Source organism: Pristiophorus japonicus, chromosome 4 (genome assembly GCF_044704955.1).
Source record: "Pristiophorus japonicus isolate sPriJap1 chromosome 4, sPriJap1.hap1, whole genome shotgun sequence".
In the NCBI taxonomy this organism is placed as follows: Eukaryota; Metazoa; Chordata; class Chondrichthyes; family Pristiophoridae; genus Pristiophorus; species Pristiophorus japonicus.
This window is the reverse complement of record NC_091980.1, coordinates 181,394,474-181,466,562: the sequence shown is the minus strand read 5'-3', so window position 1 is coordinate 181,466,562 and position 72,089 is coordinate 181,394,474. Positions and strand designations below refer to the sequence as shown.

General features: G+C 47.4%; 1 protein-coding gene across 7 annotated transcripts in view; it reads right to left on the bottom strand.

Annotated features, from left to right (window-relative positions):
- The window catches only part of LOC139263183 (polypeptide N-acetylgalactosaminyltransferase 11-like), a 34,750-nt gene extending 33,028 nt beyond the window's left edge, over positions 1–1,722 (bottom strand). For 6 of the 7 annotated variants that reach the window (XM_070878871.1, XM_070878873.1, XM_070878877.1 and 3 more), the window contains exon 1: positions 1,585–1,722. Coding sequence is in view for 1 of the 7 variants with exons in the window: in XM_070878878.1 (XP_070734979.1) it covers positions 1,585–1,610 (26 nt within the window). In the remaining 6 variants the exon portion in view is untranslated. Of the gene's footprint in view, positions 1–1,367; positions 1,559–1,584 lie in introns of those variants that run through there. The other variant, XM_070878872.1, reaches the window with a different exon arrangement.
- Positions 1,723–72,089: the final 70,367 nt, after the last annotated feature.

The window sequence follows — 72,089 nt, the reverse complement described above, 5'->3', positions numbered from 1 at the left end:
AATAGAGAGAAACAGTTTCCAGTGGCTAAAGAGTCAATAACCAGAGAACCCAGATTTACAGTAACTGGCAAGAGAACCAGAAGAGATGGTGAATATTTTTTTCCCCACAGCAAGTTATGATGTGGAATGCACTTCCTGATAAGGTGGTAGAAGCAGATTCAATAATAATTTTCAAAAGGAATTGGATAAATACTTGAAGGGGAAAAAATCCAGGGCTATGGGGAAAGAGCAGGAAAGTGCGATAAATCAGATAGCATTTTCAAAGAGCCAGCACAGGCATGATGGGCTGAAGGGCCTCCTTCCCATGATGTACAATTCTATGACCCCAAGTGTTATGGTAGAATAGAAATTTCACAGATTACCCTTCAGGAAAGTTGAAAACTTACTAATTTTATATCTTGCAAATTAGAAAAAAAAAGATAATTTGAATTTAGATGAAAACAATGCAAAATTTCCAAAGCAAACCTTAAGAAAATTATTACATGCCAGTACTGTAGATAATCTATTCTATAAAAGAATTTATATTTACCATTACTTTATATTTGAATGTACAAGCAAATGTTTTAAATAAGGCAATATTTCAAAAATGTTAAAACAAATTACATGGGGACATGAAAGAAGGGAGTTCTTCCAGATGGGACCTTTCTGTGTACAAATTCACTGCCACTTTTGCTTGTTTTGGAACTGCATTTCAAGAGTGATTCATTGGTTAGGAAGCATCTTGGAATTAACAGATAGGTTAAGATGGAGAACAGCTCTGAACATGTAGGAATCCACCAAATTCCTGCTCGTCTGTTTATCAAATTGCACCCTGCCAAATAGATGACATACATCTATTTTGTTCATAGGTCTTCTAAATACTTATCCCCCAATAACATACATGTAGAATACTTTAAATTAAATTACATGTTAAATTACTTTTACAGGCATTAAACCATCAGCACGATATTTTACTCAATTCCCTTACATAAAGTTGGCAGGTCTGCTTAAACTCAACTGATTACAACACTGGGGGCGGGGGAAGAGTAGGGAGGCGAACATACTGCAAACCCACCAGCCCATTTTATAATACATTGATAGCATGTTCAAAATTTTAGGGGGAGTGAAAAACATTGACTGTCGGTCATCATCATCATCATAACAAAAATCTCGGCAGCAACTCTGGAAAAAAAAAGGGAAAGCCGAGGTGACAATACAAGGTTGCCAAGAATGAACAACCACAACTGGCAGGCCTGCCAACACTCAGCCAAGTGGAGCAGACAACCACTCTGATTAATGCCGGCACGGCTCTGAGCAGCAACTCCCTCTGACTAATGGTATTCTCTGTCCCTCCCCCATTAAACGTCCGGGACCGATTCCAAGTTTACCATAAAGCGCCTGCCCGCGGTCACCCGCCCCGCTCCGGTCCTTTATACCCCACCACCCTCTGACTGCGCACGCGCGAGCATCCCGGCCGCCGCTCAACGGGAACTGCTCGCGCCGCCAACCGCCGTCCCGCGCACGCCGCCATTTATCAGTGTGCACGTTGTTCCGTCAGAATTCGCCGTGTGCCTGTGGCGCGAGACACCGCTTGCCCGCCGTTACCTCGCCGAACCGAACAGGTGCCGCATCGGCCGAGCTTTCCCTCCGCGTGTGAGTCCTTTTTCCTTTTTCCCTTTTCCCGCTTCCCTGCCACCCCCCAAGACGTGCTATCAGCCTGTCCGCGCCAAACCGGTGTCAATAAAGCACTGCATTCTGGGAAACTGGGGGTTGACTTCAAGGAGTGACGCTCTATTGGGGCGGGACTTTCCGCGAAACGTCATCAATCAGCTGGGCGCGCGCTTTAAAAGTGACCACAAAAATTGCTGCCTGTGTCCACAATGTTGCAATCACAGCAACCAGTCATTCCCCCTGATTTTAAATTAGAAGGGAAAGAGGGCAGGATCAATGGGGGCATTTTATATTGAGTTACATGGAGTCTACAGAACAGAAACAGGCCATTCGGCCCAACTGGTCTATGCTGGTTTTTATACTCACCCTATCAAGATGAGTATTAAATTGAGGTAGAAGATCAGCCATGATCTTATTGAATGACGGAGCAGGCGTGCGGGGCCTCCTGGCCTACTCCTGCTCCAATTCTTATGTTCTTATATCTTTTTATTCCTTTCTCCCTCGTGTGCTTATCTAGCTTCCCCTTAAATGTAGCTATGCAATTTTCCTCAACTGTTCCTTGTTTCACATTATTATCACTCTTCTGGGTATAGACATTTCTCCTGAATTCCCTACAGGTTTGACAGGTGACTATTTTAGCACAGAGCGTAACCACGGATCGCAATGTGAATAGAATAGGTTGAGAATTTTGTGAGAGTGAGACACTCTGGTGAGTAGGTGAGCAGTTCAAACAGAAATTTAGTCTTAATGTTTTAGAATTGAACTTATAACTTTAAAAACTGCAAGTCAGTTAACAGTCAACAACAACTTGCATTTATATAGCACCTTTAACGTAGCAAAACATCCCAAGGAAGAGACAGAGAGTTTAATAATGGCCACGTCAGGGAAAAATAATAAAAAGTTAAAATTAAAGGCTCTATATCTGAGTGCACAATGCATTCGTAAGATAGATGAATAGCACAAATAGCAATAAATGGGTTTGATCAAGTAGCCATTACTGAGAGGTGGTTGCACGGTGACCAAAGTTGGAAACTAACCCCTCGAAAAAACTCTCTTACAACTGCACTTATGAACTCCCAACTATCCAGCCTTTGGCCCTCCATTCACCATGACATTTCTGCAGCTACCAATCTGCTCAATCACACCTTCACCACCACGTTTGATACCCCAGTCCCTGTTAAAACAATTACTCTCTCTTTCACTCTGGCCGTTCCCCTGGTACAGCCCTGATCTTCGCTCCCCTAAGTAAAAGGGACCCAGACTTGAACAGATATGGTGGACAACTGGTTTAACAATTCACCACCAGATCTGGTTGGATCACATCAAGCATTATCGACTCCTGCTCTTGTCTGCCAAAATTGCTCATTATTCCAGAATCATTCTGGAATAATGAGCATTCTTTTTAAATCTCTCTCCCCAGTTGCCATCCTCATCTCCGGCAATAATTGTGAGGAGCACATGGACTTCTTTGTCTCTAAGATGGAGACCATCCGTTCGGCCACCTCTGCCTCTTCCCTTCCTTCCCCTAGCCCACCGGGCCAAACTTCCTCTAAGGAACCACCTGTCCTAGCCCTGTCCTCACATCTTTCTCCAGTTTCTCTCCGATCTCCCCTCATGACCTTTCCAAACTCATCCTGTCCATGAGACCCATTTCCAGCTTCCTTGACCCTATTCCCACCAAACTGCTGACCACTCAACTTCCTTTTCTGGTTCCCATGTTAGCTGACATTGTTAACAGTTCTCTCTCCTCAGGTACTGTCCCCCTCTCCCTCAAATCTGCCATCATCACCCCTCTCCTCAAAAAAACAACCCTTGACCCCTCCTTGCAAACTACCTTTCCTCTCCAAAGTCCTTGAATGTGTTATCACCTCCCAAATCCGTGCCCATCTTTCCTGCAATTCCATGTTTGAATCCCTCCAATCCTGTTTCCGCACCAGCCACAGTACCGAAACGGCTCTCATCAAAGTGACAAATGACATCCTTTGTGACTGTAACAAAGATAAACTATCCCTCCTCACCCTTCTTGACGTCTGCAGCCTTTGACACAGTTGACCACCCTATCCTTCTCCAAAGCCTCTCCACTGTTGTCCAGTGAGTGGGACTGCACTCGCCTGGTTCCATTCTTATCTATCTAAGCTTAGCCAGAGAATCACATGCAATGGCTTCCCTTCCCACCCCTGCATCATTACCTCAGGTGTCCCCAAGGATCTATCATGTACATGTTGCCCCTTGGTGACATCATCCGATAACACAGCATCAGTTTCCACATGTATACTGTTGACACCCAGCTTTACTTCACTACCACTTCCCTTGACCCCTCCTTGGTCTCTAAATTGTCAGACTGCTGGTCTGACATCCAGTTCTGGATAAGCAGAAATTTTCTCCAATTGAATATTGAGAAGACTGAAGCCATTGTTTTCAGTCCCCGCCACAAACTCCATTCCCTTGCCACTGATTCCATCTCTCTCCCCAACTTCTGTCTGAGGCTAAACTAGACTGTTCGCAACCTTGGTGTCATATTTGACCTTGAAATGATCTTTCGACCACATAGCCACAGCAAAACTATTTCCACCTCCGTAATATCGTCCATCTTTGCCCTTTCCTCAGCTCATCCATTGCTGAAGTCCTCATCCATGCCTTTGTTACCTCTAGATTTGACTATTCCAACGCACCTCTGGCTGGCCTCCCACATTCTACGTAAACTAGGAGTGATCCAAAACTCAGCTGGCTGTGTCCTAATTTGCACCAAGTCCCACTCACCCATCACCCCTGTGCTCGCTGACCTACATTGGCTTCCAGAGAAGCAACGCCTGGGTTTCAAAATTCTCATCCTTTTTTACAAATCCCTCCATGACCTCACCCCTCCCTATCTCTGTAATCTCCTCCAGCCCCACAACCTCCACACCCCCCCCCCCACCCTCCGAGATGTCTGCGCTCCTCTAATTCTGCCCTCTTAAGCATTCCTGATTATAATCACTCAACCATTGGTGGCTGTGCCTTCTGTTGCCTAGTCCCTAAGCTCTGGAGTTCCCTGTCTAAACCGCTCTGTCTTGCTACCTCTCTTTCCTCCTCCAAGAAGCTCCTTAAAACCTATCTCTTTGACTAAGCTTTTGGTCACCTGCCCTAATTTCTCCTTATGCGGTTCGGTGTCAAATTTTTTATCTCATAATACTCCTGTGAAGCGCCTTGGGACGTTTCACTATGTTAAAGGTGCTATCTAAATACAAATTGTTGTTGTAAATATTCCAGTGTACTTGACTTTTAGAAAAGATAGGCAAAATGGAAAAGGAGGTGGGGTAGTCCTGATAAAAAATGAGGCAAAGGCAGTAATGAGAAAGGATTTTAACCGAGAAAATCAGCATGTAGAATGTATGGGTGGACCTAAGAAAGAACAAAGGCCATAAAACACAGGATATTAGAGGACCATGCAACTCGAGTAATGACATAATTTTGGGGAGTTTAATCTTGATATTAATTGGGCAAACCAAATTGGCAAAAGTAGCTTGGAGGATGAGTACATGGAATGCATTCAAGACAGTGTTCAAGAACAATATATCAAAGAACCAATTAGATCTAGTATTGTGTAATGAGAACAGGGTTAATTAGTAATCTTATAGTAAAGGATTATCTGTGGAAGTGTGATCATAAAATGAAAGCAATTCATCTTAAATTTGAGAATGATGTGGTTAAGTCCGAAACTGAAGTCTTAAATTTAAACATAGCCAAATAAGGAGGTATGAGAGGCAAGTTGGCTGAGATAGATTGGGAAATTAGATTAAAAGATATGACGGTAGATACGCAATAGCTTAAATAAATAATTCCTAATTCTCAATGAATATACATTCCCTTGAGGAATAAAAACTCTACTGAAAAGTGGTACAACCATGGCTAGCTGGAGAAATTCACTGATTATTTCCATGGTGTTCTGATCCTCTGTACATGTGCCCCATTTGGTATTGCACATGCACACTGGTTCTGGTTACGCATGCGCATTCAATCCGGTCCCGCAAGTGCAGGACCAAATGGTGCAGTGGCTGCGGCCTTTCCTCGGCTCTGTGCAGAGAACGTCAGGTGGGAGAGGAGAAGGGATCGAAAGCGGTGGGGGGTTGGCGAAGGGATCAGGGGAGAGAGGAGTAGGGATTGAAGTGGGGGAAGGGGAGGGAATCGAAGGGGGGAGAGGAGCTCAGAGATGAGCTTGGGGAGGGTGGGGGGCGGCGGAGAGGAGCTCGCAGGGGGAGAGAGAGGAGCTCTATCTTCACAGTAGAAGACACAAAGAACATACCGGAAATTGTGGAGAACCAAGGACCTAATGAGAGTGAGGAACTTAAAGTAATTAATATTAGTAAAGAAAAAGTACTGGAGAAATTAATGGGACTAAAAGCCAACAAATCTCCTGGACCTGATAGCATACAACCTCACAGAGGTGGCTGCAGAGATAGTGGATGCATTGGTTTTAACCTTCCAGAATTCCCTAGATTCGTGGATTGGAAGGTAGCAAATGTAACCCCGCTGTTTAAGAAAAAAAGGAGAGAGAAAACAGGGAACTATAGGCCAGTTAGCCTGACATCGGTAGCAGGAAAAATACTGGAATCTATTATAAAGGATATAGGGGCCAAGTTTCGGCCTGAGTTGCTCCTGTTTTTTTGGAGAAACTGGTTTAGAATGGAGTATCTTAGAAATTGCAATTCTTGGCATTTAGTTTGCTCCAGTTCTAGTCAGTTAGAACAGTTTCAGTTTGGAACAGATTTTTTTTTTCGAAAGGGGGCGTGTCCGGCCACTTACGCCCGTTTTGAAAGTTTAGGCAGTGAAAACTTACTCCAAACTAACTTAGAATGGAGTAAGCGTAGATTTTTGTACGCTCAGAAAAACCTTGCCAACACTTAGAAAATCAGGCATAGGTTACAAATCAGGCATAGGGAAAGGGAAGTTTACAAACATTAAACACTTCAGTTTTACAAATAAAGAGCCATCATCAATAATAAATGACAAATACATCAATAAATCAACCAATAAATCAATCAAAAGAAATTAATAAAAAATAAAAATAAATAAAAAATCAATAAATAAAAAATTTTCTACTCACCGACTGCAGCACCGGGAGCCCTCCAACAGCGTGCTGGGACAGGGACACCCAGTGTGTCTCTCTCTCTCTGTCTGTCTGTGTATCTCTCTCTCACTCTCAGTCTGTCAGTGTCAGTGTCTCTCTCTCTGTCTGTCAGTGTCTATGTGTTTCTGACAGCGAGGGGAGGAGGAGGAGGAGGGGGGAGATGGGGGGGAGGAGGAGGAGGGGGGAGGGGGGAGGAGGAGGAGGAGGTAGGAGGAGGAATGAGAGGGGAGGATGAGGAGGGGTGGGGAGAGGAAGGGGTGGGGAAAGGGAAGGAGAGGGAAGGGGCGGGGAGAGGGAGGGAAAAGGAGAGGGAGGGAGAGGGAGAGGAGAGGGAGGGAGGGGGAGAGGAGATGGAGAGGAGAGGGAGGGAGGGAGGAAGGGGGAGAGGAGAGGGAGGGAGGGAGGGAGGGAGGAAGGGGAAGAGGAGAGGAGAGGGAGGGAGGGAGGAAGGGGGAGAGGAGAGGGAGGGAGGGAGGGAGGAAGGGGGAGAGGAGAGGGAGGGAGGGGGGAGAGGAGAGGGAGGGAGGGGGAAGAGGGGAAGGAGGGGGAGAGGGGAGGGGGGGAGAGGAGAGGGGAGGAAGGGAGAGAGGAGAGGGAGGGAGGGGGAGAGGAGAGGGAGGGGGAGAGGAGAGGGAGGAGGCTGAACGGGCCCAGCGGACGTGAAGAAGCCGGGCCCAAGACTTCGGGCGGGGCCCGCCGAAGGAAGAGGGAGCAGAGCGGACCGGAGTTAAAGGTAGGTGGCCGGGGGAAGCCGGAGCTGGGGGGGGGAGGGTCGTCGGAGTCGGAGCGGGAGCAGGAGTGGGGGGGGGGTCGCGGAGCGGGAGCTGAGGAGGGGGTCAGAGCAGGAGCTGGGGGGGACGGTGGCTGGGGGGGGGGTGTTGAGAGAGCCAGCTGAACAGAGAAGGAAGCTGGAGCCAGAGCAAGAACTGGACGAGGGAGGTGTAGCCTGATCCTCGCAGCCCCAGTGAGGCCATTCGGCCAGGGCTAGAGGCTGCGTTTTGGGCGCCTGGAGCTACTGCACATGCGTGCCCACTGTAGCGCGCCTGTGCAGAGGTCCCGGCACTGATTTCAGTGCAGGGACCCGGCTCCACCCCCCACAGCTCGTGCTGCGCTGCGCCGAGCACCAAAGGACCTGCAGGGAGCCAGAGAATCTGCAGGTATTTTTTAGGCGCACTTTCAGTGCGAAAAACAGGCATCCAGGTCAGGGCTGCGCCGTTCTAGGCGCGGCCCGAAACTTGGGCCCGTAGTAACAGGGCACTTGGAAAATCACAATATAATTAGGCAGAGTCAAAACAGTTTTATGAAAGGGAACTTGTGTTTGACAAATCTATTAGAATTTTGTGAAGGTGTAACTAGTAGGGTAGATAAGTAGGAACCAGTAGATGTAGTATATATGGATTTGAAGAAGGCATTTGACAAGGTGCCACACAAGAGGCTGTTACGCAACATTAGGGCTCATGGGAGTGTGGATAATATCAGATCAGCCATGATCGTATTGAATGGTGGAGCAGGCTCGAGGGGCCAAATGGCCTACCTCTGTTAAACTAATATGGCAGGGGGATGGGAACCTATGCAGGGAGACAGAGGGAAACAAAATGGAGACAGAAGCAAAAGATAGAAAGGAGAAAAGTAAAAGTGGAGGGCAGAGAAACCCCAAGGCAAAAAACAAAAATGGCCACTTTACAGCAAAATTCTAAAGGGTCAAAGTGTGTTAAAAAGACAAGCCTGAAGGCTCTGTGCCTCAATGTGAGGAGTATTCGGAATTAACTGCGCAGATAGCAGTTAACGGATACGATGTGATTGGCATCATGGAGACATGGCTCCAGGGTGACCAAGGCTGGGAACTCAACATCCAGGGGTATTCAGCATTTAGGAAGGATAGACAGAAAGGAAAAGGAGGCGGGATGGCGTTGCTGGTTAAAGAGGAAATTAATGCAATTGTAAGGAAGGACATTAGCTTAGATGATGTGGAATCGGTACGGGTGGAGCTACGGAATACCAAAGGGCAGAAAACGCTAGTGGGAGTTGTGTACAGGCCACCAAATAGTAGTAGTAAGGTTGGGGACTGCATCAAACAAGAAATAAGGGATGTGTGCAAAAGAGGTACAGCAGGAATCATGGGCGACTTTAATCTACATATTGATTGGGCTAACCTAACTGGTAGTAATGTGGTGGAGGAAGATTTCCTAGAGTGTATTAGGGATGGTTTTCTGGACCAATATGCCGAGGAACCAAACAGAGAGCTGGCCATCCTAGACTGGGTGATGTGTAATGAGAAGGGACTAATCAGCAATCTTGTTGTGCGAGGCCCCTTGGGGAAGAGTGACCATAATATGGTAGAATTCTTTATTCAGATGGAGAGTGACACAGTTAATTCAGAAACTAGGGTCCTGAACTTAAGGAAAGGTAACTTTGATGGTATGAGGCGCGAATTGGCTAGATTAGACTGGCAAATGATACTGAAAGGGTTGATGGTGGATAGGCAATGGCAACCCTTTAAAGATCATATGGACGAACTTCAACAATTGTACATCCCTGCCTGGAGTAAAAATAAAACGGGGAAGGTGGCTCAACCGAGCTAACAAGGGAAATTAAGGATAGTGTTAAATCCAAGGAAGAGGCATACAAATTAGCCAGAAAAAGCAGCAAACCGGAGGACTGGGAGAAATTCAGAATTCAACAGAGGCGGTCAAAGGGTTTAATTAAGAAGGGGAAAATAGAGTACGAGAGGAAGCTTGCCAGAAACATAAAAACTGACTGCAAAAGCTTCTGTAGATATGTGAAGAGAAAAAGATTAGTGAAGACAAACATAGGTCCCTTGCAGTCGGATTCGGGTGAATTTATAATGGGGAACAAAGAAATGGCAGACCAATTGAACGAGTACTTTGGTTCTGTCTTCACAAAGGAAGATACAAATAACCTTCCAAATGTACTAGAGGACCGAGGGTCTAGTGAGAAGGAGGAACTGAAGGATATCCTTATTAGACGGGAAATTGTGTTAGGGAAATTGACGGGATTGAAGGCCGATAAATCCCCAGGGCCTGTAGTCTACATCCCAGAGTACTTAAGGAAGTGGCCCCAGAAATAGTGGATGCATTGGTGATAATTTTCCAGCAGTCTATCGACTCTGGATCAGTTCCTATGGACTGGAGGGTTGCTAAAGTAACCCCACTTTTTAAAAAAGGAGGGAGAGAGAAAACGGGTAATTATAGACCGGTTAGCCTGACATCAGTAGTGGGGAAAATGTTGGAATCAATCATTAAGGATGAAATAGCAGCGCATTTGGAAAGCAGTGATAGGATTGGTCCAAGTCAGCATGGATTTATGAAAGGGAAATCATGCTTGACAAATCTTCTGGAATTTTTTGAGGATGTAACTAGTAGAGTGGACAAGGGAGAACCAGTGGATGTGGTGTATTTGGACTTTCAAAAGGCTTTTGACAAGGTCCCACACAAGAGATTGGTGTGCAAAATCAAAGCACATGGTATTGGGGGTAATGTACTGATGTGGATAGAGAACCGACTGGCAGACAGGAAGCAGAGAGTCGGGATAAACGGGTCCTTTTCAGAATGGCAGGCAGTGACTAGTGGAGTGCCGCAGGGCTCGGTGCTGGGACCCCAGCTCTTTACAATATATATTAATGATTTAGACGAGGGGATTAAATGTAGTATCTCCAAATTTGCGGATGACACTAAGTTGGGTGGCAGTGTGAGCTGTGAGGAGGACTAAGTTGGGTGGCAGTGTGAGCTGCGAGGAGGATGCTATGAGGCTGCAGAGTGACTTGGATAGGTTAGGTGAGTGGGCAAATGAATGGCAGATGAAGTATAATGTGGATAAATGTGAGGTTATCCACTTTGGTGGTAAAAACAGAGAGACAGACTATTATCTGAATGGTGACAGATTAGGAAAAGGGAAGGTGCAACGAGACCTGGGTGTCATGGTACATCAGTCATTGAAGGTTGGCATGCAGGTACAGCAGGCGGTTAAGAAAGCAAATGGCATGTTGGCCTTCATAGCGAGGGGATTTGAGTACAGGGGCAGGGAGGTGTTGCTACAGTTGTACAGGGCCTTGGTGAGGCTACACCTGGAGTATTGTGTACAGTTTTGGTCTCCTAACTTGAGGAAGGACATTCTTGCTATTGAGGGAGTGCAGCGAAGATTCACCAGACTGATTCCCGGGATGGTGGGACTGACCTATCAAGAAAGACTGGATCAACTGGGCTTGTATTCACTGGAGTTCAGAAGAATGAGAGGGGACCTCATAGAAACGTTTAAAATTCTGACAGGTTTAGACAGGTTAGATGCAGGAAGAATGTTCCCAATGTTGGGGAAGTCCAGAACCAGGGGTCACAGTCTAAGGATAAGGGGTAAGCCATTTAGGACCGAGATGAGGAGAAACTTCTTCACCCAGAGAGTGGTGAACCTGTGGAATTCTCTATCACAGAAAGTAGTTGAGGCCAATTCACTAAATATATTCAAAAGGGAGTTAGATGAAGTCCTTACTACTCGGGGGATCAAGGGGTATGGCGAGAAAGCAGGAAGGGGGTACTGAAGTTTCATGTTCAGCCATGAACTCATTGAATGGCGGTGCAGGCTAGAAGAGCTGAATGGCCTGCTCCTGCACCTATTTTCTATGTTTCTATGTTTCTAGATCATGGAATTGAGTGTAATATCTCCAAATTTGCAGATGACACTAAACTGGGTGGCGGTGTGAGCTGTGAGGAGGACGCAGGGTGACTTGGACAGTTAGGCGAATGGGCAAATACATGGCAGATGCAGTATAATGTGGATAAATGTGAGGTTATCCACTTTGGGGGCAAAAACACAAAGGCAGAATATTATCTGAATGGCGGCAGATTAGGAAAAGGGGAGGTGCAGTGAGACTTGGGTGTCATGGTTTATCAGTCCTTGAAAGTTGGCATGCAGGTACAGCAGGCGGTGAAGAAAGCAAATGGTATGTTGGCCTTCATAGCAAGGGGATTTGAGTATAGGTAAAAGGGAAATCTTACTGCAGTTGTACAGGGCCTTGGTGAGGCCCCACTTGGAATATTGTGTTCAGTTTTGGTCTCCTAATCTGAGGAAGGACGTTCTTGCTATTGAGGGAGTGCAACGAAGGTTCACCAGACTGATTCCAGGAATGGCTGGACTGACATATGAGGAGAGACTGGATCAACTGGGCCTTTATACACTGGAGTTTAGAAGGATGAGAGGGGATCTCATAGAAACATATAAGATTCTTACGGGACTGGACAGGTTAGATGCGGGAAGAATGTTCTCGATGTTGGGGAAGTCCAGAACCAGGGGACACAGTCTTAGGATAAGGGGCAGGCCATTTAGGACTGAGATGAGGAGAAAGTTCTTCAATCAGAGATTTGTTAACCTGTGGAATTCCCTGCTGCAGAGAGCTGTTGATGCCAGTTCATTGGATATATTTAAGAGGGAGTTAGATATGGCCCTTACGGCTAAAGGGATCAAGGGGTATGGAAAGAAAGCAGGAAAGGGGTATTGAAGGAATGATCAGCCATGATCTTATTAAATGGTGATGCAGGCTCGAAGGGCCAAATGGCCTACTCCTGCACCTATTTTCTATGAGCCCAAATTTTGGGCCGTTTTTCGTGCCCGAAAGTGTGTCAAAAAAATACCTTCAGATTCTCCGGCTCCCTGCAGGTCCTTTGGAGCTTGGCACGGCGCAGCATGAGCTGTGGGGTCGGAGCCAGGTCCTTGCGCTGAAATCAATGCCGGGACCTCTGCACAGGCGCACTACAGTGGGCGCACGTGTGCAGTAGCCCCAGGCGCCCGAAACTGTGTGGGAGGGGCCCGAAGCACGCCGCCCCTAGCACTGGCCGAATGGGCTCAATGGGGCGGCGAAGATCAGGCTGTACCTCCCTCGTCCAGCTCCTGCTCTGGTTCCAGCTTCCTCTCCTGTTCAGCTGGCTCTCTCAACACCCCACCGCCCCCCCCCCCCCCCCAACTCCCACTCCGCTGCCCGCTCCCCCCCCCCCAGCTCCCGCTCCGCTGCCCCCCCTCCCAGCTCCCGCTCCCCCACCCCCCCAGCTCCCGCCATGCTGTCCGCTCCCACCCTCCCATCCCCAACTCCCGCTCCGCTGCCCGCTCCCACCCCTCCACTCCCAGCTCCCGCTCCGCTGCCCGCTCCCACCCCTCCACCCCCAGCTCCCGCTCCGCTGCCTGCTCCCACCCACCCCCCAGCTCCCGCTCCGCTGCCCGCTCCCACCCACCCCCCAGCTCCTGCTCCGCTGCCCGCTCCCACCCATCCCCCCCAGCTCCTGCTCCGCTGCCTGCTCCCACCCCTCCCCCCCAGCTCTCGCTCTGCTGCTTGCTCCCACCCCACCCCCCAGCTCCCGCTCCGCTGCTCGCTCCCACCCCCCCCAGCTCCCACTCCGACCTCCCCCCCAGCTCCCGCTCCAACACCCCCCCAGCTTCCACTCCGCTCCCCCCCAGCTCCCGCTCCGCTCGCCCCCCCCAGCTCCTGCTCCGCCCCCTCCCCCCAGCTCCCGCTCCGACACCCCCTGCCGCCAGCTCCCGCTCCGCTTCCCCCCCCAGCTCCGGCTTTCCCCGACCACCTACCTTTAACTCCGGTCCGCTCCCTCTTCCTTCGGCGGGGCCTGCCCGCCCGGCATCTTGCTGGGGGCGGGCCCTGCCAGAAGTCTTGAGCCTGGCTTCTTCACATCGGCCGGGCCCGTTCAGCCTCCTCCTCTCCTCTCCCCCTCCCTCCCTCCCTCTCCTCTCCCCCCCCCTCTCTCCTCTCCCCCTCCCTCCCTCCCTCCCTCTCCCCCTCTCCTCCCTCCCTCTCCCCCTCTCCTCCCTCCCTCTCCCCCTCTCCTCCCTCCCTCCCTCCCTCCCTCTCCCTTCCCTCCCTCTCCCCACCCCTCCCTCCCTCCCTCTCCCCACCACTCCCTCCTCCTAACCACCCCTCCCTCCCTCCCCACCATCCTCCTCCTTCTCCCCCCTCCTCCTCCTCCCCCCTCCCCTCGCTGTCATATAGAAACACATAGACACTGACAGACATAGAGAGAGACACTGACACTGACAGACAGAGAGTGAGAGAGAGACACACAGACAGACAGAGAGTGAGAGAGAGACAGAGACAGAGAGGGACACACTGGGTGTCCCTGTCCCAGCACGCTGTTGGAGGGCTCCCAGTGCTGCAGTCCGTGAGTAGAAATTTTTTTATTTATTGATTTTTTATTTTTTATGAATTTCTTTTGATTGATTTATTGGTTGATTTATTGATGTATTTATCATTTATTATTGATGATGACTCTTTATTTGTAAAACTGAAGTGTTTAATGTTTGTAAACTACCCATTCCCTATGCCAGATTTGTAACCTATGCCTGATTTTCTAAGTGTAGGCAAGATTTTTCTGAGCGTAGAAAAATCTACACTTACTCCATTCTAAGTTAGTTTGGAGTAAGTTTTCACTGCCTAAACTTTCAAAACGGGCGTAAGTGGCCGGACACGCCCCTTTTTGAAAAAAAAATCTGTTCCAAACTGAAACTGTTCTAACTGACTAGAACTGGAGCAAACTAAATGCCGAGAATTGCAATTTCTAAGATACTCCATTCTAAACCAGTTGCTCCAAAAAAACAGGAGCAACTCAGGCCGAAACTTGGCCCCAATGTTTCTATGTTTCTCTGCTCCTATTTCTTATGTTCTTATGTTCTTATTAGCATGGATTGAGGATTGGTTAACAGACAGTAAACAGAGAGTAGGAATAAACGGATCATTTTCAGGATGGCAGGGTCTAAATAGTAGAGTGCCACAAGGATCAATGCTGGGGCCTCAGCTATTTACAACTTATGTCAATGACGTAGATGAAAGGACCGAGTGTAATGTATCGAAGTTTGCTGATGGTACAAAGCTAGATGGGGAATTTAAGTTGTGAGGAGGATGCAAAGGCGCTGCAAAGGGATATAGACAAATTAAGTGAGTGGGCAAGAAGGTGTCAGATGGAGTATAGTGTGGAGAAATGTGAAATTATCCACTTTGGTAGGAAGCATGGAAAACAAAATACTTTTTAAAAGGTACTAAATGTTAGTATTCAGAGGGATTTGTGGGTCCTTGTATACGAATCAAGATAGTTGTCATACAGGTACAGCAAGCAATTATGAAGGCAAATTATATGTTAGCTTTTAGTGTAAGAAGACTGGAGAAAAGAGTAAGGATGTTTTGCTGCAATTATATACGGCTTTGGTGAGACCACACCTGGAGTGCTTTGTACAGTTTTGGTCTCCTTACCTAAGGAAGGATATACATGCCTTAGAGGGGTGCAATGAAGGTTCACTAGATTGATTCATGGGATGAAAGGACTGTCCCAAGAGGAGAGATTGAGTAAAATGGGCCTCTATTCTCTAACGCTTAGATGAATAAGAGGTGATCTAATTGAAACGTACAAAATTCTTAGAGATCTTGACAGGGTAGATGCTGAGGTTGTTTCCCCTGACTGGAAAGTCTAGAACTAGGAGTTATAGTCTCAGGGTAAGGGGTCATCCATTTAGGACTGAGATGAAGAGAAATGTGAATCTTTTGAACTCTCTACCCCAGAGGACTGTGGATACTCAGTTGATGAATATAATTCAGGACTGAGATCAATAGAATTTTGGGTACTAAGGGAATCAAGAGATATGCGGATAGGGCAGGAAAGTGGATGTACATGTCCAGCCATGATCTTATTGAATGGCAGAGCAGGCTTGAGGGGCTGTATGGCCTATTCCTGCTCCTGTTTCTTATGTTCTTATGTTATTTCTCCTAGTTTTGTTTTCCCCCAAAGTGGAAACATTTCTCTACATCAACCTATCAGATCCTTTATTAGATAACCCCTCAGCCTTCTCTTTTCTAGAGAATAGGATCCCAGCCTGTTCAGTCTTTCCTGATAAGTATATCCTCTCAGTTCTGGTATCATCCTTGTGAATCTTTTTTGCATCTTCTCCAGTGCCTCCATATCCTTTTTATAATATGGAGAGCAGAACTGTGCATAGTACACCAAGTTTAGTCTAACCAAGGTTCTGTACAAATTTAACATAACTTCACTGCTTTTCAAATTTAGAAATTAATCCAGTGCTTTTTATAATGGACTTGTTAACCTGCATCGCTCCTTTGAGTGACTTGTGCATCTTGCACATTACATCCCTTTGCTCCTCTACCCCATTTAGACTCATTATCCAAGCAGTATATGGCCCCATTCATCCTACCAAAATGCACTACCTCAGACATATCTGCACAGTTAAGACCTCTGACTCCTTATGAGCACAGATGCTCCATATTCTGTGTCGGGAGCCATTTGAGAGAGTGGGGAGGGGACAGTTAGTGGCCTCCCTAAGCTTGCAGCCATTACCAACCTTCGCTTTTTAATTTTTTATCTGGCTGCTCACTCATTCACTCACACCCTCATACACAGGCATACATTGTAATGTTGCAGCCAAACACACAGTAATGTCTTGCTTCATAATCTCTGTTTCAAGGGATCTTTTATTGCCAGTATTCTAAAGTTCTTCTTCTAATCCAAAAGTTGCTCAAGAAAAGGAGGTGTCAGAGGCCAAGGACCAGTGTGGATCAAAGCACCCAGTATCTCTGACTCCTCTGAGGGCAGGCACCAGCACAGATACATCTATTCTTAACATTTTCTCTTACTAATGTAAGACAACAGCATTTTGTCGTCTCATTTTCTGCTAATAACTGTGCTTGCAAACTGCTCCAAGATGGCTGAACCTGGCTTGACCAATTTTTAATGATCCAAAATGCTCTGCAAAAGTCAAGGGACCTTTTTTTAATTGAACTTTTGAGAGCTCTCACAGTTGCGAAGAGACATTTTCACAGGCAGTAAGAGACGTCCTTGAATGGTGATAAGAAATGAGAAGACCTATTCATGGGAAAGATTAGTTTAAGAATATTCCTTTGTTTGAAACCTAAACAATTACGTACACAGTGGGCCACCATCCAAAAAACCCGGTATATAATGGCTGTAACACGTGAGGTCGGGGCTGCTACAATCAAGTGAGTGGTGACCTGGTCAGTTGCCAAGAGAATTAGGGGGTTAAGTCTTACAATTGCTGACCATGGTCTGGTGTGAGTATCTTTTAATCACTTAGGGAATCGACAATTTTAACTGTTAAGAAGTATTTTAATAGGGATAGGTTGGTGCGGGCTAATAATGAGAAATTGTTGTGCAATTAATGCTATCGTAAATTGTTTATATTTCTTTTGATTATTCTAAGTAAAGATAACCCCTGGATAGGGGTGAGAAAAGAAACATCCTGAGTTTGTGTGTTTTTTCTCACGTCTGAAATCTGTAAAGTGTAGATAAATCTTACAGGCTAAAACCTGTCTTAATTAAGATAAGTCTTACACTAAGCAATTGGTGAATGAGTGAGGAGGAACAAGTGGAATTGGCATTAGAGATGACATAACCTTTGGGCTGGAGAAATAGCAGTGTTATTTTGTCGTGACTTAATTCTAACGCCTACCCAACAGGCACCCATGACTCAAAATAGTGACTGACGTGTTGCTTTATATGGGCACAGAGTAACTGGAGCATAGTTTAGGTGCCCTGAATACATTAAGCTCATTTACATCGCCTTAATCAGCCTAAAGAAAAGAAAGACTTGCATTTATACAGCACCCTTCATGACCACTGGACATCCTAAAGCGCTTTACAGCCAATGAAGTACTTTTGGAGTGTAGTCACTGTTGTAACATAGGAAATGCAGCAGCCAATTTGCACACAGCAAACTCCCACAAATAGCAATGTTTTTAGTGATGTTGATTGAGGGCTAAATATTGGCCAGGATGCCAGGTATAGCTCCCTTGCTCTTCTTCGCAATAGTGCCATACGATCTTTTACGTCCACCAGAAATAGCAGATGGGCCCTCGGTTTAACATTTCATCCAAAAAAACGGCACCTCCAACAGTGCAGCACTCCCTCAGTACTGCACTGGAATATCAGCCTAGATTTTTGTACTACAAGTCTCTGGAGTGGGATTTGAAATCCACAACTGTCTGACTCGGAGGCAAGGCATGCTACCAACTGAGCTACAGCTGACTCAACTCAGCCTACTGCCATTTGCGCCTTCTAGCCACACAAGAGAGTGCTAAGCAAAATGGTTGCAGAACAAGACTGAAGCCTGTGTGTCCGATAATGTGGATCACTCACATCAATGCACATCTGTGCTAGTAACAGCTACCATATAGATAATATTTAGAACTTGGGTTTCTTTGTCAGTGTACAATTAATTTTTCCTGCTCTTCAGTTTTGAAGTCTGATGAAAGGTCATCGACTGAAATGTTAACTCTGTTCCTCTCTCCACAGATGCTGCCTGACCTGCTGAGTGTTTCCAGCATTCGGTACCGCTGGAAAGCTAGTGCTCCCGCCACCTTTTGGGGGCCATTAGCACCAAAACATTTTTGTGGCTGGGCCACCCCATATTCAGCTCTAAAAGTGAACAAATGGGTTCCAGCGCTAATGAACCCTTCCAAAGTGGATTTTTCAGCAGTGTGGCTGTCTTAATTTGAGCTTTATCACCACTGAGAAATTCAGCATGCAAGTAAGGGTTTCTAATGAGCCAGTTGCTCCCTGGCTTATTTTAAAGGCCAGGGTTTGCAGCAAGACCCTGAGGGGGGAAGGAGGTTGGAAGGATGGCTGGTATAAGAGGTGCAAGGGAAGACAACAGGTTCACTGCTATGGAGCTGGAGGCACTTATGAACGGTGTAGAGGACAGAAGAAGAATACTGTTTCCTGATGTGGGGAGACCTGGCAGACAGGCAGTACATAATGCATGGAGGGAGATTGCAGGGAAGATGTCAGGCACCTCTTTATATGTGAGGACACACCCTCCCAGGAGGGTGCTGGCCAGTCTTCACACGGCCCTTCCAGGGTGGCGACGGGGATTCTCCTCCTCCTCCTCCTCCTCTTCTTCCTCCTCCTCAGGTAGTACTGCTGGCTCGAACTCCAGCGGCTGTCCCCTCATGATGGCCAGGTTGTGCAGCATGCAGCAGACCATGACAATTATGGAGACCCATTGAGGAGAGCATTGCAAGGTGCATCCAGAGTGGTCCAGGCACCGGAACCTCTGCTTAAGGATGCCTATGCACTGCTCGATGATGCACCTGGTGGCACAATGAGCGTCATTGTATGGATGCTCTGGCGCTGTCCTGGGGTTCCACAGTGGAGTCAGCAGCCAAGTGGACAGGGGATATCCCTTGACCCCAAGCAGCCAACCGCAATCCTATTTCAGGCCAGTGAAGACAGTGAGCACACTGGTCTGGCACAGAATGAACGGATCATGGCTGCTGCCGCCCTTGCCTGCTGCCTGTCTGCACGGTGCTGACAGCTACTCCTTCTCCTGCGTGCCGCCCTGCCTCTGAGCAGGTGTACCAGGTGTCACCCTTCCAACACTCCTCCCATCCTCAGCGTGAAACCTGCCAAGCAGATCTCTGGAGCCCACTAAAGAGTCAGACCTGAAACTTGTATAAAAGTACAGGGGTATGTGCAAACTTCGGAACAGCGCTCAGCAGGTTTAATGGAGCCAAAATAATTAATAAAACTATATCAAGAGATAAATACCACGGACCATGGAAAATGAAATAAAATCACTAATAATTAATAAAACTATATCAAAAGATAAATAATGTGGATGCATGCTGAAAAATGAAATAAAAACAATAAGTAATAAAACTATTTATCTACCAAAGGACCCCAGCAATTTGAGCACCGCATCAAAAACCTTGCGGGGGCACTGTCGGGAAAAGTCCTACCTTTCCCTCGGTGAATTTCACTGTGGTAGTCCCTTTCCAGAAGCCCGCACGCTGCAGAGCTCACCGCTGGAAACCTTCCTTAACAGCGGCTTCACTGCGCCATTTACGGTGGAAGTGAACACTGCTGAAATCCTCCATGAGCTGAATATGGTTTGGAGAGTTAAAAGTACCCGACCACGGCGGCCGATCGATTTTTTTGGTCAACCGCCCAAACTCCACGGTAGCCGTCCCTTCGGGGACGGTGAATTTCGGCCCCTATGACTTTATTTCGGCCTATCGTTTCACAGGAAGAAACATTTTAATGCAGTTAGTAAAGAAAACACCAGATGGCACTGTTTACCCTGTGATGATAGAACAGCCCAAATGGTCTGTTTTATCAATGCTTTTTGTAATCAAGTTAATTCATTCTGTTTCATTGAAATGTGTTGAACTGCATTTATAATGGGGTAGATTTGTGGTCAGAGGCTTCCCGCCGGCGGATGTCTCTGATCAGCAAAAAATCTACAAATTTATCTGGTGGTCTGGGAGATTCGTAGATTCGTGCTCCGGGTACCTGCGAATACCCTTTTCTTTCGGATTCGTACGATCGGTCAAGAGGATTCTTACGTAGTACATTACTAAACCCGGAACTTGTGGGGCCACTACGGGCGCATGCCCACCTCATACGCGACCGTAGGGGCTGCAAATTCAGCCCCAATTTGTTTCTTCTTTCCTAAATGGTTCCCTTTTAGCTTATTTATAAGAATTAGGAACAGGAGTAGGCCATCTAGCCCCTCGAGCCTGCTCTGCCATTCAATAAGATCATGGTTGATCTGGCCGTGGACTCAGCTCCACTTACCCGCCCTCTCCCCGTAACCCTTAATTCCCTTATTGATTAAAAATATAAGAACATAAGAATAAAGGAAAGAACATAAGAATAAAGGAATTTCATTCCTTTCCCCATGTGTCAGCCTTAGCTCAATGGTAGCACCCTTGCCTCTGATGTTATGAAGGTTGTAGGTTCAATTTCCACTCCAGTGTCAGCTGTGGCTCAGTGGATAGCACACTCACCTCTGAGTCAGAAGGCAGTGGGTTGAAGTTCCACTCCAGGGACTTGAGCACATAAATCTTGGCTGACTCTTCCAATGCAGTATCAAGGGAGTGCTGCACTGTCGGAGGTGCTGTCTTTTGAATGAGACGTTAAAGGCTGTAAAGCGCTTTGAGATGTCCAGTGATCGTGAAAGGCGCTATACAAATATAAGCCTTTCTTTCCAGAGATATGAGCCAAAATCTAGGTTGACACTTCCAGTGCAGTACTGAGGGAATACAACACTGGTCAGAGGTGCTGTCTTTTGGATAAAATGTTAAAGTGAGGCCCCATCTGTCCTTTCAGATGGATGTGAAAGATCCCATGGCATTATTTTGAAGGAGAGCAGACAGGTTCTCCCCGGTGTCCTGACCTATATTTATCCCTCAATCAACACCATTAAAGTAGATTATCTGTTCATTATCACATTGTTGTTTGTGGAAGCTTGCTGTGTATAAAATGGCTGCCACTTGTCCTACATTACAAAAGTGGCTATATAGTACTTCAAAAGTACTTTATCCGCTGTAAATCGCTTTGAAATGTCCTGAGGTCGTGAAAGGCACTGTATAAATACAAGTTCTTTTTTTATTTTAAGGTTACTTTCCCAGCTTCTATAGGCACATTACAACAGCGACCACACTCCAAAAGTACTTCATTGACTGTAAAGCGCTTTGAGACGTCTGGTGGTCGTGAAAGGCGCTATATAAATCCAAGTCTTTCTTTTTCTTTTACTCTTCACCACATTCTGTTCCCATACTGGATTGGCAAACCTCCACTGCTACTACTCCTGTTTACAGACCTCTTATAACGCTACTCTTCAGCCAGTCACAAGGAGATACTGAGAGTAGCTCAAGCTTACTTGATTAATTTCCCCTCCTTCCCTTTTCTGAAAGCCTGGTCATCACTTAAGCCAGCAGATCCAGAATCAGGAAGCTAACATGTGTCTGAAATGCGAAGTGCGTAGTCATTTTATGTGTTGGTATCAAGAAATCGTTCTCCACTTTTTTCCCATTTTTCTAAAATGTTCCTTCTGTGGCTGAATTGCTTTGCTACGTGCGACTGTACAGAGCTGGGCATTAAGGCTTTCTTTTTTAAGAGTTGGGTAAGCACCAAGTAAAGCCGAACATGCACTTTTCCTCATGCTTGCCTTCCAACCCACAGAGGACTAATAATGTCCACTTTTAGTGTGGCATTAAGATAAAGAAAGAACTCAGGATGTCCCAAAGCAGTTCACAGACAATTAAGTACTTTCGCAGTACAACCACTGTTGTAATGTAGTCAAACGCAATGTGATAATGACGAGATAATCTGTTTTTGTTATGTTGATTGAGGGATAAATATTGGCCAGGACACCGGGGATAGCTCCCTTACTCTCCTGCCATGGGATCTTTTATGTACACCCAAAAGAGCAGACTGGGCCTCGGTTTAACGTCTCATCTGAAAGATAGCACCTCCAACAGGGCAGCGCTCCCTCAGCACTGCACTGGAGTGTCAGCTGAGATTTTTTGTGCTCTAGTCTCTGAGTGGGACTTGAACCCACAACCTTCTGACTCAAACGAGAGTGCTACCCACTGAGCCACAGCTGACACTATAAATGATAAATGCCAGTCTTGCCAGCGTGCTCACATCCTGACAATTCATTTAAAAAACAGCTACAATGAATGACGTATAAAGAAATGGCTTATGGTCAGTGTTACATTTAAGTTCTATGTTTCCTCCATTACTGCTGCTAATAGAATAATGGTTGTTATTTTTAACTAATGGTGTATTTATGTTACAGTGGTGCTTCTGGGGGAAGCTCAGGTTCTGTAATATAAACAAGTTAGCTCTAGATCTTATAGTGCCAAAGCTATAGTGTCCGCATGTGCGACATGAGACTCCCTAAGCAAGCACTCTACTCGGAACTCCTACACGGCAGGCGATACCCAGGTGGGCAGAGGAAACGTTTCAAAGACACCCTCAAAGCCTTCTTGATAAAATGCAACATCCCCACCGACACCTGGGAATCCCTGGCCAAAGACCACCCTAAGTGGAGGAAGAGCATCCGGGAGGGCGCTGAGCACCTCGAGTCTCGTCGCCGAGAGCATGCAGAAAATAAACGCAGGCAGCGGAAGGAGCGTGCAGCAAACCAGACTCCCCACCCACCCTTTCCTTCAACGACTGTCTGTCCCACCTGTGACAGGAACTGTAATCCCCGTATTGGACTATACAGTCACCTGAGAACTCACTTTTAGAGTGGAAGCAAGTCTTCCTCGATTTCGAGGGGCTGCCTATGATGATGATGACTGCCAAAGCTCCACCTCAGAAAGTGTTCTTCTCGCCATGCTACCAGGAGCGATGAGCCACCTGCACTAAATATAAATGGCCATGTTCTCCGGGCGCTGAAGTCCATCATTTTTGTAGACTGTTGGTAGTCTAAACTCTCAGACCGCTTGTACAGGTCAGCAGTGCAGCTTTAGCAATTGCTGCCCCGTCCGGTCTTTTCTCCAACATGAGGTGTTCAGAAATCTAAAATTGCAATTAAGTCTCGGAAACATGCATTGCTTTTAAGGCAAGATTGTGAAGTATAAAGGATAATCTTATGCTTCTTGCAGGTGCAGTTTAGCAGCTTCAACACAGAGCAGTGAGCTCTCAATGAGAAGACTGGAATCAATAATCCATATTCTTCGCACATATTCCCAGGCTTCCACAATTGGGCAGCCCCAGGACTCTGGCCTTCTAATATGAACTAGGTTTTCTGGAGGAAAAGTTGGTGACAACAGTTGTTTCTGCATTGTTCTGACACTCTGAAATCTGCCACACGACATTGAAACCATTCCAGAGCTCTGGCACCTCACTCAACGTACTGCAAGGCAATTCTGCAGAAGCGGTTAAACAATATGAACATGCTGTAATTGACCTTCAGAACCGCTAAGTATACAATCAAGGGATTAGATACAGTGGCTGTAAAACCTTAGTTTTGCAGCTGCCATTGTTATGAGGAAACAGCTCTAAATCATTTCATTGTCTTGTTGCCAGATTTCTACTTTCAATTTGAGCCGCTCCTTATCACCTCCAACAGAAACAATTGATGCACTCCCTGTTATTATCAGGATAGTCTGAGGAAATGTCAACAAAGCCAGAGCAGCACCCAAGAGAAGCTCATGACTCAAGACACCTTCTCGGGGCTAATACCGGCCCACGTTATTTTTCTCTTAAAGCTGCAGCATGCCTTTGTCCAAAATCTGCTGAAGCAATTCAACTCGAATTCAAAATCCGCTCAGGTTTCCTAGGTAACTGGTTTATTTTAGAAGTAACAGGCAGTCTGATAGCATGGCGTGTTGATGAGGTTGCTGTCAACTTGCAGCTGCAATTCCCCACCCGACAATTTCTCAATCTTAGATTCAGCTCTCTCGCTTTGCGCTCAAAAACTAAATGAGATTCGCTTCTAAGACACGTTTTACACTCTGCTCGGACACCAGGCCCTGATGCATAGGTGTCAGGAATTTGACCAAGATGAACTGAGCAGATTTATTAAGGATGGTGGAAATGAGGAGCCGTGGCCCAAACTTTCCCAACCTGGATGGGGCCTAAGCTGGAGTGGGGGTGATTCACAATTTGGGGCGGGACTCGCTTCCACCAGGCCTCTGCCTGCTTTTTCCTGGCATCAGAAAAGGAGGTGGAACTGGCGGGATGATGTCACCCGTCAACATTCCTGCTATTCCTGGCCCACAAAAAGGTTGAAAATGAACTTACTTTGCTGGGGCTCTTTTAGCGCCAGCTCCTCTTGCTGCCGGGATGGCCTGGCGGAGAGGCCACAGCAGCTTCCCTGCACTGGCCTCAGGTTAATATTACAGGAAGGGTCCAATGTATTTGCTTCATGGGCTCTTTGCTTAAGAATTGATAGCATCACGTTGCTATTAAGAACTAGTTGGTTCATTCACAAAGGTTTAACAATCACGCTACACATTACCAGTTCATCCATTAGGCTCACAACTGCATACCTCATTGTGGATGACATTGACCCAACCGACTGGGGCTTTATTGAGTCTTGTGAACATCACGTGACTGTTTAAGCCACTCACAATTCAACAGCTCTACAACTATATTTACCTGCATTAGTAATCAAGTGCCCCCCTGATTAAAGGGGAGGGCACACTCCAACAACTTTTCAAGTGCCCCCTTTTTTGGGGGGCACTAAAACACAAATTATACAAGTGCTCCCTGGCTAAAAGTCGGGCGGGGAGGGTGGGGGTGGGGGGGGGGGAAACACTAAAACCGACAACTTAAATTAAACTTTAGACATTAAATCAAATTAAAATTTGGTTGCCGGGTGTGATGATGCACTCCAGTCCCTCCAGTGTCCACCTCTTGCGGGAGACCGCGAGCGTACTGGTGGACACCGCGTGCTCCATCTCCAGGGACACCCTGGCTCAGATGTAACCGTGGAAGAGAGGCAGGCAGTCGGGCTGAACGACCCCCTCGACCGCCCGCTGCCTGGACCGGCTGATGGTCATGGTCAGGAGCAGTCCTATGAGGAGCCCTTCCGAGCTGCCCACTCCCCTCCGCACAGGGTGCCCAAAGATCAGGAGTGTGGGACTAAAGTGCAACCAGAAGTTGAGGAGCAGCCCCTTCAAATAATGGAACAGGGGCTGCAACCTCGCACATTCAATAAAAACGAGGAACACGGACTCCTCTAGACCGCAGAAATTACAGGCGGCCTGGGAGCCCGTGAACCGACTTAAAAACTTATTGCATGGGACAGCTCCATGCAACACCCTCCAGGCCAAGCCCCCAATAAATAAAGGGAGGACTCCCGCGTGGAGTGCACTCCATTGGGGACCCACGCCTCCTCCGGACGGTAAGATGACCGGACGGCAGACGAGGTTGGCAACATGGAGAGTGTGCAAGAGCAGCCCGTACAGGAATCCACTCCGCGTAGAACTGAAAGGCACGGAGGTGATTTCCTGGAGGAGGCTCAAGTTGTGAGATGTTGGCTCACGAGGGATGTTTCGGGGCTTGGCGCCGATGTGGAATTCCGTCCGGACGGGGGTCAGTTCGGACAGGATCTCCCCACGTGCTTGAGCCTCCTCGACATATCTAACGGAGTCAGGGCCCAGTGCTGTTTTTAGCGACTCGATGGCATTGGCTGCGCACCGGACGTCGGCCCAGGATAGGCGCCATACCAGCTCGTCTGGCGCCATCCAGCCCACTCCTCCACCATCGAGCAGGTCCAAATAATGTCATGGGATCTTTTATAACCATGTGGGAGAGCAGACAGGGCCTCGATTTAATGTCCCATCCGAAAGACAGCACCTCCAACAGTGCAATACTCCTTCAGTACTATACTGTCGGCCTAGATTTATGTGGTCAAGTCCTTGGAGTGGGATTTGAACCCACTGAGCCACAGCTGACACTAAATGTGATCCCCTTGCACTCTTCAGTCAGGCTTCCCTCCTCAAGCAGGGAACATAAATCATTTGAATTGCTCTTGGGTCTTGGACTTACTCAAATTTTATGATGAGCATTTTAGCTCATCAAATATAACTCCGACTCTCCTTCAGATTTACAAAACCATTTCCTGTAAATTACCAATTAAGAACCCTGCTAATTTCCATTATAACCACTTAGGGTTTTTTATTTTGTTTAAAGACACAAGCTGACAGAGTAACATCTGTTAAATTTCTCGAATTCACCTGTAGCTATACAAAATAATACTATGTTTCATGCTTGCACAACTGAGTAATTAGAACACTAAAGGGGCCGAACTTGGTGAAGGCCAATTCCCGCCCAAGTGCCGCCCAAAAGACCGCCAATGGCCGCCGAGAGACCGGGCGGCACTTTGGGCAAGAAATTGATGAAAAATTTTTAAAAGTTGGGCCGGCGGCAAACGAGCGACGTACGGCGTCAGACTGGGCGGGAGTGGACGGGAGCTCCCAATCTCAGCGGCAAAGGCTCTTGCTGCCGAAGTGCCGCTGAGGATGGAGTTGGGCCCATGGAGGGTCGAAGACGTTCAAATGAAAATGATTGGAAAAAGAAAATTACCCGGAAGACCTTCAGGGGAACCCATGAAGGTAATTCGCTGTGAAAAAAAATGTATTAAAAAGTTCACTAACCTTTTTTTCAGTTTTTTAAACTTACCTTGGGGGTTAGACCAGCCTCCTCGCGGCAGTCCTTCCCCCTGCTGGTGCCGACTCCCGCCCGCACCAATCTGGCATCTCGGCAGGCGGGAGGTCACTTGCGCCACTTGGCCGTTGTCAAGCTGATGTCAGCGGGCGGTTCCCGGCGGTTCTCCCCTCCCGCCCGCTCTAGCCCAAGTGCAAATTGGCACTGGGCGCAACCCAGAGAGAAATGTCGGCGGATGTCGGCGGCAGTGGGCGGTAAGGCCAACAATTTCGGCCCCTACGGCAATTGACTGTCAAATAGGAGACCTGAGTCCATAGTCCATATCGCCAGCTCATAACATCACATCAATTGACATTTAGATTTGAGCTCCTTCTAGGGCACAAACTCAATAACGTCAACGAGATGAAATAAGGGATGGAGCAAAAGCTTGCCTAACACAGCAGCAAAGCCATGGCAACATAGAATTACATAGAAATTACAACACGTTACCACATTGTTCATCCTAACCAGTATATGTTAGTGTTTATCCCCCACACAAACAATAGTCCTAATCCCATGTGCCCACTCTGTTCCCATATCTCTTTATTCCCCTTTCCTTCAACCCCCTCTATAACCTATTCTCAAATGTTGAGATGGTCTCTGCTTCAATTACTAACTATGGTAGTGCCTTTCACACCTCACGACCCTCTGTGTAAAGTATTTTCTCCTGCTCTTAATCCTAAATCTGTTAACCTTATGTCTATGTCCCACTGTTGTGGACCCTTCAACCACTGGAATCAGACTGTTTGGGGATGAAATTCGGTAACGCTCTGTTTGGGGCATTATCTTTTAACTTTTTGAAAAGTTAGCGCCCAGCGAAATGGCTTTCAAAATAGAAGGAAATTGGGCATTTTCACCTCAGGAGTGAAGGGGGACGGTAAATGAAGCGCCAATGGCCTCAGTGGGGCACTGCAGGAGGGCTATTGCCAGAGAGTTACCCAATTTCAGCTGACTTGCATTCAGCAATCAGCCTTCAATCCTTGACTCCAGCTTGTTCCAGCTCTTAAAGGGGAGGCAATTTCAAGCTGCAGCTGCTTATTTTCAGCATTGCTGTACTTGAGTGAAACCTTTCAGCAACTGAGACACCTTTGTGGGTTGGCTGATGAGAATCCTGCTGCAAGGGAGAGGGCCACGTGCTTCAATAATGTGGAATTGGAGACGTTGGTGGGGGCAGTAGAAAGAAGAGAATCTCTGTTCCCTTCATCTGGAAGGAAGCCAGCGCCACAGGTCTTCAGGGCCATGCGGCGAGAAGTGGCCGAGGAGGTATTGGCCAGTATTGTGGTACACAGAACCCTGACACAGTGCCGTGAGAAATTCAACCACCTCAGTCGGATGGTCAAGGTGAGTACATGTTTCCACACCTCCTGTGTACCAGCCTCTGAACCTCTGTCTGTGCACACTGTGCAAACCATTACTTCCCCACCACTCAACCACCAAGCATCTGCAGCTACTCACACTCACATCCTCATCTCACGCCTTACAGCTATTCAACCTCAGCAGGCATATCTTCCACATACTTGCTGGACTCTTGCTCACACAAGTTCCTTTGTTTTACAGGCCAAGATGGCACATATCAGGAGGGAGCAGCAGCTGTGGACTGGAGGCGGGGGGGAACCTTAAACTGCACGGGCTCATTGACCTTGAGGAGCGAGTGCTGCGGCTCATTGGCCCGCAGGTGGTGGGCGCCGTGGCCGGCAGAGACGTCGACTCTGCTTGGGACAACAACGGTATCTTCATCCCCTCTCCTTTTCTTATTCCACTTCCCCGCCAAACCAGAAGGCTTTCTCACTTTCCAGCTCCTGATACTGTCTGCCTTCCATGCTCCATTCCTGAACCCCTGCCCTCACCTTAACGTGAGCCTTGTGCCATTTATGTTTTCAGATAACCAGCCAGCAGATGTGCAACCTGTGCCTGAGCCCCCATAGCACGGCCAGGAAGAGGAGGAGGAGGAAGAGGAGGAGGAGGAGGAGGAGGAGGAGGAGGAGGAGGAACCACGCACTGTATTATTGCATTTCTCACCCACAGGCACCAGCTCAGAGAATAGCACTGTGCGTTCATAGAAACATAGAAAATAGGTGCAGAAGTAGACCATTCGGCCCTTCGAACCTGCACCACCATTCAATAAGATCATGGCTGATCATTCACCTCAGTACCCCTTTCCTGCTTTCTCGCCATACCCCTTGATCCCCTAAGCCGTAAGGGTCATATCTAACTCCCTCTTGAATATATCCAATGAACTGGCATCAACAACTCTCTGCGGCAGGGGATTCCACAGGTTAACAACTCTCTGAGTGAAGAACTTTCTCCTCATCTCAGTCCTAAATGGCCTATCCTTTATCCTAAGACAATGTCCCCTGGTTCTGGACTTCCCCAACATCGGGAACATTCTTCCCGCATCTAACCTGTCCAGTCCCGTCAGAATCTTATATATTTATGTGAGATCCCCTCTCATCCTTCTAAACTCCAGTGAATAAAGGCCCAGTTGATCCAGTCTCTCCTCATATGACAGTCCAGCCATCCCTGGAATCAGTCTGGTGAACCTTCGCTGCACTCTCTCAATAGCAAGAATGTCCTTCCTCAGATTAGGAGACCAAAACTGAACACAATATTCCAGGTGAGGCCTCACTAAGGCCCTGTACAACTGCAGTAAGACCTCCCTGCTCCTATACTCAAATCCCCTAGCTATGAAGGCCAACGTACCATTTGCCTTCTTCACGTCTGCTGTACCTGTATGCCCACTTTCAGTGACTGATGAACCATGTCACCCAGGTCTCATTGCACCTCCCCTTTTCCTAATCTGCTGCCATTCAGATAATATTCTGCCTTTGTGTTTTTGCCCCCAAAATGGATAACCTCACATTTATCCACATTATACTGCATCTGCCATGCATTTGCCCACTCACCTAACCTGTCCAAGTCATCCTGCAGCCTCCTAGCGTCCCCCTCACACCTCACACCGGCACCCAGTTTAGTGTCATCTGCAAACTTGGAGATATTACACTCAATTCCTTCATCCAAATCATTGATGTATATTGTAAAGAGCTGGGGTCCCAGCACTGAGCCCTGTGGCACTCCACTAGTCACTGCCTGCCATTTTGAAAAGGGCCCGTTTATCCCGACTCTTTGCTTCCTGTCTGCCAACTAGTTCTCTATCCACGTCAGTATATTACCCCCAATACCATGTGCTTTGATTTTGCATACCAATCTCTTGTGTGAGACCTTGTCAAAAGCCTTTTGAAAGTCCAAATACACCACATCCACTGGTTCACCCTTGTCCACTCTACTAGTTACATCCTCAAAAAACGCCCAGCCATGTACTGACACCAGTTCTCACAGAAGGTCAGTTGAGAGAGGTGAACCGGGAAAGTTATGTTAAGAATCTGTTTGAGCATCTCAACAGATCCATTGGCAGGCTGCCAGTAACATGGGGAAGCAACATCGTAGAAATCGTTTATTGCTTGAGCCTCAGAAGCACCACGAGTGGAAAGTCGGAGATCAAGTAGTGGTCAGAAACTTTTGAACCGCTTTACATGGGACCATACAAGATCGTGGGTCAGGCAAGTCCGATGGTATATGCGGTCAAAATGCCCCGACGCACTAAGTGGTTCCATATTAATCAGTGTAAGCTTTTTAACCCTGGGGAAAGAGCTGATAAAAGGAAGAAACAACAGGGAGTGGTGAGCTGCACTACAGGTGTGGGACTCCAGCCCATAATCTGGGACTGTGAGGAGCCCATAGAGGGACCAGTCGTTCCACCTGTGGGGGCAGGAGTGAGGAGGAGTGCCAGGATCCCATGGCCAAGGTCGCCGTGGACGCCTCCTTACACACCGGTGAACAAAGGAAGCCGGAGTCATAAGAGGCCCAAGGTCGAGGAGACCTAGTGTGGCCACCCGGAGACGGGTGGCGCTGTACATAACTTCTTTCTCTCCTATCTGTTGCCTTAGCTTGTGTGTATAGTTTGTGATTTACATATATTCTGGTTACCAAAGGTAATCGTGTGTGGCTGCGTCTGGAAAGGTGAGGGACAACGTTGCATTTTGTGTGTTTTCAGGGAACGCCTAAGAACAAGAAACTTCACTGGAGGACAATCGGTGGTGCAGGTATACATTCCATACACTTCTTCCTGGGGCTGAACTGCCTCTCTGGCCAAATCATCATACTCCCCGCTGGATTCAAAGTCATCTACCGACTGCTCTGCTAGACGGTGAGTCGTATTTCTTTTACACATGCGCTGGAGCTGGCCCTTCATGTTACAGGCTTTGCATACGTACTCCGCAAACCGACACTGGTGAGCCCTATGGTTTCCTCCGCAACGCCAGCATGGTGCTACTTAATTAGCACCCCTCAGCGCACTCTGAGTTCTGGAACCCTGAGGTCTGTGCTCTCTGCCCTGGGCAGAACCACGTTCTACAGTCTTGCCCGTGAAAGGCACCATTCTATGTACAGTACTTGCCGGGTTTGAGTCCACAAGCTGAATAATTTACTTGGCGCTCCAGGTCGAGGTCATGAATGCCTGACTGATGCTGATGGCTTTCTGCAGGTTGACTGTGGTGTCAGTAGATAGTAGCTTGTGAAGGAGGCCCTCGTGGCCAATTCCTATAACGAAGATGTCCCGCAATGCTTCGTTGTGGTGCGTGCCAAAATCACACGGTGCCGCAAGTCTCCTGAGATCGGCAGCATATTTTGCAATCTCCTGGCCCTCAAGTCTGCGGTGAGTGTAGAATCTGTGCCTGGCTGAGAGGATGCTCTGTTTTGGTTTTAGTTGGTTGCGAATTAGTTCAGTCAGCTCATCGTATGTCTTATCCTTGGCCTTCGTGGGTGCCAGCAAGTCCCTGACGAGGCGGTAGACCTCGGGCCCACAACTGATCAGCAGTATAGCCTTGCGCTTCTCTGCCAATGTGTCCGTTTCCCCTGCCAGGTCGTTTGCCATGAAATATTGCTCGAGCCTTTCCGTGAAGGCATTCCAATCATCACCATCCGCGAAGTCTTTTAGTGTGCCAAAGATAGCTATAATCATGTGAAAGTCCTTATTCTTGTCACCAGTTGTTATGTCTATGGTGTACTTATGAATGACTCCCCAAGGCAATGTGTTGTACTTGAACTGTAATGACCTTGGTCCTTTATTCCAAACTCCAGAGTGCACTGCAAGCATGGTGTGCAGCCTTTTATACAGGTCTCTGTCACCAGGGCAGGAAACCCCCGGTCTCCACTAGTTGCACCCTCTAATGGTGCCATCACATATGTACACGGTGTGAACCTTATTGATAGTACATCAGGTAAACAAGTCTCCATCTTATACAATCTCACAGTGACTACACATAGGGTACATCCATAGTCAGCATATACAACAGTACACACAGTTCCCTTGCCTTGCTTCCCTAGTATAACTCCCACCTCTTTCTCCTTTCCCATGCATACTGCCCCCCAAAGACTGTGATTCTGGAAATCCACCAATATCTTGTGGGCCAGTATAAAGTCTGCCCCCAAAATGCTTATTCCCTCCCGCGCCCACCGCATCAGGACACATTTCCACTCCATATGGAGTGTACCCAGATCGATGGCTTGCGGGATGGAGAAAGACCCCGTTCCCGGTGAACCCTACTAAGTTATATGGGACCCCGTTCGGTAGAGGTGATGTGGTCAGGTTATCCGCATAGGCAATAGTGCTTGAAGCTCCAGTGTCCAGCAGATAGGTCCCTTGCACCTTCTCTACCCCCATCTTCATGCATGGTCTTTTCCAAGCATCATAACTTCGTGGGCACAGGTAAATGGGCTGAGAAGCCCTTAGTCATGGGTCGAGATTGTATGGGGCGGATGGGAGTACGCTGATTGCTGCCACGTTCACCCTACCCTGCCCTGCTAGAAAGACTGCGCGGAGAGCAGCCACTAATACCGCGAACGGATCAGTGCTGCTTCCCGCCATAGCTGTGGCTTTCCGCGCTGGCGCTGGAGGATCATCTTTCCCGTTCCCTTTGTCAGGGACTGGGCAGTCTTTCCTCTAGTGCCCTTTACTCGTGCACCCATAACAACCCTGCTTCTTTGAGCTAACCCCTTCCTGGCGCCACTCTCTCCTAACATTGCCTCCACCAGGCTTTAACTCGTGTACTCTGCCCTTTGGTTTGTCATCCTCACCCCTACCATTCTTAAAAGAGAGTTAGCTGCTGGATCACACTCTCTTCTGTGGTCTGGGGATCCCTGGAATCGAACCACCCCTCTGCTTTGGTCTTGAGCCTGGACAGGCTGCTCGCTGCCAGGGTGCTTAGCCAATGAGCCCTAGGCTCCCCCTGCAGCTGCACCCGGTCAGGCACCCCGCACAGGCACTCCGGTAGACGGGCCAAAGCCTGTCTGCGAAAGCCTGCGGTGCCTCCCCAGCTAACTGCAGTGTCCTTTCCACTTGGGAGAAGGGACTTCCATCATTGAGGCCCATAGTCTCTAGGATGTCATCCTTTATCCTCTCTAACGTACCCTGCCCCTTCTTGCTACTCGCTGAGAGCGACTTGCACAACCTACTATCCAGGGAAAATAAAAGTAATTTGGCTGCCTCAGCTTCGTTACAATTAGTGATTCCCTCACCCCCCACCCGCTCCACATCCGTAAAATGGACAGATGAGTCCCCTTTGCTGGTCAGTTTGGTCAGGTTAGAGACCATTGCCTGCAGCTGGGAGGTTGTATATGGGACCACGAAGTCAATCTGCAGTCCTTGCTCTTGCACCGTATTTCCGCTGCCAGATAGGGCACATGGGTCCTGGTCCCGGCACTTCGGGCGGTGGTCGAGCGTCCTCCTCTGCCTCACAGTCCTCCTTATCTACACGGGCCATTCCTGGAGCTACCAAGCAGACCATCCCTTTGGCCTTAGATAGAGCATTGGTCAAATTCTGGATCTGCTCCTGGCAAGGACCATGATTACCCGTGTCAAACCCTCGAGTGTTGGTGACTCTGTATGTCACCTGAATATCCTTCAATTGCTCTTCCAGCACCTTTCCCTCATGCGACAAGTGAGCGTTCTCCTCCCTAACCACCCTCTTGTTCCCCTTTGCCTCAGTTACCTGGCATTGCATGAACTCCTTGTGGTTTTCTTCTGGCTTATTTTTCCCAGCTTCTCATCCCTAGCTCCGTGCATAACCTGCTCCCTACTACAGCCCTTGCATCTGACTGTGCAATTGTCTTTGTAGACAGACGAGCCATATCGCCTTTTCAATACTGCGCCTATGCTCCTTGCCCTCCGTCCATTCTGCAGCTGCGTCCACTGGACGCTCAGCACGCAACACGCTTAGCACCCATTTCTTAGTGATGTTAACTTTAAATACATATGAAGAAATCCCTTCCTCCGTTTGGGATCTTTCACCAGAAGCGCTGTCCATGACTGATTACGCTCCTTTAGCCCAGGTCCCTTCATAGTCGCCAAGAGATGTAAGCGGTTTTGATCCTAGCCCAATTGCTAGACAGATGGTTCGAATCACCCCCACCTTACGAAAATTCTATACCCAGGGATTATTATTCAGAGTGTAAATGGAATACGTCACGGACGGGAATGCTTCAGTGAAAAATCGTACTTATATTTATTTAGTCTAACGTACACTGACTAAAACATGCACTACTAAACGAAATCACTGTCTCTGTGGAGAATAAGATCCAGGTTACAAACAACATACATACAGTACAGAACTGAGGACAGGTAACATGCAGTGATTCCCTTGTTGCTATGGTGGATTCTAACTCCACCCCTAGCAACAACTTACCCAGTTGCAGCCCCTTCGCCTGTCTAAACCAAACGAAGCTTCCTCCCCAGAAGAGCCCCGAAAAACTTCACTTCTGAGAAAACTCTGAGCACTTACACCTCAACCAGCTCGCCTGGGATATCTGGTTACCGGCTTGGGACACTTGTGACCATGCTCACCACCACACACAGTCAGTCTCGATCATTCAGCTCAGCTGTGGGAAGTCACTGCCTGGAGGCCGTACCCTGTGAGGGGTATGTAGTTCTCTGTCTCAGCGGCTTCTTCTGCGGAACTGCGGCTTCCTCCTCTGGTACTTCTTCTTGTTACGTCGAGAGCCAGAGGGAGAAGGGTTAACAAAATGGTGGAAAAGAGTCTATCTTTATAGGATTCTTGCTACCCCTATCTTTCCCGCCAATCTTTAAAACCCTTTTGTTTCTCAGCACTCCGGTGCTGAGTCAGTGATGGGCCATCAGACCCATGCGTATTGGACTAATGGCCCTAGTCTGGGACATATCTCGGTCTTTGTGTTAGGAAAAAAAAAAACTGGCTCCTCTTTGGCTGGCCAGGCTAGTGGGTTCATTGTTCTGCTTCTCTTCTGGGATGGAGGTGAGAATTGCTTTTGCATATGGCCCCCTTCCTTTAGCCAAGACTGGCGGGTGAACCCATACATTCTGGATGACTGACAGTTCTTTTGTCACAGCCAACTGCCATGTGGTCTCTCTGCACAGGGTGATCCCATTACAGGGAAATATACGCTCAGAAAAATCCCATAAAGTCCATGAAATATTCTCGACTGAGTCCATTCTTTAAACAGAGACTTTGCGATCTCTTCAGCAAAGAGGGGATATAAACAAATGCAGAAGAGGGATTCTTAAATACATTGGGCCTGAAATTGCAGCCTCACTGGGTCCGTACGGAGTGTGTACAGATCCGGCGAGGCCCCGCTAAAGCCAGTTTTCGGCGTGCAATGCGCATGCGCTGAAAACCAACTTTTCCGATCTGTCAAGTTTTGGCTTGACAGATCCAATGCATCTCGGCAGCCAGGACATGCGCATGGGTGAGATTGCGCTATTTGCCCATCTCTTGCCCAACGAATGTCCTTAAAACTCTTGCGCCTGGTAAAAACAGATGCATAGCCTGCTTTTGCCAGCGTAAGAGTTTTAAAACATATAAAAATAACATTTAAAACCACATTTTTCTGTTTAAATACCCTGCCCACTAACGTAAGTTTATTTTAAACCTTAATTACAAAACTTTTTTAAAAAATCAGAAAAATATTTCTTTTTTGTAACACTTTAATTTAAATTGATGTTAAATATGCGAGGTGTTTTTTAAATGTTTTATTTGTGTTTGGGTGTTTGGGGGAGGGTTTCTCAATCATAATAATGAGAACGCCTACTTATGGAGTTCCCATTATTATGAATGAGAATACTGTACCTTGATTGGCTGCCCAGAGCCATGTGACTCCAGCTTCTCCCTGCGCATCTGCAAAACGTGAATGCGCCCCAATGCGCCGGGAGAGGAGGCCTCCAACCGGGATCGCTGGAGGGCGCAGCAGCAAAAGGTAGGGGCGGATCTGTTTTACTATTTTCAGTCGAGCGCCCGTAGGAAGCCGAGCACCAGGATTTCAGGTACATTATGGTACAGTTAATTGTTATTACATACATTTTTATTGGAATGTTTCATCTTTGCTGGTGTCTCTCATTTCAGTTTTGGGGCTTTGGTATGGAAGGGAAAATTGATGTGGTGATGGGGACGTCCAGAGGAATCGGGAAGTGTGATGGAGTTCACTGGAACCAAACTCTGATGAGACGGTCACGGACCGCCCTTGCACACTCATGATTGACTGGCTGCCTCCTGCATCGCTGGTGTTCCTGCTCCTGCTCCTCATCCTCTTCCTCCTTGTCCTCCTTGTCCTCCTCCTCCTCTTCCTACTCCTCCTCCTGAGGTGGTGCGGCTATGCCTGGTGGCAGTGGCTGTGCCCTCTAGATGGCCAGGTTGTGCAGCATGTGACGGCAAGTAGGGACTCTCACTCAGCCGAGTACTGCAGGACTCCTCCTGAGTGGTCAAGGCAGCAGAACCGTTGCTTGAGCACTCTGATGGTTTGCTCAATGATGTTCCTGGTGACTGCATGGCTCTCATTGTAAGAGGGCTATGCAGGAGTGTTAGGGTTGTGGACTGGAATCATGAGCCACATGGAGAGCGGATAGCCCTTGTGTCTCCCAGCAGTCAGCTGCGAGCTTGATGTGGTGGCTGGAAGAGAAATGGCTCACCGATCTGGCGCAGGATTTAGGCATGGTGGCTGCTGCCAGGATAGCGGGAATTGACGGTGAGGATTCTATTTGTGTGGTCGCACACCAACTGCACATTCAGTGAGTGATAGCCTTGGCAGTTACAGAATACCTCAGGATTGTTATGTGGTGTCCGCAAAGCGACGTGGGTGCAGTCAATGTAACCCTGCACCATGAGGAAGCCCGCTATCCTGCCGAAGCCACATGCACGCTCGTGCTGCTTCTCTCTGGTCAATGGGAAGAAAATGTAGTCCCTCCTTCTTCTGTACAGAGCATCTGTGACCTAGCGGATGGAGCAATGGATGGCAAACTGGGAGATGTTGGAGATGTCTCCTGTTACACACTGGAAGGATCAATTGGCTAAGAAATTGAGTGCAATGGTGACCTTGACTGCCACTGAGAGAGCTGTGCCCACCCTGGTCTGAGGCGCGAGGTCTGGTTACAGGAGATGGCAGAGCTCTGTGTCCACGTCCTTGCTGAAGCACAACCTTCAAACATACTGTTCCTCGGTGAAATTGTGGGAGATCTGCTGCCGGAAATCCCGCGGAGGGTAAGGTCTCCCTGTTGGGCCTTCTCCCTCTGGCCACATTTTGCTGCCTTTCTCCCTGTCTTTCTCCCTGCCTTTGAGAAGCCTCCGATGTGATGTCAGAGTAGGAAGTCAAGTGCCAACACAGCCCCTATGAAACAATATAAATCTTGTTGTTTCAAATCTGCCCTCAAAGAACCAAAGGAATGGCTAAAAGGCAGAACAGTCCTTGAAGCGAAAATTGCTCAAATCTCTCCAACAGCCACTCTGCCTATGTGTTCGCAAGCTGCAAAGAGTAATGGCCAATAAAAATTGTTTGTAAAGATGGCGCCTTTAAATAGCACTCCTCCAGCCGGCTCCCGATTGCAACTCGACAGCTGAAGCTGTCGTTTTCAGCGGCAGACGGTAAGTGAGGGGGCGCGGCCGAATTTCTCTTCCGGGGTGGTAACGGAGCGCAGCTGAGCGAGGCGCTAACGGCAGGAGCGAGCGCCTCCGTAAAGCTCCCGCCCAATTTCACGGGGACGCTGTTCTCGCTGTGCCTGGGCAAAAAACCATTAGTGCCCCATTAGCGCCCCCTTCCCCCCGGAGCTGCCAATGGCAGGCACACAGGAGCCCAATTTCGTTCCCCTTCTCTTTATTCTGCCCCATCGCTTCATAATTTTAAACACTTCTATCAAAACCCTCTGTAATTATCTCTGTTCTAATGAAAAAAGTTGCAATTATTCAAGTATTTATTTATAGTTCCTCATACTAGACAGCATTCTAGTGAATCTACATTATACCTTCTCTACTTATAGTGTGGTGCCCAAAGTCGTGTGCAGTAGTCCAACGCGGTCTTATGTAGGTTCACTATTACATATTCCACATTTATATGTATTTAGAAAAAAATCATCAGGTTATATGTTTCACTGGCAATCCAACAGTTATTGCCCATCCCTTGTTGCCTTTGAGAAGGTGGTGGTGAGCCGTCTTCTTGAACTGCTGCAGACCATGTGGTAAAGGTGCTCCCTCAGTGCTATAGACAGGGAGCTCCACGATTTTGACTTAGCAACGATGAAGGAATGGCAATATATGTCGGGATAGTATGTGACTTGCAGGGGCCTTGGACAATGTGGACCACTTTCCATGCCTTGGGAGCCTACTACCATCAAGGGCAGACATCGACGACGAGATCCAAGACCGCCTCCAGTGCACCAGCGCAGCCTTCAGTCGCCTGAGGAAGAGAGTGTTCGAGGAACAGGCCCTCAAATCTGGCATCAAGCTTATGGTCTACAGGGCTGTAGTGATACCTGCCCTCCGATATGGCTCAGAGACGTGGATCATATACAGTAGGCGCCTCAAGTTGCTGGAGAAATACCACAAGATCCTACAAATCCCCTGGGAGGATAGACGCACCAACGTCAGTGTTCTCGATCAGGCCAACAACCCCAGCATTGAAGCACTGACCACACTCGACCAGCTCCGTTGGGCGGGCCACATTGTCCGCAGCCCAACATGAGACTCCCAAAGCAAGCGCTCTACTTGGAACTCCTACACGGCAAGCGAGCCCCAGAGGAAACATTTCAAGGACACCCTCAAAGCCTCCTTGATAAAGTGCAATATCCCCACCGACACCTGGGAATCCCTGGCCAAAGACCGCCCTAAGTGGAGGAAGAGCATCTGGGAGGGCGCTGAGCACCTTGAGTCTCGTCGACGAGAACATGCAGAAAACAAGTGCAGGCAGCGGAAGGAGCGTGCAGCAAACTAGACTCCCCACCCAGCCTTTCCTTCAAGGACTGGGCTTGCCGGTGCATTCTCCTGCCGGTGCATTCTCCTGCCGGTGCGTTCTCCTGCCGGTGCATTCTCCTGCCGGTGCGTTCTCCTGCCGGTGCGTTCTCTTGCCGGTGTGTTCTCCCACCCCTGCTGTGACAATGATTGTAATTCCCGTAATGGACTGTACAGTCACCTGAGAACTCACTTTTAGAATGGAAGCAAGTCGATTTCGAGGGACTGCCTATGATGATGATGCAGATGATGGTATTCCATGCACCTGCTGCCCTTGTCCTTCTAGGTGGTTGAGGTCGCGGGTTTGGGAGGTGCTGCCGAAGAAGCCTTGCCGACTTGCTGCAGTGCATCTTGTAGATGGTACACACTGCAGCCACGGTACACCAGTGGTGGAGGGAGTGAATCTTTAAGCTGGTGGATAGTGTGCCGATCAAGTGGGCTGCTTTGTCCTGGATGGAGTTGAGCTTGTTGAGTGTAAGTGAAGAGTATTCCATCACAATTCTGACTAGTGCCTTGTAGGTGATGGAGAGGTTTTGGGGAGTCAGGAGCAATGTTGCCTATAAAGTGTGCGAGGTCCAGCCCAGGCTGCTCACCAGCTGCTGCTGCTGGAAGAGATATGGCACATGCTGCCACGCAGTAAATTTAAAGGGACCACAAACGGAAAAAAGATTAGAGGGAACATTAGTCAGGAGCTGAGCCATTCACCCCCGAATACTCATCCTCTGAGCTGCTCTAGTGCCCATGGCATTGATGTGGCTTCTGGTCAATAGTGACCCCCAGGATGTTGATAGTGGGAGATTTGCCGATGGTAATGCCGTTGAATGTCAAGGGAAGGTGGTTAGGCTCTCTCCTGTTGGAGATAGTCATTGCCTGGCACTTGTGTGTCAAGAATGTCATTTATACTCACAAGTAAAGACATTTGCGCATTCGCAAACTAAACCCTTTGACCGCTCACGGTAGCTGTGGGCAAGACTATTTAGAGTTCTGTTCCACAGATGCTGCCTGACCTGCTGAGTATTTCCAGAATTTTCTGTTTTTATTTAGAGTTCCTCCAGGTTCCGGGTGTGTTCCACCTTTATACCGTTCAGTACGTAAGGTTAACATGGGGTTAGTACATAAGCACGCCTGCTGTACATAAGGTTAGTATGTAAGTATATCAGCAGTCACGCAGAACACCTTTCCACCTCTCCCGCCTGCGTATTGTGACTCCATCTTATTTATTGTTCTCCAGACATTTCACACATTCAAGCAGTCAGGCTGTCCTTCGAGGTCAGCACTTCCTTCTCTCTTCGGACATCTCCGACACTGAAGCTTTTGCTCACCTTTTTGCAGACACACTGATGCCTTGCCTCCTTTAACATTTCATTCCCATGTCTTTTCTTCCCACAGTATTACATTTTTTCTCTCTCCCAGGTTGGATTTGAGCCTATTAACCTTATAATCATTCTAACCATTCATTAATATTTTACCTTAGTAATATTTTACCTTACTTGCTATTCCTAACATGGAGTAGAGTGTATTGGCAGAACCCAGAATGAGCATCATGAACAGGTTACCACTTGATAGCACTGGTGCTGACTCCTTCCATCACTTTGCCGATGATTGGGAATAGACAGATAGGACATAAATGGCCGGGTTCAATTTGACCTATTTTTTGTGGACAGCATATGGGGTAGAAATTGTCCCCCACCCCATCCAAAACAGGGCGCACACACCCCATTGCAATGATTTTTACAACAGCTGAGGTTGAGGTTGCATCTCGAGCAAAATTCTCCTCTTTGTTGTTTCTTAAAAATTCGGATCTGGAAGTCGCTCTTAATGGGGGCGGTGACTACATCATCATCATCATAATAGGCAGTCCCTCGAATCGAGGATGACTTGCTTTCACGTCAAAAAGTTCATAGGTGTTTCAATGAAGGACCTAAAATTCCAGGTCTCGAACTAAATCTTGAAGGGTGGAAGATGCTTGTGCGTGGATTTTTTTTAACGTGTGGTGGCCGTTGCACACCAGCACGAGAGGGGCAGATATGCGATTGTGTCAACACCTGAGGGGCGGAAGTTGGGGGCGATGTGGAGTGACCGTCGCGATGACATTATCACAGCGCTGCATCACAAAGGGGAGAGCCTTCGCGATTTTAAAACTTCTGCTCACTGGGCCACCAGGGAGGGTTTCGGCTGGGTCAGTGGCCTGGCACACAAGAGGGGGTGACAGGCTGCCTGTTGGTGCTCTGGCCAAACCCAGGGGCATAACTATCAGGCAGACATGACAGCCGGCCGACAAAACAAAACATGGCGACAGTGGCAGTGCGTCTTCCCCTTTAAGGCAAGCCACACTGCCATTGCAGAAGGCCACAGTCTCACTGGGCCACAGGGAAAAAACAGGTTTTGGCACTGCCGGGCAGGCAGAACATTTTCAGAGGGGAATGTCGCCGTCGAGGGGCGGGGAGAGGGGGCGTAGATCGGCGGTGCGCACGGTGATGGTGCACTTAAGATGGATCGGCAGCAGTGGGGGGGATTGGGTCACGGCCAGGAAAACTCTGAAGGGCAATCGGGCTATCAGCGGCCATTCCACACAAAGTTGACGGCCACTCCACTCCGCAGCATGGCCGCTGATTTGCGGTGGTAACAGGCCTTAAGGAGAGGTGCAATTTCAGCCCCTATGTCTCTTGCCATGAAACCAAGTTTTTCATGATTTTTTTTTTATAGCCTTATGCACTTGAGGTGCTTCTTTTAACCTCTTGTGACCCTGAACCTCCAAATCGTCCGGCTCTTCCACATCAAACCACAGGGTTCACTTTTCTTTCAGACACTTGCTGGGTGCCAGACAGGCAAAGCACACTGGAGGTGCTCAGTGCTGAAGTTAGATTTCACCCCCAAAGGTCACTATGGTGGAAATACAAAGTCCCATTCACCCCTGTGCTCGCTGACCTACACTGGCTCCTGTTCTGGCAATGCCTCAATTTAAAAATTCTCATCCTTATTTTCAAATCCCACCATGGCCTCACCCCTCCCTATCTCTGTAATCTCTTCCAGTCCTACAACCCTCCAAGATTTCTGCGCTCCTCTAATTCTAGCCTCTGGTGCATCCCTGCTTTTCTTCACTCCACCATTAGCGGCCGTGCCTTCAGCTGGCAAGGCCCTGAGCTCTGGAATTCTCTCCTTAAACCTCTGCTCCTTTAAGACGCTCCTTAAAATCTAACATCCCCTTATGTGGCTCAGTGTTAAATTTTGTTTGTTAAACGCTCTTGTGAAGTGCTTTGGAACCTTTTACTACATTAAAGGCGCTATATAAATACAAGTTGCTGTTGTGTCCCACCACCAGCTATTCCTGGGCAATTGTTCTCTGTAATTCACACAGTGCATGTCTCTCTAACTCACTAACTTGTTAATGATCTGGGAGGGATACAGTAGTGAGGAAACAAGAAGTGAAGTACTAGCATCGCTGGATACTGATAAGCATGTGATTTCCACAGGCTGTAGCACATCCATAAAGGGAATAGAAAGACAGAGGTTAGAATGGGTTCCTGAGTAATGTAGCTGACATGTCACTTTCAGTCATGCGGGTGACCTGCGGGTCTCATGTTACAGTTCACTAACAACTAACAAAGGGTCTGTTAAGAGGAAAGCGAAATGGCCGAAGAAAAATCCTCGGGTAGCATATGCTATCCTGCTTTCCCAACTCCAACACTCTTCATAGCCTTTCTCCGCAGGAGCTCTAAAACTTCCTCCTCATATGGGGCAAGAAGTCTCGAATTTAGGAATCCACCAGCTGTTGCCAATCACTCGCAGCTAGTATGGACTATCTACTCCTTTTAAAAAAATGGTACATAGTGAGAAATACCTTTCGATACCAAGAAATACAATTAAACCCAGATGTCTGCTGTAGTCTACCACGGGGCGATGACAGATACATGCGGTTAGATTCCATATGAGGCTTTTAGTAGAGTGATTGCATGCCAGGCGGTGATGGGTAAATCACTTCCAGCAAAAGGCTATGTGTATAAAGGCCATCACTGTGCCTCCTGGGTATTAATACTAACCAATTCAAGCACTTTAACAAAGTGTGAGAGAAGAACACTGTAACTAGCAGACATGCTTAGTTGAATGTATTCTTAGAAAGTGTGGCTGAGTCCTCTTATTATCCCATACCTCGTAAGGTCATTAAATTTCTTCCTGAACTGAGAGGTAGTGTGTGGGATTGTGGAGTTGGCACGTAAAGCTCAGACCACCTCTACCCACTTGCCTTGAGCTCATTTGGGCTCTCCGTTTCTATTCCAAACCGGGCATTCTTCATTCCTTGGTCCTCCAGCAGCAGTGCTTCCACTTCTGCGGGATGTTTGAAGAAGACCATTCAGACAATGTACGCAGTGGATTTTTGTGGTCTTCTGAGGATTGTTGGCCTTTTTAACTTGCTGCAGGTGTCTAAAGCTTACAGCAGTCACCCCCCCAAGCTGTCGAGCTTTCAATCAGTGGCATTCCCAATACTTGCAGCTCACCCGATTTTTGCAAATCATGCTAACCCCACAAACTCTGGTGCGGTCAGCGCTCATACCATAAGGTGATAAAAGTCCCACTCCACCACACTTCTAGGGGTATTGTACCCCCGCAGAAAATCTAAGCTGAAATTAACTTTGTACCTGTATTGAGATGAATCATACATTCCCAGATTCAGTTCCCTGACTCTTTCATAGATGTGTATACTGGTTATCTTTAACAGGATCAAAGTCCATTATCTGCTGTTTAACTTTCTACAACTATTTCCACCAACGAAGATGTGGCGAGGAAGATATGTACAATGACAATGCCTCACTGCCCCCTCTGAAATGAATTCCGCTTACCACACCCAGCCCTCAGTCTCACAAACCCAATTCCTGATTATTGCATCTCTAACATTCCTTCTTTTAAGATTTAGTGAAATGATAGCCTGCATTTTAACTCAGCCTGCCAGTTGTGAACGAGGCGAGTGGGTGGTAAAAATGGCTCTCTGGTTCCTGATGCGGTTGTGCCCGCTGCTATTTTCACAGCGATGTTTTCAGGCAGGAGAGAAGCACTTCCCAGTCAGGCAGAGGCCTGATTTAAATCTGAAAGTCCTGGTTCAATTATGTCATCAGCACCGCAACACGGTATTTACTCTATTTCGCGGGAGCCGCGCTCAGAGGAAAACCTGGTGGGATTGGGGTCTGGAGAGGGACTGAAGCTCAAAGTAAAGGGGCAATGAGGTGCAGCTCAGTGCAGCATTGTATTTTTACTTGGTGTTTTTCCAGGAGAGTTTCCAGCCTGCACGTGACTTATTACAAACCTTTTCCTCACCTCAGTGCTATTACTGTGAATTAGTGAGTGTCTATTGAAAAGGAGTGGAGGTGCGGCGGCCCAGGAGCAGCGCGGAGGCCACTTCAGGGAACAACGTGAGCTGGTGCAGGAGGGCGACGGCTTGGAGAAGGACGACTGGATTGGATGCCACCAAAATCAAGTTCACTGATTGGAGCGTGGGCAGGTACAGCAGGAGAGGCGGCAAGCAGCAGAGGAGCAGCGAGGTTGGGGCAAAGGAGAAGCGAGAGATTGTAGAGCGACGTGATCGGGGTCCATGAGAGGCGTGGGCCCAGGGCCAGCATAGGCCAGCCCACACTGCAATATGTGTGTGCACTACGTCCGTGCAGCAGGGCTGGTCTCCAGTCGTCTTGGTTAATCCTTGCCACTGGAACAAGACCTAGCTTGTCAAGCCCGTGTGGTGGCTGGTGTGCAATGGCCACCCCACGTTAAAAAAATCCACACACAGGCATCTTCCACCCTTCAGTATGTAGTTCGGGACCTGGAATGTCATTGAAACACCTGTGAACTCATCCCTTTTTGGTGTGGAAACGGGTCGTCCTCGATATGAGGGACCGCCTAAGAAGAAGAAGATTGAAAAGGTAAGCTTAGAGCTCTCTCGTTCTCTCTCTCTCAGTCAGGTATTGAAGATTAGGCAAGGCCTCCTGAAAAACATACCAAATGAGCTGTAGAGGCCACAATTCAAAGTAATGATGCAACCTGGCTTTAAGAGGTGCATTCGGGCATTAAATATTCCCAAACGTTGGGCCTGGAAGTGGCGTTTGCGAGTTGGCCAGCTGCCCGATTCGCACCTGCATCAGGAGGGCAGACCGCCATTCTTCCTCAAATGAGGCCGGGAAATTAAAAAGGCCCATAGCTCACGCTGAGGAGTCCGTGGGGAACCAACGTACCTCATTAAAATCAGAGCTGATACTTCAGTCATCAATTTATTTATGAAGACTTTGGTCCTTTAATTAGTCACTAATAAGTCAAGTAATGCGAAACTTTAATTGGAAAAAAAATCACCTTTCACAACCTCAGAATGCCCCAAAGCAACCAATGAACAACAACAACAACAACTTGTCTTAATATAGCGCCTTTAATGTAGTGAAAGGTCCCAAGGCGCTTCACAGGAGTATTATGAGAAAAAACATTTTTACGAGTCACATAAGTACAAATTAGCGCAGGTGACCAAAAGCTTGGTCAAAGAGGTATGTTTATGGAGCGTCTTAAAGGAGGAAAGAGAGGCGGAGAGGTTTAGGCAGGGAATTTCAGAGCTTGGGACCTAGGCAACAGAAGGCACAGCCATCATTGGAGGGCAGAATTAGAAGAGCGTAGACATCTCGGGGGGTGGGGGGGGGGCGGTGGCGGGGGGGACTGGAGGGAATTAGATAGGGAGGGGTGAGGCCATGGAGGTATTTGAAAATAAGGATGAGAATATTGAAATTGAGGCATTGCTTAATGGGAAGCCAATGTAGGTCAGTGAGCACAGGGGTGATGGGTAAACGGGACATGGTGTGAGTTAGGACACGGGCAGCCGAGTTTTGGATCACCTCTTGTTTATGCAGGGTAGAAAATGGGAGGCCAGCCAGGAGTGCATTGGAATAGTCAAGCCTAAAGGTAACAAAGGCTTCAGCAGCGGATGAGCTGAGGCAAGAGCGGAGACGGGCGATGTTACGGAGGTGGAAATAGACGGTCTTCGTTATCCTGTGAATTTGTGGTCGAAAGTTCATTTCAGGGTCAAATATGACACCAAGGTTGCGAAGAGTCTGGCTCAGCCTCAGACAGAAGTTGGAGAGAACTTTTGAAGTGGCGTCACATTTAATGTAGGAAACGTGGCAGCCATTCTGTGCACTGCAAGATCCCACACACAGCAATGAGATAAATGACAAGATAACCTTTTTTTTTTAGTGATGGGTTATTAGTGAATTAGTCAGACTGCAAAGAGATATGGATTGATGAGGATCAGTGAAAGAGTGACAGCCAAGCTGAATTGAGCCGTGATTAAAATGGGTTATGGATACCTGAAGCCAATCAATACCCAGGTTTTAGGAATTACATGGATTTGTATAAATTGGATAATTAAGTGCCTGTGGGTGGCAAGGTGACACAGTACAGCTCTTAGACACTGCAGTATAATTTCTGCTTTCACCTGATGATTTACTTTTAATGAATTTATTTAAGGAATGAGTGCCTGGAGGAGTGCAGCTCCAACAACATTCAAGAAGCTCGACATCATTCAGGACAAAGCAACTGGTTACATTGTTAGGTATACAAGAATTCCATGAGGCAGAATACTGTGAGCTAAGCTTAGTGTGACCTTAGTCTTCTTTATTACAATTCCAGAGTGCCTAAACAACATGGCAGCCTACCTTTTATACTGACCCTGCACGTGTGTGCAGGTGACCATTAGGACTCCAACAGTCGCGCCCCCTGGTGGCAAGTATTACAAAGTTACATACATAACATCACTCCCCCCCCCAAGTCTTTGGTACAAGTTATTTACAAGTTGAGGCGATCCGGAGCCCTTCGCTCCCTGGTTGATCATCTAAGTTCAAACCTTGGCGTGTGTGAGTTCGCCGGACCATCGCTGCACTGCACTGCGGCTGGTCTGACTGGACTGTCAGGAATGGTGGATTCATCCTCATGATTGAAAGCGAGGTTGATTGCTGGTTGAGTGTGTGTTGGTGGATCGTTGATGGTGATGTCCTCTTCAAGTCGTTCCTGGTCGTCAGTAAATCGCAATTTGTTCTGATAGAAATGCTTTCTGCACGTTTGGCTTTTTAACAGTTTGATTATAAACACCCTATTCCCTTCCTTGGCCAAAACAGTGCCAGCAACCCACTTGGGACCATGACCGTAATTCAGGACAAACACAGGGTCATTAACATCAATGTCATGTGAAACAGCCGCGCGATCGTGGTACATGTTCTGCCGGTGTCGCCGGGTTTCCACGTGATCATTAAAATTCGGGTGGACTAGGGAGAACCTGGTTTTGAGGGCTCTCTTCATTAACAGTTCTGCTGGGGGAACCCTGGTAAGCGAGTGGGGTTGTGTCTGGTAACTGAGCAGAATGCGAAACAAGCGGGTCTGCAGGGAGCCCATCCGTCACGGGTTTCATGCTCTGCTTGATTGTTTGGACTGCCTGGTCCACTTGACTGTTAGACACGGGCTTAAATGGAGCAGACCTGACATGCTTGATGCCATTGCGGGCCATAAACTCATTGAATTCCGAGCTGGTAAAACACGGTCCATTGTCGCTGACAAGGACGTCGGGCAAGCCATGGGTGGCGAACATGGCCTGGAGGCTTTCAATGATGGCTGTGGACGTGCTGGATGACATGTTTACGCATTCAATCCATGTGGAGTAAGCGTCCACTACTACTAAAATCATCTTTCCTAGAAATGGGCCGGCAAAATCTACGTGGATCCTGGACCATGGTTTGGAGGGCTATGACCACAGATTCAGTGGAGCCTCCCTTGGTGCATTGCTCAGTTGCGAGCAAGTGTTGCAGTGATGCACGCATGACTCCAAGTCCGAGTCAATGCCGGGCCACCAAACATGCTATCTGGCAATTGCCTTCATCATGACAATGCCTGGGTGGGTACTGTGTAGGTCGCGTATAAATGTTTCCCTGCCTTTTTTTGGCAAAACCACGCGATTACCCCATAAGAGACAATCCGACTGGATGGACATTTCATCGTTGCGTTGGTGAAATGGCTTAATTTCATCTTGCATTTCCCTGAGAACTGCTGACCAGTTCCCATTTAGGACACAACTATTTACGAATGATAGCACAGGATCCTGGCTGGTCCAGGTCCTGATCTGGCGAGCCGTGACAGGTAACCCCTTGCTCTCAAAAGCATCCATGACCAGGAGCAAGTCTGCGGGCTGCACCATTTCAACCCAGTGGTAATCAGTGGTAATGGTAGCCGGCTGAGACCATCGGCACAGTTTTCAGTGCCTGGTCTGTGGCAGATAATATAGTCAGAGGCGGATAATGTTAGTGCCCATTTTTGGATGCGGGACGAAGCATTTGCTCTCTGAAAACAGTGAAATGAGCGGCTTGTGGTCAGTTTCAAGCTCAAACCGAAGTCCAAATAGGTATTGGTGCATTTTCTTAACCCCATACACACATGCTAACGCCTCTTTCTCGACCATGCTATAGGCTCTCTCAGCCTTAGACAGACTTCTAGACGTGTATGCTGAGGCGTTACAAGCTAGCACTAAACGTTTACATGGGTCATAGTGTACAAGAAACTTATTTGAACATAGCAGGTTCCTGGCCTTCTCAAAAGCTGTGCCTTGAGATTTGCCCCAAACCCAGTCATCACCCTTACGTAGCAACATGTGCAAAGGCTCTAACAACGTGCTTAACCCGGGCAGAAAGTTACCGAAATAGTTGAGGAGTCCCAGGAACGAACGCAGCTCCGTCACATTCTGTGGCTTGGGTGCATTCTTGATGGCCTCTGTCTTTGAGTCCGTGGGTCTGATGCCGTCTGCCGCAATCTTTCTCCCGAAAAATTCGACCTCTGGCGCCAGGAAAACACACTTGGAGCGTTTCAGCCTGAGTCCCACTTTGTCAAGCGACTTAGAACCTCTTCCAGGTTGTGCAGATGTTCGATGGTGTCATGACCAGTGAGTAGGATGTTATCTTGAAATACAATGGTGCGCGGATCAGATTTCAGCAAACTCTCCATGTTTCTCTGGAAAATGGCTGCAGCTGAGCGAATCCCAAAAGATCACCTGTGGTATATAAACAGCCCTTTGTGTGTGTTGATGCATGTCAGTCTTTTCGAAGATTCAGCCAGCTCCTGTGTCATGTAGGCGGAGTTTAGGTCCAACTTGGTGAACAACAACCCCCCCGCTAACGTTGCGAACAAGTCATCCGCCTTGGGCAGCGGGTACTGGTCCTGTAATGAGACTCGGTTAATCGTTACCTTGTAGTCCCCACAGATTCTGACCGTGCCATCGCTTTTCAACAGCGGAACAATTGGACGAGCCGACTCGTTGAACTCGACTGGCGATATGATTCCTTCGCGTTGGAGTCTGTCCAGTTTGATCTCGACTTTCTCCTTCATCATGTACGGAACCGCCGAGCCTTGTGATGGACGGGCTGTGCATCGGGGCCTAGATGGATATGTACCTCGGCGCCTGTGAAGTTGCCGATGCCTGGTTCGAATAGTGAGGGAAACTTGCTCAGCACTTGAGCACATGAGGCATTATCCATTGAAGATCGTGCTTTGATCCAATTCCATCTAATCTTTTCTAGCCAGCTTCTGCCGAACAGTATTGGGCCATTGCCTGGAACAATCCACAATGATAAGCTCTTTGGTGTAGGTATGCAGCTTTGCATTAATCGAGCTCAGTTTGGGCCTTTGTGCCTTATTGCCCCACAGTTTCTCGAAAGCCTTCTGGCTCATTATTGACTGACTCGCACCCGTGTTCAACGCCATGGATACTGGAACTCCAGTTAATTTGACTTTCAGCATTATAGGAGGGCTCTTGGTGGTGAAGGTATGTACCCCATACACCTCTTCCTCGGATTGAGTTGCCTATGCTGCGTGATCCATGCCGGATCGATCATCCTCTGCCATGTGGTATGTCGCAGCACGTTTGCACATTCGCTGGAGGTACCCCATTGTTGCGCAGCCTTTGCACATTCACATTCAATCTATTTTGAAAAAGCATCCACCACCACCAGGAACATTTTACCGAGAAACGGGCCCACATAGTCGACATGGATCCTCGACCATGGTCTGGAGGGCCAGGACCACAAACTTAGTGGTGCCACTCTGGGTGCGTTGCTCAACTGAGCACATACGCTGCATTGCCATACACAGGACTCTAATTCAGAGTCGATACTGGGCCACCACATGTGGGATCTGGCTATCGCTTTCATCATTACTATACCCGGGCGTGTGCTGTGGAGATCCGAGTTGAACATCTCCCTGCCCTTTTTTGGTAGCACTACGCGGTTACCCACAACAGGCAGTCTGCCTGAATGGACAGCTCGTCCTTTCACCACTGGAATGGCTTGATTAGCTCTTGCATTTCAACGGGAATGCTGGCCCAGCTCCCATGCAGTACACAGTTTTTTACTAGGGACAGCAAAGGATCTTGGCTGGTCCAAGTCCTAATCTGGCGGGCCGTGACAAGTGATTTATCATTTTCAAACGGTTTCATGACCATCAACAAGTCTGCGGGCTGTGCCACCATCACCAAGTTTGTAGGCTGCGCCATTTCCACCCCCGTGGTGGGCAATGGTAGCCGACTGAGAGCATCCGCACAGTTCTCGGTGCCTGGCCTGTGGCGGATGGTATAGTTATATGCTGATAACGGGAGTGCCCACCTTTGCATGTGGGCTGAGACATTCGTATTTATCCCCTTGTTTTCAGCGAACAGGGATGTGAGGGACTTGTGATCGGTTTCCAGCTCAAATTTGAGGCCAAACAGGTACTGATGCATTTTCTTTACCCCGAACATACACGCTAATGCCTCTTTCTCAATCATGCTGTAGGCCCTCTCGGCCTTAGACAAGCTCCTGGAAGCATAGGCGACAGGTTGCAACTTCCCCGCAATGTTAACGTGTTGTAATGCACACCCGACTCCGTACGACAATGCGTCACATGCTAGCACAAGTCTTTTAAACAGGTTATATAATACAAGTAGCTTGTTGGAGCATAAAATGTTTCTGGCTTTCTCAAAAGCAATTACTTGTTTTTTTACCAATACCCAGTTCTCACCTTTGCGCAATAACACATGTAGGGGCTCTAAAAGGGTGCTTAACCCAGGTAGGAAGTTACCAAAATAGTTGAGGAGTCCCAGGAACGACCGCAGCTCCATGACGTTCTGTGGCCTGGGCACGTTCCTGATAGCCTCTATCTTGGTGTCTGTAGGCCGAATGCCATCCGCTGCGATCTTTCTCCCCAAAAACTCCACTTCTGTTGCCATGAAGATGCATTTCGACCTCTTCAACCGCAGCCCTACGCGATCCAGTCGCTGGAGGACCTCCTCCAGGTTTTATAGATGCTCGGCGGTGTCCCGACCCAATATGTCGTCCTGAAAGACCATCGTGTGTGGTACCGACTTGAGTAGGCTCTCCATATTTCTCTGGAAGATTGCTGCAGCCGACCGAATTCCAAACAGGCATCTGTTGTAGATGAACAGTCCCTTGTGCGTGTTGATGAAGGTGAGGCCCTTCGAAGACTCCTCCAGCTCCTGCGTCATGTAGGCCGAAGTCAGGTCGAGCTTGGTGAACGTCTTGCCTCCTGCCAGTGTCGTAAATAGGTCGTCTGCCTAGGGCAGCGGGTATTGGTCCTGTAGCGAGAAACGATTAATAGTTACTTTATAATCGCCACAAATCCTGACTGTGCCATCACTTTTGAGTACTGGAACAATCGGGTTGGCCCACTCGCTGAATTCCACTGGGGAGATGATGCCCTCGCGTTGCAGTCTGTCCAGCTCGATTTCCACTCTCTCCCTCATCATGTGAGGTACCGCTCGCGCTTTGTGGTGAATGCGTCGTGCCTCTGGGACCAAGTGGATCCGCACCTTTACCCCAGAAAAGTTTCCAATGCCTGGCTCAAAAAGGGAAGGAAATTTGTTCAGAACTTGGGTACATGAGGCCTCATCGACATGTGATAACGTCGGATGTCATCCCAGTTCCAGTGGATTTTGCCCAGCCAGCTCCTTCCAAGCAGTGTGGGGCCATCGCCCGGGATAATCCAGAGTGGCAGTTCGTGCACCGTGCCCTCGTAGGTGACCTTGACCATGGCGTTGCCCAGGACAGTGATAAGTTCTTTGGTGTACGTTCTCAGTTTCGTGTGGATGGGGCTCAGGGCTGGTCTGAATGCTATGTTGCACCACAGTATCTCAAACATCTTTTTACTCATGATGGATTGGCTAGCACCAGTGTCCAGTTCCATGGCTACGGGTAAGCCATTCAATTTTACGTTCAGCATTGTAGGTGGACATTTCGTCGAAAATGTGTGCACCCCATGTACTTCAGCATCTGCCTCCTCTCTCTGAGGCTCGAAATTGCTTTGATCCACCATGGACCGATCTTCCTCTGCTGGTTAGCAGGCTTTGCAGAGCTTGGAGGTGCCCCATTGTTCCACAGCTCTTGCAGACATACCCTTTGAAGTGGCATGAATAGGCTGAATGGAAGCCTCCACAACGCCAACAAGGCGTGAATTGCCTTGCATTCATCCTTTGTTGCAGACTATGAGTCATCTGGGTCACCTGAGGCCTGCTGGCAGTTGCAGACTTGTGGTTTCTGCCCTGTACATTTCTGCTCGCAAACACAGTTCCAGTTAATTTATGAACATTGCTAGCACTTGTGTGCTAAGAGATTTGTTTAGTGTTATCACTGGTGGACATAAACGCCTGTGCTATCGCAATGGCCTTACTGAGGGTCAGTGTCTCTACAGTCAAAAGTTTTCATAGGATGGTCTCGTGGCCAATGCCCAGTACAAAAAAGTCTCTGAGCATCTGCTCCAGGTAGCCATCAAACTCACATTGTCCTGCAAGTCGCCTTTGCTCGGCGACGTAGCTCGCCACTTCCTGACCTTCAGATCGCTGGCACGTGTAGAACCGATACCTCGCCATCAGCATGCTCTCCCTCGGGTTAAGATGCTCCCGAACCAGTGTACACAGATCCTTATACGACTTATCTGTGGGTTTCACCGGAGCCGAAGATTCTCCATGAGGCTGTAGGTCGGTGTCCCGCAGACTGTGAAGAGGACCGCTCTCCTTTTTGCAGCACTTCCTTCTCCGTCCAGCTCGTTGGCTACAAAGTACTGGGCTAGCCGTTCGACATAGGCTTCCCTCTTCTCACCCTCCGAGTACGTCTCCAGTATGCCCACAGTTTGCTGCATCTTTGCGTTGGATTCGTATTCTCGTCGTCAGTTATTGTGTTCCTGACACAGATGAGGCTGCACAGGGAGGTTAAAGTAACAGTGACCTCAGTCTTTAATAAGACACTCCAGAGTGAGGAACAGGCCTTTGGGGCCGGCTTATATACAATGCTCCCAAGGGATGCTGGGATCCCTTGGGTCTTCGGGAGATGAGCTCCTTGGTGGCGGAACATGACAATGCATGCTTTATAGACATACAACAAGTTCTTTGGTGGCTGAACAGTCCAATACAAGAGCCACAGACTCTGTCACAGGTGGGAGAGATAGTCATTCAGGGAAAGGGTGGGTGGGACTGGTTTGCTGCATGCTCCTTCTGTTATCTGCGCTTGATTTTTGCATGCTCTCGGCGTTGAGACTCGAGGTGCTCAGCACCCTCTGGATGCACTTCCTCCACTTAGGGCGGTCTTTGGCCAGGGATTCCTCGGTGTCAGTGGGGATGTTGCACTTTATCAGGGAGGCTTTAAGGGTGTCCTTGTAGCATTTCCGCTGCCCACCTTTGGCTCGTTTGCCGTGAAGGAGTTCCGAGTAGAGCGCTTGCTTTGGGAATCTTATGTCTGCCATGCAGATTATGTGGCCTGCCCAGCAGAGCTGATCGAGTGTGGTCAGTGCTTCATTGCTGGGGATGTTAGCCTGAATGAGGACGCTGATGTTGTTGTCTCCGCAAGATCCTACAAATCTGCTGTGGATTGATATGAAGCAGGCAAATGAATAGATCTTTGAACTACAGTAATTATGGAGAAAAGCAGTCGAATCAATCCACACAGTCTTAATATAAAACCTAATTAATAAGCTTGGCTGCAAAGTTGAAAGTGGAGCATAATGAAAGGTCGGAGCAGCCATTTATTTTCCTCGCAGAGATGGGATTAGTGGGAAAGAAATATAAGAAACCCGCCTCAAATTTTAAAATGCAGGGCACTACAAAATGTAGGCCAAAAAAACCTGAAGGATTGCAACATTTGAACTCTAAGAACATAGGGCTGGAAATTCATGTATTACCGCCACCGCCCATTTCTCAGCGGTATTCCGGCAGTAAACGCTGAGCGCATTTTTAGTACCACCGGAATATCGCTGAGAACGAAACCCGCTAGTTTCATCAAAATTTGGCCGGCGGTGGCGGTCGCAGTATGTGTCCTCCGGTGGTGGTATTCTTAGTCGTGGAAGACTGGAGCCCGGGAAAATGGGCCTTCAGCATATGCGCGATTTTTTTTCTCAGAGATTAATTTTTCCCACGATTCGGGGTCAGGGGTCGCCGCCGCATGCGCAGAAGTCCCGTTTGTAGCGATTCAGTGAGTGAGAGGGAGGGAGAGCGAGAGAGAGACAGCAGAGATTTAAAAGAAACGAACAGAGAACTTGGAAAAAGAATGATCAAAATATAAGTATAAATATAAATATAAATAGCACAATTGTTAAATTTATATTTTGAATATTTTTATCAAAATATAAAAATATAAAAATAATGTGAAGAGAATGAGAGATGGAAAGAGAGGTAGGGGGTAGGAAGAGGGCCAAGAGATTTACCTTGGATGCCCAAGAGGCACTAGTTCATGAAGTCGAGGCTATATGGGGTCAATTGACCAGGGGTAGGTGTGGGAAACCCGCCCCTACCATATATCTGAGGATCTGGAGGGAGATTTCGGAGGCGGTGTCCTCAGTGGCACAAGTCCATTGGGAGGCAAACCAGTGCCCTGAGCGATGGAGCGACATAGTTTCGGCCACGAGAGTAAGTAATATTTTTAATCATGTACTCCCTCATTACTTAAAATGTAATTCTGGCACATGTTAATGTAGGTAAGCTTAGTGTCATGCCTTATCTGCCATGAACAATCTTATTACGATGGCTTTCTGAGATCTTGTACTTATATGTGTTCATCGTGGACCACGTGCAGCTTAATGGCATATTAATAGGACATTGAAGAAAGGATTGGAGATGGTTAATTGGGGAAGTCTATCTGTGTATTCCATAAAAGTAGATGGGCAATTAGGTTAAACATTGCTATTGTCATCTTTGCAGAAGAAGATATCCAACAATTGGATGGAGCGGCGGCACATAGGTGGAGGCCCACCAAACTTAACAGAGTTGAATGACCTGGAGGAGCATGCCACGGCACTGGTGGGTGCCCACAATCGTACGGCTACCTGTGTTAGTGCTAATCCTATGACAGCGGAGGGTAAGTCCTGCATAATCCACAGGCTGTGTTGCTGTCATGTAATTTAATGTCAGTATAATGTAATGTAATGCTGAGGTCATGTAATGCAATGTCATGCAGTTTCTGTCCATTCGGTTTAGGTTAATTTCACGTATTGTCTCTCGACGACATATAATGCAGTAATGGTGATCCTCTAGATAAGCCTGCCTTACGTGAGCATCCTCATGTCACCCTGACCCTTCCCCTGCTGCTAATCACTCATATTTTGTTTTCGAGTTGCACAGGCGGAGTCGCATGCTGTCCAGGATGCCTCCGTCAGACATTACTGGTTTCCAGAAGAAGAGCACCTAGAGGAAGAAGATGTGTGCCCGGATGACCCTCTGCACGCTGTTGTGGCGAGTGGGAGGAGATGTTAGAAGAAGTGCAGAAGTTGGTGGTGGAGGAGGGGGAAGAGGTAATTCAGAGGTCGGAAATTTTACCTGTGGCCACCTCTTCCGCGTCGGGATCCCTTTTTGTTGGGTTCACCCCGGAGGAAGTAGCGGGACCAAGTGGTGTGCAGCAGCGCACCCCGAGTGTTCCAGCCCGTATGTGAATCCGCGGCAGTTGATCCATCAAGGCAGGTATGCTCCACGACAGGCAGATGTCAACCTGGACATGGTGGGACTGTCTCGGGCGAGCGTCGACGTAGGTCGATAGTTCCTCCAGGCCATGGGTGGCATAGCCGGGAACAGCGCCGCACAATCCGCACGTCAATCGGAGGACATGGCAGAGCTGATTGCGGCGGTGCAGCGAAATACCGAGTCCATCGATGCCATGTGGCAATTGATGGTCTCGCCGTTTGGCACTGCACCCCACAGTGTCAGGCCACTAAGGCCGACAGCACCTGAGCATCGGGAGGTATTACTAACTTCCGACTCTGAAGCCGGGTTTTCCACACCCCGAGCTTCTCCAGTACCCCACACATGGCACTGCTATTGTTGATCCCCCAACAGCAGCAGTGCTCTGGATGCCCTGCTGCACAATGTCCTGGTCCCAACGTGGATAGGGGTGGTAGTAGGGGTACCAGGGGAAAGAAAGTGGGGTAAAGATCGGGGGAGGAAAGGCGGTGGGAGTGGTGGTAGCCGGTAAAATTGGTGCCGGGTGGGGGGTGCTGTCGGTGATGGTTATTTTGATGTTTTTACTGTTATATTTCTTTTCTATTTCTATCAAAAATTGTTGCTGGATGGGGGGTGTTGGGGTTGTTAGTTGTTATTACTCTTTGTTTTGTTATATTTCTATGAAAAATTCAGTTTACACATTGTATTTAAAAAAATTTAAAATATTATTTATTATTTAATTTTACAAAGTTTTACAAAGTTTTACAAATTTTCCAAATCAACTAAACCATTATTGTGCAGCGTCTCACTTAATTTTAGAAAATGAGAAGTAACAATCATTATAAGGGTTGAATACAATGGCCAGGCAAAGGTGAGATGTAACTCTCACCGTTCAAGCAAAGCGTTTATTTATGAGCTGCTGATGTATCAGTTTTGCAGTCGCAAAAGCTCCATGAGGCTTCCACGGTGGTGTTGGAGGGGTGGTGGCATGGGTTCATCGCCAGGCTCTTCGTCTTCCTTGACCTCCTCCTCCTCCTCCTCCCCTCTCTCCTGAGGTGGTCCTGCAGTCCCTTGTGGCAATTCCTGTCCCCTCATGATGGCTAAATTGTGCAACATGCAGCACACCACAATTAACTCAGCGACCTACCCAGGGTGGTATTGCAGGCTGTCTCCAGAGTGGTCCAGGCATTAGAAGCACTGCATCAGCGCTCCAATTGTCTTTGGACGATATTGTGTGTGGCTATATGGCTGCTACTGTAGCCATGCTCGGCATCTGTCTGAGACTTACGGAGGGGGTCATGAGCCAGGTGGTGAGGCCGTATCCTTTGTCCCCCAGCATCCAGCAGTGACCATGTGGCTGAGTCTTAAACAGGTCAGAGACAGTGCTATCACACAAGATGTGCGCATCATGGTGCTCCCTGGAAAATTGGCATTTACCGCCATGATGTGTTGCGTGTGGTCGACGATGAGTTACACATTCAGGGAATGGAATCCTTTTTGGTTTTGGTAAACCTCTGGCTCCTCTAAAGGTGCTCGCAGGGCGATGTGCATACTGTCTATGGCACCCTGAACCTTCGAGAAGTTAGCAATTCTTGAAAAACCCAAAGCCCTCTCACTCTGCGCCTCCCTGGTCATTGGGAAGTTTATAAACTCCATCCTGTGTGCATAAAGTGCATCAGTTATCTGGCGAATGCAGCGATGTGTGGCGTGCTGAGAGATGCAGCATATGTCACCAGCTGATGCCTGAAAGGAGCCGGATGCATAGAGGACAAGTGCTGCAGTCACCTTCATCTTAACGGGCAGTGCAGTCCTGTTGGCGCTGGTAGGCTGCAGGTCTGTTTTTATGAGCTGGCATATCTCTGTGACCACCTCATTTTGGAAGTGCAGCCTTCTAACGCACTGTGTATTGGATAGGTGCAGGAATGAATGCTTCGTCCTGAAAATTTGTTGTGGGTAAGGCCTCCTCCTCCTCATAAGTCTGCAACCTCTTTAATTGGGCACATAATGCTCTTCAATAAACCTTCGTCCAGCTCTATTTCGCATCATATAAGTAGTCAGCAATATTGGCAGAGAAATTACAGGTCCCATTGCTTTTAATGACCTCAAATATCCTCAAATGTCCTCAAATAACCACAAATGTCCTTTAAATTAACCACAATGTGCTCTGATTCTCTCAAATATCTTCAAACACCCTTTAAATCTACTCACAAATAACATTTAAGCTTTCACTAACTTCAAACCGCCTTCCTTCAAGATCCTCTGATTTTCAAAATGGCATTCCTACTGCTGGGTTATAATCAGGTAAGACCTGGGTTTTCTGAGCGGCATTTTATTCCAGCAGTAAAAATGGGCAGTTTGATGAAGTTACCGCCAGTGGTAGTTTTGGGTGGTATTTGGGCGTTGCATGGTGAATGATGTCAAAATAACTATAAAAAAATGGGCGGGAGGTATTGTTTACCGCCGGCGGTAAATGACTGACGAATTTACCGCTGCCGATATTTGGTGGTAAATTCCACTTTGGGTGGCCTTTCAGTACTAAACTATTTTCCGGCGGTAAAATGGCGGAAAGGTAATGCATTTCCAGACCATAGTTTCAAAGCAACCATTTATTTTCCATGGGCTGGGATAAGTGCCATTTATTTGGCTATTTAGATGGCAAGAGGCAAGTAATATTGTGAGGAAAATGTTAAAAACCTTTCTTCAAAGTTAAAAATAGACAACAATAAACATTGTGGGACAAAATACCTGAATAGTTGAAAGATTTGGAGCTCTGAGCAGTAATATTTGGAGCCAGTGATTTATTTATTTATGACACCAGAAAAAGTGATGATTTGATTATCGCTAGCGAACAAGGGCCAAAACTACCTAAATAAATTGTTAAAAATGTTTGTGTGGTTAAAAGCTAAGGTGTGCATTTATTTTTATCAAAGAGCCCAAAGGTGGTTCTTCTTGCAAGAAAGCAAGTGCAACAGCACCATAACATAAGAAATAGGAACAGGAGTAGGCCATACGGCCCCTCGAGCCTGTCCGCCATTCAATAAGATCATGGCTGATCCGATCATGGACTCAGCTTCACTTCCCTACCCGCTCTCCATAACCACTTAACCCCTTATCGTTTAAGAAACTGTCTATTTCTGTCTTAACTTTATTCAATGTCCCAGCTTCCACGACTCTCTGAGGCAGCGAATTCCACAGATTTACAACCCTCTGAGAGAAGAAATTTCTCCTCATCTCAGTTTTAAATGGGCGACCCCTTATTCTAAGATCATGCCCTCTAGTTCGAGTCTCCCCCATCAGTGGAAACATCCTCTCTGCATCCACCTTGTCAAGCCCCCTCATAATCTTATACGTTTCGATAATCTCTCATTCTTCTGAATTCCAATGAGTAGAGGCCCAACCTACTCAACCTTTCTTCAATGGTCAGAATCTGTATTGCAGGCGTGACTTGTGACTAGGTGACCTTACCCCATTGAAATTAATAGGCCAAATCTTCCTGGAAAAAGAACAGTTTACACACTGTTATTAATGCACAAATCAACCAGCAGCTTCAGGAGATTAAGAGATACAGCGTGAGTTCCAAATCTCCAGAACTTGCTGGTCAATTTATGCCTCTCCTTCGATTGCCTCGCACAAATGGAATCTAACTCTTATAGTTCTTAAAAATAAACAAAATAAAAGTTAAGGATCATAATTAATAGTGTAAGTATCCTTTTAACGATGTGATCGTTGTTAATGCAATGCCAATCAAAATCTCCAGCCCAGAAAGGAAACATTTCAAACTGTTGAGTCTCATTCATGCATGTACTAAATTGTTCTTAGAGATACTTAAAATTTAAAATGCATTCATTTTTTTCTTATTTTTCCTTTCTGTCTCTCTTTTATCTCCCTCTCAATCCAATCATTCTTTCCCTCTTTTGATTTCTCTTTCTGTAGCTGATTTGACTCTAATTCACCCTATTTCCTTCTCCAACATTCTCCTGTTTCTTTCTCAATCCTTAAATCTCATTGGTTAAGGAAATAGACTGTTGGGGCTAGATTTTCAACTTTTTTTGCATGCTTAATGCCCACTTGACATCCATTTTACCGCTGAAATGACATATAATGCCCATTTATCGCCCATTTTGCCACAAAATGGAAACTGACGGGCATTTTTCGGAAACTTATCGCCGAGCGTTACTTTCCCATATGTGTAACGCCGAGAAAAAATAATACTGCCCGCCCACTTTCATTTGTCGTAAAGATCACATTTGCCGAAACTAGCAGCCATGAGATCACCCACCATCACTTTCACCACCTCGCACACATATCACCCACAATATCACTCGCTCAAAAAAACGCCCAGAAAAAGTGGAACTAACCGGAACTAATCACAGCGTTATGGATGCCATGTTCTACATCACATGTCGCATCCTTTAAAAGGCTGCTCTGCTTCAACCTCGGGGGAGTTCGGATGTACTCTGGAGGTCGTTGGAGTTGATGTGAACATCTCTACAAACATCTTGACCATACTGTGACTGGTTGGAATTTAAAAGTGTCTTCATCGGGACACTCATTATTTGTGACCAATCGGTGGAAAACAGAGAGCTATTGCGATGGGGCCTGTCCTTTCTCATCCTCTCTTGATGACCAATTACATGATTCAGACTCGAGATGGCCGAAGGTACGCTCCACTGCATTATGTGCCCAATGTAAGACATGCCAGACTGATGAGGAGGACCAGACGTTACACCCCCCGTAAGTACAGGGAGAATCAGTATTACCTCGACTTGCCTGACACCACCTGCCTTTGGAGACTGCGCTTCCACAAAGAGGTTATCACTGAGGTATGCCAGCTCATAAGGGGAGATCTGCAGCCTGCCAGTACCATCAGTACTGCACTGTCCATCGAGGTCAAAGTCACTGCGGCACTGTCGTTTTACACATCGGGTTCTTTTCAGGCCTCAGCTGGCGACATTTGCAGTCTGTCTCAGCATGCCACACATTGCTGCATTAGACAGGTCACTGAAGCCCTGTACACATGCAGGAGGGACTTGATCAGCTTCCCTATGACCAGGGAGGCACAGAGTGAGAGGGCTCTAGGATTCTCCAGAATAGCAAACTTCCCCAAGGTGCAGGGAGCAATAGACTGTACACACATCATGATGCGGGCACCTTTTCAGGATGCAGAGGTTTTCAGGAACTGCAAGGGATTCCACTCCCTGAATGTCCAACTCATTGATAACCACCAGCAAATTATAATGGCAGTGAATGCTAAATTTCCGGGCAGCATCCATAATGCTCACATCCTGCATCCTGCATGAGAGCACTGTTTCTGACTTGTTTAACAATCAGCCACATGGTCAATGCTGGATGCTTGGTAACAAAGGATATGGCCTCGCCACCTGGCTGATGACCCCCCTGTGTGTCACCCATACCGAAGCCGAGAGGCGATACAATGAGAGCCACAGAGCCACTCGCAATATCGTAGAGAAAACCATTGGAGTGCTTAAGTAGATGCCTGGACCACTCAGGAGGCGAGCTCCAATACCACCCTGGGCAGGTACCTCATTTCGTGGTGGTGTGCTGCATGCTGCACAACTTGGCTATCAGGAGGGGACAAGAATTGCCTGATGAGTCTGACAGTCCACCTCACCAGAGAGAGGAAGAGGAGAACAAGGAGGTGGACGCTGACATCGGCCCAGGCAATCAGGCTGATGCTGAAGCCATGCCCCCGCACACCTGTAGACCGCAAGAAAGGGGCCGTGGTGCCATGATAGCTGCAAGAGCCTTACATCAGGAGCTCATCAATGAGCGTTTTGCCTGAAAGAATGTTGGTGGTATTTACAAAGCTGACACACTGCTGGGTGTGCAGGTCATACATCAATGGCGGGCATCACCTTGGTGACAGTTAAAGTTTAAGTTGATTGAAGTTTAGTGTAATTATACCCATTGATGTTAAGGAATCACCAGCGTGTAACTGTGCAGCTATCTGAGCTAATGCGCAACAAGGTTTTGTTAAATAAAAAACATTTAAACCAAGCAGTTGTCTGAAATCATCAGTATTTCTGTAAAAACCAACCCTCGCCCGCCACCCCCCCCGCCCCCCCCGCTTCTCCTCCACCCCTTTCCCTTCCCTTTCCCCTCCTGACAAACCGCCTGGCCAAGGAGCTCCTCAGGCGATGCTTCATTCTGGGGGGGAGGGCGGGGGATGACAGCCAACCGGCTGCTTGGACTGATGCAGGAGAGGACGGTCCCAAGGTAGGAACGTGCTCCGAGTCAGAAGCAAGATGTTGCTCCTGGCTCTCGTGCGGTTGGCAATGGGGGTGCGGCACCTTGGGGTGCAGTGCCACGCTCCGGGACTACTGGGAGCCCTTTGCCACCAGTATTCCTGGCTAACAGCTCCAGGGCCTCCACCATCCCTTCCATGTTATATCTTATTTGTTGGACAAAATCTCGGTGCCAACTATGTTCTTGGTGCTTAGTAGGCTTTTTGCTGCTGGTCAATCTCACTCGTGCCTCCCACAACAGCCAAACAAGCACACACCACACCCACACACGCTTTCAGTCCCTCTCAGCTCCCTCTCTCTCTGTTTCCTCTTCTGCGCATGTCATGATGACCCTTGACCTCCTGAATCACGGGAATCGAATGTTGTCATGCCGCTGCTAAGGACGGCGACACTTTACAGCAGAAGATCAGCGAGATTTAACGTTACTGCCCATTTCATATCGCTTGCGGTAACGCCCAATTTCAAAAATGGAGACTAGGTGCTTTGAGAATGAGCGAGAAGCCGGTGATCTGAAAACCCATTTTTACCGCCCACGCTGGAAGTAATGCCCATTTTTGGGTGATAAGCACAAAAGTGTAAAATCTAGCCTTTTGTCCCGTCGTTCACTGAAGTCCTTGTTGACTCGCCGAGCCATTATCAGCTCACACTCCCAGCAAGTTACGACAGCAACATTTTTCGAGCTGAAGGTTGTAGGAAAATGTGTAACTATCGACACACTACTCAAAATGCCCCGTTCCAGCAAGCTCTAGTCCAATGTTGTAGGGTGTCACGCAGGAGTGACCAGTGTGCTCAGTTGTCACAATGTCACAAAAAAACCTCAGGATTATATATATTGGTATATATATATAGACAGTAAATCAAGAATTTTAATGAAATTTCATGACTTTTTATACAAAATTCAGCCTTGGGAAGCAATTTATCGCAAGCATAGTATAGCAGCAAAACAAGCCTTCAGTAATCTTTTTTGACAAATATATTGAAAAAAATAAGAATAATGAAATTATCAAACAGGCTGCAACTGCTGAATGGGCACTGTCTCTGTCCACTGTGCAACAACCATTATAAATAAAACATTTGTCATGACTCAGTGCACGGTTGAATATGTAAATATCTGCAGCACCACCAGGAGAACAACATTCCAACCTCAGAGGGCATTAGAGTTGCCTGTGTCAATAGGTAAATGTCACCCCAAAATCATAAAAGCACAGTTATCTTGCTGAGGAGAAAATTAGTTATGGAAACAGTTCTGACTCAGCTAATTGTAGCAGTATTGTCTAAGATGCATAATCTTCAGTTTGCCTTGATCATTTGAGCTATGCAATTTAAAAGAAAATTCATAGCAGCCTCTCAGTCTACCACCATTTTGGATTATTACAGAGCAATCACCTAGTTTACATCAGGAATTGTTGCCTTATGAGGAACAACCTCTTTAATTAACCAGAAATACCTATTATCAAGTATGAAATACATTATTAGCAGCTAGATTTTTTTAGAGTTACTGGAATAAGAAAAATACTATCACAAGGACAGTTTGAGCAAGGATGAGCTTTGAAACATTTCTCTGCTAGGCAGGACTATCAGTACTGGCTAAGTGTCAAACAGTGTACTTAGTGAGACACTCTGATCATATCTCTGCCTTCCCAGAGACAATGCTGACCCAAGAGTTAAAGAAGGTCAGGCAATGGTGTTGACAGGATGAGGTAAATAGACTTGCCCAGAATCACTTAGTAGGTTTCACTAATTGCAGATTTTTGTATTGTTTAATAATTCACAGATTTAAATGATGTTGTTTCAGCCTTCGAGCACTGCAGTAAAAACAGTTAAAAATAGTAAAAAGGGATTTGGCATGGTGAAAAGCTGTGAGTGGCACAGTGGGGGTTACTTCTGAAGCTGTGGGAAGCTGCTGCTATAGCTAAATAGATTGAGTTCAAGGTAACTTATTTACCACATTTTCAGTTAGTTATGCACCCATGAACAAACAGCACAAACCTCATTGAGAAGCTTCCACAACAATGATAACAACTTGTAATTATATAGCGCCTTTAGTGTAGTAAACATTCCAAGGCACTTCACAGGAGCCTTATCAAACAAAATAAGGAGGCATTCGGACAGATGACAAAAAACTTGATCAAAGAGGTAGGCTTCAAGGAGTGCCTTAACAGTGGAGAGAGTGGTAGAGAGGTGAAGAGGTTTAGGGAGGCAATTCCAGAGCCTAGGATGGCAATGGTTGAGTGGTGAAAATTAGGGAAGCGCAGAAGGCCAGAATTAGAGGAGTGCAGACTCTCAGAGGTTTGTGGGGCTGGAGGAGGTTACAGAGATAGGGAGGGACGAGGCCATGGAGGGATTTGAAAACAAGGATGAGAATTTTAAAATCAAGGTTTTGAAGGACCAGAAGTCACTGTAGGTCAGGGAGCACAGGGGTACTGGTTAAATAGGACTTGGTGTGAGTCGAATACAGGCACCCGAGTTTTGGATGAGCTTAAGTTTACGGAGGGTGCAAGGTGGGATGCCAGCCAGGAGAGCTTTGAACTAGTCGAGTCTGGAGATAACAAAGGCAGGATGAGGGTTTCAGCAGCAGATGGGCTGAGGCAGGGACGGAGACAGGCAATGTTACGGAGGTGGAAGTAGGCGGTGTTGGTGATGGAAAGTTTCTGCAGGAAGGTAGCATTGGACTAACTTGAGTTCTTCAAAAATAACATCATTGAAAAAGGCTGTGTGGCAAGCCTGCGCTATTCTTTTTTAAAACCAGAGTTTCCTAGTGGCTGACAAGTTAACTTGGGGTTCCTGCCAGCTGCATCAGACCTTAGGCACCAACACCCCTCCCCCTCCTCCCCACCCTTCCTTGCGAGCAACATGTTCTTAATGTTCTGATATTTGAATCGCCTTCTGCTGCATGTGCAATAAGCCACATATAAGCCATGTTTTGATAGTACTGTAAGACCTAATTCAATTCTTTGCATTTGTTTTTTGTACTGCATAGTTAAATTACGATTTAAACCCGATTGATGTAGTGTGATCCATTATACGGCAACACTGTTTATCTGTTCCAACATTGCAGTTAAATCCAAGTCAAGCAAAATTCCATTTGCCTTACATTGTATTATACCGGTGTTCTGAATGGACATTTAGATACAGTTTGCAACTATATTTTTCTGGAGGAAGACACGTATCATTTTTCAGCTGGCACAAGTGAAGCTTCCTTTTGCATGGGTAGATTATTGAAGTAGGGAATGTCAGACATGATAAGGCATGGACAGCTCCAGTGGCTATTTTTGTTTGTTGTCGGCGACTTCCCAAAATGAGAAATAAAGAAGCAGATTTAGAGAATTCTGTTAACACCGTTAATTTTAAATAAGATTGGAACTGTGAGTTCATTTTTAAAAGTTGTTGTTTGTCCTATTAGAAGCGTTAATTGTAAATAAAATTCAAAGTGAGAGATCCAATGAACTGTGACAGATGGGCATAGGGCTTAATTGTAAATTCAAAGCAAAGATGGGAAATAAAGATATTGAAATCTGACTGAATGAACATTTTGTGAGAATGTAAGTTATCTTTGTCATCATCATAGGCAGACCCTCGAAATCGAGGAAGACTTGCTTCCACTCTAAAAGAGAGCTCTCAGATGACTGAACAGTCCAATACAGGAATTACAGTCTCTGTCACAGGTTGGAGGAAAGGGTGGGCGGGGAGTTTGGTTTACCGCATGCTCCTTCCGCTGCCTGCGCTTGTTTTCTGCATGCTCTTGGCGACGAGACTCGAGATGCTCGGCGCCCTCCCGGATGCTCTTCCTCCACTTAGGGCGGTCTTTGGCCAGGGATTCCCCGGTGTCGGTGTAGGAATTCCAAGTAGAGCGCTTGCTTTGGGAGTCTCGTGTCAGGCATGCGAACAATGTGGCCCGCCCAACGGAGCTAGTCGAGTATCCTTGTAATCCTATTTCAGAAGCAGCACCACTAATGCACAACTGGAGATGGCGGGAAAGGGGACAGTGACTTGAACTGAATGATTAGCAGATATTTCAGACACTTAAAGATGTCTATGTGATCTGCCAGGATTTGCTCCTGTGTCTCTGTGTAAGTAACCATACCGAGCATTGACACTGTAAGAGTTGCACCAATTGTTTTGGGCAGGCAACTATGTGACACACACAGAACATCATTGTCATTTTTAAGAGTCCTGAAGTTAAGTTTGTGACAAATCTACATATGCTGGAAGCTATTTTGATTTTGTGCGATAGTGTAAAATGGGTGATAGCCCCATTTACCTTGTAGAATTTATTTTCAGTATCAGAATCTTGATCACTCCTAAGAGCCTTCAAAGGCCTTTTGCTTTCACCTTGAAGTTCTCCTTCCCCTTGCAGTTACTCTAACAGGTTGCTGCTAGATGCATGAGCGGTGAGCAAACTCTCGCTTCTGTTTGTTTATCATCTCAGTGGAGTGGGAAAGAAGTTACTGGCTACCAAGCAGAGCAAATGGGAAAGATGCTTCCCGTTTCTTTATCGTATATGAAATAGGAAATGGAACTAGATACACTAGTCAGTAGAAGAGACAAAAAAGGGCACAGAATGAAAAAGTGACAATGATTACGATGCGAATGCAAAGTGAGAAGCAGCAAAGTTCCAATAGCCAAAGTAATGCACATAAAACAAATGGAAGTTGTCTGCAAGAAATGTCAACAGAAATTAAGAAGTAAATAAATATAATTTCAAAAGGGACCTTCGAATGGTAAAATCCTGGGCTGTGAAGAGCAGGGTTTCTGGTTTCTGACCAATTCAATGAGCAAATGAATATATAGCAACATTGCTTTCCCCACCGCAGAAACCAAATTACAAACTTCTGACACTTCACTTTATGGGGCCGAAATTCAGCCTCCCGAAAAGGCCTCTTACTGTCGAAAGCGGAGGTCAGGCGGCGGAGTCGAATGGCCGCCGATTTGGGGTCGAATGGCCGGTGCTCGCGAAATCCACCTCGGGGTTTTCCCAGCAGTCCCCACTTCCGCCCCACTGCTGCTGACCCGCCCTATGTGCATAATCAAAGCATGCACTGCCAATCTCCCGCACCTCCAGTCAAATTCACCGTGAAAAATCTTTGATCTGCCACGCGGTGCCCCCAACAGCTTTTTCTGTCGGTGCACCTTGTTGGAAGTGTGTGCGACATGGCAGCGCTGCGGCTATTCAAGCGGAGGGTGCACTGCCGCGGCCGCTATGTCTTTTTTTGTCAGTTGACTGACAGGTCGGGCCAACAATTATGCCCCCGGGTTTGGTCGGGCCGTTGGCCCGGCCGAAACCCTCCCTGGTGGCCCAGTGGACTGAAGTTTTAAATAACGAAGGCTCTCCCCTTTAAGTGAAGGGGAGAGACGTGGTGATGCACACGCGTCATGATGTCATCACCGCTCTGCTGATGATTGACAGCGGCGGAGACTCCTTCCCGCCTCCACTTCCACCACCCTCATTGTCAATCTTCTGCTTACCGCTCCACTTCCGCCCCCATTATGACTGCCATCCGTCTGAAAAAAAATGACAAAGAGCTAAATTTCGCAAAAGAGGCCACCTCATCCAACGTGGTGGAAAAAACACTTAAAAAATGGTTGATGCGGCAGGTTTCCGGCGTGCCTGAATTTCTACCCCTATATCTGGTTAAAACCGTACTGTACAAAGCCGTTGGCATTTACTATGGAGTGATGTTTCTGCCTAAGGGTGTTCTATAGTATGTTTTGCATTTGCGATGGGGGTAGATTAAGGAGCAGCATCTGTCCACACCCACTGATGTCTCCCAAGTCAGGGATGATCATGTGGATGATTCTGCCGCCGAGTACCAAATCCTCCCAAAGCTCAGCAATGCAGTGTGTTCCTGGATCCATTGTCTTTGGCGAATGCCATGTCTTTCCCCCCACCCCCAAAATCTCATCCCGCTGCTAATCATCTCTAAATCTCGTGGTAAGATAGTGAGGATTTTTTTCCCAGCAATTCCAAGGAACTGATGTAAATTAATCATCAGCAGAGATGGAACAGAACACTTTCATAAATTGGCATGGTGCCCGAGCACAAAGCACCACATGGGTTTTCAACTAGACAGAGAACCAATCATTAATTTATTTAATACAAGCGCATATAAGATATCAGCCTTGAGGGTGTTTATGACTTTTCTGAATATCATTAGCAAGCTGAATACTTGAGACTTTATAAATATTATAGTGATATATTTTACTAATGAGTCAATAAAGAAAAACAATCATCAGTTACCAGATTCTAAACACCCTGATGAATTGCTGACTCGTCCACCCAGAAGAATGAAGATTTTTCTGGCTTTGCAAGGGTGTTTGGGCAGTCATGTAGTAATGTTTATTTCCTGCATCCACATGTTTTAAATCATTCATGTTTTCTGCGGTACTGTGCATTCCAGCAACAATTTGCATTTATATACTTGCCCATCAATGATTACCAAGGCCACATGGTGTGAGTGATGAACAGGAGCTTCATCATAATATAATGCATGGAGGTGGCGTAGTTATATTATTTTCTGGCCATTGTGCTGGGTTTATGCCAAGTACAAAGCCCACCCATTTATAATGACATCCTGGGTTGTTACACACTGTGCTATATACGGCAACAAATTTAAAGGGTTCAGTATGAACATTCATTCCACAACAACAATAACAACCATTTGCATTTATATAGCACCTTTAATGTAAAAAGAAATGCCCTAAGCTATTTTACAGGGGCATTATGAAAATCAGTTTTAAGGCCACATCTATATTGTTTTTCTTAACTTTTGTTCTGCTGGTACTTAAGTTCTCATGAGCCTGTGTCAATCAGTGTAATTTTTTCACCCAAGCTCCATTACTGGCAGCAATGAATTTTGCAATGGAACCCCATTCCCCCCCTCCCTATTTGACATGTTTGGAGGAAGAACAGGATCAATGGAGATATGCCAGGCAGGCCAGACTGCATAGGAGGTGATCTGTGCCCACCAGCCTGTATTCATATATAGGCATCTGTCGACAACGTGACCAGATCTCGCTTTAGAAGATAATTAGTTCATGCAGAGGTTCCTCTTCCCAAAGGAATCTGGGGCAGCAGACCCAAAAGTACCACAAGGATATGTGAAAGCTCCAATAATTACAATGTTGGGTGGTTCTTTGTCATACTATGCCATTCGTTCACTGATACTACATGAAAAAGGAATGCCAGAAAAACCTGATTATCCACATCTATCAAGATGCCACCAACCAAACCGGCAGACATTGTTGCAACTACCTGGCAATGACTTTATGAAAGTGTCTTCAGAGGGCCAGATTCAGAGCTGTTCTGACTGCTTTGAATTGAGATCCCTTAAGGTTGAAACTGAAGATTACATAGAATTTATAGCAAAGAAACAGACCATTTGGCCCAATAGGTCTCCTCCACACGAGCCTCCTCTCACCATACTTCATCTCACCCGAGCAACATCTCCTTCTATTCCTCTCTCGCTCCTGTACTTATCTAGCTTCCCCATAAATGCATCCATGCTATTTGAACAGAAGAACATAAGAAATAGGAGCAGGAGAAGGCCATACGGCCCCTCGAGCCTACTCCGCCATTTAATACGACCATAGCTGATCCGATCATGGACTCAGGTCCACTTCCCCGCCCACTCTCCATATCCCCTATTCCCTTATCGTTTAATAAACTATCTATTTCTGTTTTAAATTTATTCAATATCCCAGCTTCCACAGCTCTCTGACGCAGCTAATTCCACAGATCCACAACCCTCTGAGAGAAGAAATTTCTCCTCATCTCAGTTTTAAATGGGCAGCCCCTTATTCTAAGATTATGCGCTCTAGTTCTAGTCTCCCCTATCAGTGGAAACATCCTCTCTGCATCCACCTTGTCAAGCCCCCTCATAATCTTATACATTTCGATAAGATCACCTCTCATTCTTCTGAATTCCAATGAGTAGAGGCCCAACCAACTCAACCTTTCCTCATAAGTCAACCCTCTCATCTCTGGAATCAACCTTGTGAACCTTCTCTGAACTGCCTCCAAAGCAAGTATATCCTTTCTTAAGTATGGAAACCAAAACTGTACGCAATATTTCAGGTGTGGCCTCACCAATACCCTGCACAACTGTAGCAAAACTTCTCTGCTTTTATACTCCATCTCCTTTGCAATAAAGGCCAAGATTCCATTGGCCTTCCTGATCACTTGCTGTACCTGCATACTAACCTTTTGTGTTTCATGCACAAGTATCCCCAGGTCCAGCTTACTGCAGCACTTTGCAATCTTTCTTCATTTAAATAATAACTTGCTCTTTGATTTTTTTTCTGCCAAAGTGTATGACCTCGCATTTTCCAACATTACACTCCATCTGCCAAATTTTTACCCGCTCACTTAGCCTGTCTATGTCATTTTGCAGATTTTGTGTGTCCTCCTCACACATTGCTTTCCCTCTCATCTTTGTATCGTCAGCAAACTTGGCTACGTTACACTCAGTCCCTTCCTCCAAGTCGTTAAAATAGATTGTAAATAGTTGCGGCAGCCCACTAGTTACTGATTGCCAACCCAAGAATGAACCATTTATCTCTACTCTTTGTTTTTTGTTCGTTAGCCAATCCTCTATCCATGCTAATATATTACCCCCAACTCCGTGAACTTTTATCTTGTGCAGTAACCTTTTATGTGGCATCTTGTCAAATGCCTTCTGGAAGTCCAAATACACCTCATCCACTGGTTCCCCTTTATCCACCCTGTTCGTTACGTCCTCAAAGAATTCTAGCAAATTTGTCAAACATGACTTCTGTTATGTAATGATGTGCGTATCGTCCCAGTACCTTAAATGTAATGTAAGTACTATGCCACACCACAGAGGGCTCTGCGGTGGGAAACCCTGGTAGTACCTGTAATAAGGACTATATAAGGCAGACCACCACACCTGGGAGGCACTCTGGAGCTGAACAATAAAGGACGAAGGTCACAGCAGTTAGACTTACACCAGACCGTGTGGAGTCAGTGATTTGTGTGCTACATACACCACATTGGCAACGAGGAAGCGGATGAACTCCACGCAACCATGGCTACTCTGGGCTCGCTAAAGGACTTTACCATGGGCAATGATTGGAAGGCCTTTACGGAAAGGCTCAAGTACTATTTCACAGCAAATGACCTGACGGAGGACACATACGCAATGAGAGAGAAGCGTAAGGCGATATTGCTCTCCAGTTGTGGAGATGAGGTTTACTGTCTCGTCAGGAATTTGCTGGCACCTGGGAGCGCCAGGGACAAGTCATACGAGGAGCTGACTGAACTCATTCGTGACCAGTTGAAACCGAAGGAGAGCATCCTCACGGGCAGATACAAATTTTACCATTACTGCAGATCTGAAGGCCAGGATGTCACCAAATATGCTGCGGACCTCAGGAGACTCGCGGCGCGTGATTTTGGGGCACACCTTGACGAGGCTTTGCGGGACGTTTTCATTATGGGGATTGGCCACGAGGGCCTCCTTCACAAGCTGCTGGCCACGGAACCCACAGTCACTCTGACAAAGGCCATAGCCATCAGCCGGGCATATATGACCTCGACTTGCAGCACCAAGCAAATGATCCACACAATCTCGAACCCGGCAGGCACTGTCCACAGGATAGCGCCCACCACGGACAAAACTGCAGAATGTGGCTCTGCCCGGGGCAGAGAGCACGGACCTCGGGATCCTGGAGCTCAGAGTCCGCCGAGGGGGGCCAATCAAGCAGCACCAGGTTTGCGGAGTATACGTGCAATACCTGCCACGTTAAAGGACACCTTCAGCGTATGTGTAAAAGAAATCGGACTCACCGTGTGGCTGAGGA